The sequence below is a fragment of the Papaver somniferum genome, unplaced genomic scaffold (genome assembly GCF_003573695.1).
Source record: "Papaver somniferum cultivar HN1 unplaced genomic scaffold, ASM357369v1 unplaced-scaffold_81, whole genome shotgun sequence".
Lineage (NCBI taxonomy): Eukaryota > Viridiplantae > Streptophyta > Magnoliopsida > Ranunculales > Papaveraceae > Papaver > Papaver somniferum.
The window spans coordinates 8116875-8188963 of record NW_020651082.1 but is presented as its reverse complement, the minus strand read 5'-3'; the positions used below and the strand labels follow the sequence as shown (position 1 = coordinate 8188963).

Here is a 72089-nt window from a genome sequence, read left to right as displayed (position 1 = left end):
AGAGTTTGTACATGAGTAAGTCTTTACAAAATTACTGCTTGAAATATAGTGTGAGGCGAGCGTACGTGAGTGATAGTTTCAAGAAAAATTCTTTGAAATTCAAGATAGATTTCCTAACGGGGATAGTGAGAATAATGTTGACCATTCAGTAACAACCTAGTCAAGAATCAGAATAACTGGACCAGATTCAATGGACCACGCTCAACATGAACTATTGTTATTCTCGTTTTGTAATGCAATGATCAACAAGAATTTCAATCTTGAGTCTTTGGTACAAGATGGTTTTAGAGAATTGCTCGGTCGAACTCCCAAGTGTTGCTATATCAACCTTGTTGTTAAATTTAGTTTATCAAAACTACATCTTGATTTATACTCTACAATTAGTCAAGTCTCGGATTAGGATAGAAGTGTGTAGTTGAGAATCATACATCACTGAGGTTTTACCGTTTGAAGGCGAAGATCAACCAAATCTTTTGGAGAACTTTTTCAATAAAAGGTAATAGCAGTTCCTATGGACCCACAGTACAAGAATTTGTTGATTTTGATCCCACTATGGACTCAACAAACATGAAAAACGGATGGACAAACCAAAAAAATTGTAGGTTTGTTGAGTGAGATGGAAGAACAAGCGCGTGCGCGATGTAAGACCGGGGGATCGTGCCACAATCGCTTGCGTTGGAAGGAAAAACGCTGGAGTTGAAAGGAAAAACGCCAGTCTTTGAAGCAAAAACGCCCCTACTTTTCTCTCTCAAAAATCCGGTTATTATACTTAGGGTTTATTTTTTATTTTTTGTTTTATTAGTTAAATAATTCGTGGGACCCAACTCTTATTAGTTTATATTAATAAAATTATTAGTGGGACCCAATTCTTATTAGTTTATATTAATAAAATCACCAGTGGGACCCTAACATATCAGATTTGTTCATTTTTCCTTGGTTTCCCAGAGTGGAAAATGTAGTTTGTTCATCCGCGTGGCTCAACAAAATAATAAGTTTGTTGATTGCCATAGAAATTTCCCTAAGTGAAGACTGAACCACCTATTTATCAATTTATATTCATGTTTTTATCTATGAAACTATGTCGCATGACTAGTTAGACTATTGCAAGCATATCAAGAATTTAGAGTCAAGTTTATGTTGGTAATATCGTTCTCGAAATATATAGGACTAAGCTTAATGAAAATTTGTTCATACTTGATGAATTTCGGTTAAGAACAATTTATTGTTCAAAACCTAAATTGTGATTCAAGATTATCATTCTAAAATAGCCTAGAATAGTGATATGTGTCATTGATTTTATTTTGGAATGTTTCGAATTGATTTAGAGAGAAATATGAAGTACTGTGAATCTGGATACATGATAGTATGCAAACCAGTTTAACATACTAGGAGAACTGTTATAGGTCCGGAACCGCAGTACATGTACCCAATACACGTACTGGCGTAGCTATAGTTTGGCAGGGATTTTTTTGGTACGCATACCCGGTATCCACACCATAAAAAGTATGTTGCTCGTGAACCAAGAATGATACACATACTTAGTATGCATATCGTAAATGAACTGTTGGTTTTGAAACCGGAGTGATATCCATACCCGGTACACAAACCAGAAAAGTTCCGTGAGTTCCTGAACTCGTTTTTGTCTTAAGGGTACTAATACGAGGTACATGTACCATGACAAAAATAGTCACGAACAAGATAGAGTACACGTACCTTGCCCTGTCGAATATTTCAGATGCACAAAAATTATTTTTGTGAGATAATTGGCATTTGAATAAATCTCTAAAAACACTATACATACATGATTGATCATATTATAACCTATGGTTTTGGCTCAAGCTTAAAGTCTTAAGTGTTATATGAAAATGATTAAGCTTATGGTTAAATCGGCTAGATTTGGCTAAGCATCCGTGAACAATGTCTTTATACTTCAGTTATTTTTCATCTGAACCAGAGTGTATATCTTGGTATGTTAATATCATTTCAAAAATTCATCTAACGGTGGATATTGTTTGCTTGGTTTCAAAGCTATCTTAGCTTAAATTTACAAGCAACCTGTACTATGAAAGTCTATATAATGGAGACCCTCAAAGAACTGGGATTTTGAATCCCCAAAACTATTCTTTGTGTGTCCTAGTTGTAAACTAGAGTCTTCCTCTCCCTCAAACCCTTCTAGGTTTAGTGACTAAAAAGACTTCACCTAGGGATTCGTGAAGCCAGGTACAACCATCTTTATCTTGATAGTTCATGTATCCTGATCTTGTTTTGAGTGTTGAGTCTTACTCCATTAAACAAGATAGAAATCTCAAAGTTCTCTTCGTCTAATACTTTGTGATTCCACGGGTTTAATACTTGTGAGGTGAATAAGAATCTAGGTTGCTTTTCGGGAGTCGTAAGTTCCATATTTTTTGGTTTGCTAGACTTTGCGTATTGCAATCGATTTCCAGTCTCACCTTGATCTACGATCAAAAAGGAAATCACTTATAGGCTTATCTGTGGGAGGAAGTTGGTTTAAAGTCTTCAATTGTGTTGAAGCAACTCTTAGGTTATAAAGGACGTCAGCTAAGGGAATCAATTGCACGGAGTCCTGTTGGCATTCAAGAGGCGTAAGGAGCGCGACTGTAACCGAATTGATGTGAGAGTTTAATCCGGTCTCAACTACATTCTCGTATGAAATTATTTGTAGTATGCTAGAGTCTGTAGCGGGTTAATACAGTTTGGTGTTCATTTTGGACTAGGTCCCGGGGTTTTTCTGCATTTGCGGTTTCCTACCAAATTTTTTTGTATCTGTGTTATTTACTTTCCGCATTATATAATTACTTTTATAATCGAAATATCACAAGTTATACGTAAATCAATCAAAGTAGATACATCCATCCTTGTTTGTTGGATATTGATTGATTGATTCTTGGATATTGATATTTTGAATCATCCAAATACTCTCACATGTAAATCAGGTTCATGGACAAGTCTCTGTAAACTTTCTGATTATGGGAGAAGATTTTAAGACATTTATAAGCGTTGATCGAAATATCATCAACCAGAAAAAAAAATGTCCAAAAGAGGTTTTCATTATAATGAGCGTTAAGAAGCAACATTTGGAGAATTTACCTTTCGCCAGCATCCATTCTTTCCCAATCAAAAATACTCCCTCCGTCCTACTATTAAGTGACCTACTTAAGTTTGCACAATTTTTAAGGAAAGCAAGGAAAAGAATACTTTTAAGCATTTTTTATAATTATACCTTTATAGATAATAACTAGTGAAATTTAGAAATGATTTATCTCTCAAACTACTTCACGGATGTTCGCAAACTTTATACCATTGAAAAGCATTTTAAAACACCTAAGTAACGAATATAAACATGCCTATCAAATTATGCATATTTCTTATATTTTTTATATTAACTAAAAGGATAATTTTAGAAATATCTCCTTGTTTAGTGATATAGGTCACTTATTAGTGGGACAAAATCTAAAATCAAATAGGTCACTTAATAGTGGGACGAAGGGAATAGTTTCTAGCATTTTTATACGCAATTCCAATTTAGATGCTTTCATGTTAGTTTTAGTTGGAAGTCGTTCATACGTTGTTGAATTATTGTTGAAGTTTTTTCTATTAATATATATAGAGGTGCACATGGGCCGGTACAGTCCGGGTTTCCTAAGAACCTGGTACCTGTACCTTATGTTCACCGGTTCTCTGTTGTGAGTACATGTACATGTACCTGTACCAGTAAGACAGGTCTGGTACCGGGTTTTTACCTATGATTTTGATTCACGTGCATAATATCTTCTTCTTTCTCTGTAACTCTGTTAATCGAGACCAAAAAACATAATACACGATTTACATTTTCTCTTGATCTAGTCAGTCTCTTTTAACAAAGAACTAGTAATGGAGAAAAGAATATGTTCAAATTCACAAGATATAAAACTAGCCAATATCTCTTAACAAAGTTCTACATTTACTGTTATTTACATCTTCAACCTCGGACATGTGAGTGCTCAAGATACTGCCAGTATGTTCTCCATCTTGTTCAACTATACCAATTGATCCATTGCTCTTCTCTATCCACCAAAATCTCATCTTCAATTAGTCTTCATCCATACCCAACGCAGATTCAAACAAACATTCCGATAATCGAAGAAAATCAACACCAACTCAACCACTGTACATCACCAGATCCCTACCAATCAATTACCACGAGATGCACTTCGGTCCAACAAATTCCATTTCCATTTATATCTCAAACCCTAAATCAATCTCAAATAAAATCCTAATCAATCTCAAATAAAACCATAAATCAATCCAAATAAAACCCTAAAATCCCACAAAGATTCAAACATGCAATTAGTTAAACAAAATCCTAAATCAGTTTATAAATGGATTACATCAGATAAATTACCTGTAGAATAATTAAAGAAACAAAAAAAAGAAGAAGATGTCATATTGAACGGTGATTATCTTGGACTTGAATAATCATCTGTAGAAGAAGATGACGATGGTGGTGGACCTTTGGTATCTATCTCTGTGATGAGGAAGAAGGTGGTGGTACAAAGAGAATAAAAAGAAAGAAAAAACCAGATGTAGGGAGACATAAATATTTACTCTTAACCCAAAATCTAACAGCCCAGATTTAATTTTTATATATTTTATCAATGGTTAATGCTGACCCGTTCTCTGGGTACGGTTCCATCGGAAATCATGGTAGAACCGGTACCTGTACCCTTCTATACCGGTTCTGAAAATGAGAACCATTACCTCTAGTTTCGGATCGGTTCCGGTTCTTTTTTCTGGTTCTGGTCTGGTTCTCCGATTCTGGTCGGTTTTTGTGCCGCCTTAAATATGTATGCCAACTTTTTCCCCTCCAAAAAAGGAAAGGTAAAGAAACCTCTGACAAGCCTCTCTTAATATATTATTATTGTGAACAATTGACTTAACATGCATACACCAATACATGCATGAATTCGACATGGATTAAACTTTATAAATAAAGGTGGATATTCTTATCTGTGATGGATGCAATATACATACCAATACAAATAGCTCATGACATTAGGTAGACCCAAAATCTAGCATCGGGTGCCAAGAATATAAAATCGTCTACTAATCCCGGAACAAAGGTCTTTTATCATAAAAACAACATACCAACTGGAATACATATGATTAGCGTGTTTGTTTGAAGAGTGAAGTTTGAATGCAATGCTTTTAGACAAATCGCCTCCTCAACACTCCTAAAACCATATACAGACATCTTAGTTTTAGGATTATGCGTTTTGCATGAAAGCTATGAGCCCTAATAGAAAAGAATTTATGGGATGGACGGGTTTAAAGGAGTTTAAATAGTCTTATATCTGAGAATTTTTTATTTTATGTTGGATTATAATAATTTCTAAATTTGTATTTTGGAAAATAAAATACTCCCTCCGTCCCACTACTAGTTGACCTATTTATTTTTATATTTTGTACCAAAATAGATGACCTATATCACTAAACAATTAGATATTTCTAAAAAATATCATTTTAATTGATTATTGTTAGTATAAGAAATATACATAATTTGATAGGCATGCTTATATTTGTTACGTAGATGTTTAAAACGCTTTTTAACGGTATGAAGTTTGCGAACATCCGTGGTGTAGTTTGAGAGATAAATCATTTCAAAATTTCACTAGATATCATCCATGATGGTATAATTGTAAAAAATACTTAAAAATACTCTTTCTCTTTTCTTTCCTTAAGAATAATGCAAACTTGAACTAGGTCATCTAATGAATGGAGGAAGTATCATTTAATTTTTAGTCATCTTGGTGTTTTATCCCTTAAACAAAATTGGTCAAAAAGACCAAAACAAACAATTCCTGGGTGAAATAGATTTCTAGATTTTGATACTGTTTATATGGACAAAAATCAGAAATATACTGTTCAATTAGCCAATTTGGATATTTCACTCAGGATTTTGTTTATTTATTAACTGGAACAGTCCATTATGCCATTGTTCTTTAAAAATACTGTTATTAATCATACTACTACTAACATATACAGACGTACTCTGAACGGGAAGCGTGAATTGACTAGGTAGTGTGTCTACCCTTGTAGATCAAATACAATATTTTACGACAAATACAAACACATCATCGGAAGATGAGAAATACACGAATGACGATACAATATGCTTAAACAAAAAAAATAAAAAAGTACATGCTGCTTATTGTAATTAAATGCAAAGATCACTTGATATCACGTCACATTAGCTGCAGCTAGCTTTTCACCTAGTGAAATATTATTCACTGGCCTACTGTGAATAACGAAGAACCAAGAGCAGCAGTTGATAGAGTACGTTCACTACAACACCAAGTGCACACATAAATAGTTTCACCATCATAACTCATGAATTTGAACATCTCCCTTGCAACCGTAAGAATCCACCATCCACATCTTTCTTTACAACCATCTTGACAACGACTACAATTCCATGGGTGGATAGCTGGTGTGGGAAAAGAGAAATCTGTGTCCCCAGCTTGACATTCCTATGTAATGGTTTGTGGTGGAGTTGGGAGAAATTTCCCGCAACATCCCTCACATACCGACTCCCTATTAACTCCAGGATGATTCCACTAGTTTCGCTCTATGGTAGAAACTGGTCTGTACTGCAACTTACATTTGCGTTCAATTTTCTTTGGGCAAAAGTTGCAGTTCAAATCAGAAGTAGTTGCGTTAGTGACTACATAAGCTTCACCAAGGCTATATGATGAAATGGCTTCCACCTCTGAAACACCAAATCCAGGTTGTTATGCAATAACAAATTCAAAAAAGTAAAACAAAGAATGATTCAGTAATAATGATCAAGTAATAACATCAAGAAATAAAAAGGTTAATGGAAAAACAAGAAGAACTATCTGTACAAATACAATCGCTTCAAACTGGAATAATAAAATAAAAATATATTACTGTACCTGAGCAAGCAGATAGGGAAATGAGTAATAAAACAAGATAAGAACCAGCGACAAGAAAATATGAGGACCTCTCAGTTATTTCCATCTTCTTCACAACGAAACAATGAACACTACTTTCTTGTGCTTATTGAATCCTATGAAAGCCATCAAAACCCTTCCTTGAGTTTCTTTTAATTTGTTCTGGTTGGAGCAACTGCAACAGATCAAAACCCTTCCTCATAAACTCAAAAGAAACTCAATTACGGCTGCAACTCTTCTTGACATTCTTCTTCAGTCACCCAAAAACTAGCACCGCATTTCCTAGTTTTCATCATTATGAACCAAAAAACATAAGCTAAGAGCAGTAACATATGTATGTCTAAGCTCTAAACCAAAAGTATATACTAACAAATATACATGCAAGCGGTAAGCGCTATTTTACAGCAAGTGAATGCAACAAAGACTGAAATTTTGAATCTCATTTGTAGCGGCAGTACCGGCAGGACAATGAACACTTTTCCTAGTGGTAGTAAGATAATCAGCATAGAATTTCGTTAAGAAAGTAGGACTTGTAACGAACCATAAAGTATTCCATCATTTTGCGGTTTTATAACATGCTTAAATGAAAAAATCAGTCTTTTCTTGGAATTGCTCAAGCACTTCTGAATAGCCTTTTGCTTTCCTTTGCAACAAAAACTGCAACCAAAGCAAAATCAAGTATATATTAGGGTGGATATTACAATAAGATATGATGTAAGTATTCGAATAGGGTGGATGCAACTGGTTACATCATGTGTTACTACCATTCGGCATAGGACGTAACTGGTTACATCTAGTGTTACTACTATTCAACATAGGATGTAACTGGTTACATCCAGTGTTACTAATATTCGTCACATGACATAACAGGTAGAACATAGGACATAACTGGTTACATCCAGTGTTACTAATATTCGTCACAGGAATATTTAAACCTGGATGAAACTGTTTTCATCTATTTTTAAACTACTAAAACAATATACACTGCATATTAAAACTGGATGAAACCAGTTCCATCCAGGTAAAAACCTGTTTAAACAATTTCATCCAAGGTTTAAACTATTGGATGAAACCAGTTTCATCTAGGTAAAAACCTGGATGTAACTATTATTCGACATAAGACGTAACTGCATACTACTATTCAATTAGGTAAAATACACTGTATACTACTATTTGACATAGGACGTAACTGGTTACATCCAGTGTTACAAATATTCTTCACAAGACATATCTTTAAACCTGGATGAAACTGTTTTCATCTATTTTTAAACTACTAAAACAATATGCACTGCATATTAAAACTGGATGAAACCAGTTCCATCCAGGTAAAAACCTGTTGAAACAATTTCATCCAAGGTTTAAACTGCTAAAACAAAATACATATCAAAACTGCTGGATGAAACCAGTTTCATCTAGGTAAAAACCTGCTGAAACAATTCCATCCAAGGTTTAAACCTGATGAAACCAGTTCCATCACATGTAAACCAAATTCATTCAATTTTATTCATAACATTGGAAAAAATCAAATAACCAGACTCATACACCACAATTAATTTCATTCATTAAATTTAAAAAACTCAAATAACCAGATGCAAACCAATTTTATTGAATAAAATATACATCCACTGAAATGAAAATAAAACAACCAATTCAACAAATTAACCTACTGAAATGAAAATAAGAACAACCAATTCAAAAAATTAATCATGCAATTCTGAAAATAAGATCAAATCAGAGTTAGGGTTTCAAATCTTACGAGTTCTAGGAGACATTCTGTGGATAGATTGAAACCTTGATTTTTCAAATACATTGAACTGATCGATCGATTGAAACCCTAGAAACTTCTCATTCTATAGTGTATTGTTGATGGTGTTTTCAGAATACGGTGTTGATGTTGAGCAAATACTATTGATGAAACTGATTTCTTGTAGTGACGTTGACGAAACTAATTTGTTGTAGTTATGATTGTTAGGAGATGGTGGATGAAATCGTTTTCTGCTACTGTTTATGGTAAGGAAATGGTGTGGGAAGACGATGGAGGAATTGTTTTTCTCTTCTGGTTTGTGAGAAGATGAAGGAGGACGGTGGTTTTCACTTGAAGAGAGAGGGAAAACGTGGTTTTGTTGAAAAGAGAGGGAAAACGTGGTTTTCACTTGAACTGAATTTATGCGCATTCGCTTCTAGATGGATCATTCGACTAATATTACCTATAATATGTCCAGTCGAATCTACGTACATTAGTATCTTCGTTGATTCACATGGTTTTATCCCTGCTAATCTCTTCTTCTTCTTTTTTTTTTATAAAGGAGAGGGGTTAAGGCGACCCCAACCTACAAGGAAAAAAACAACACCAACAAACCACTGTAACTTCTTAACAAGAAGAACACTACACAGCCAACTAATCAATAGTTCCTAAAATAGACTTTGTCTGAAGCACTTCTTTAACTATCGTCTTCAAATCCTCTGCAAAAGAGTTAAGGATGATGTCAACAAAATCTCCACTAGGTAAGTAACTAGCCAGCAGGTCCTGTTAGCTTCAAGATTATGGACTGCACTACAAGATTGAAGTTGGCTGCGATAACGTCTGATAGACTCCCAAACATGGTGACACGTCTAAGGAGGTTTCGAATTATCCTTGGAAATATACGGCACAACAGTCTTGGAATCTGAATGCAAGGAAAATTTAGAGCAGCCAATCTTATTAGAAAGTTTAAGGCTTGTTTCAACACCTTGAAGCTCATGCAAAGTAATTGAGCTTGGAGTAGATCTACATGTCACTGCCCTAGAAGGTTCACCTATCTCATCCCTGATAATGGCCCCAAACCCAGCACCATTGTCATTTAAGAAGTCATCTTTGCTAATTTCTATATGATATTATGGGATTAAACCTGATTTTATTTCTTCAAAAAAAATTATGCGCACCCCGAATCGGTAATCACAGTATAATGTGGAGAAAGATATGGGTAAAGGAGAAACATGCCTAAACACTTGTAAATGTAGATGAAATCCAAAGCGACCAACTTACATCATTCTTCTTCTCACTCCTCTCTCTCACCCCCTCTTCTTCTCCAACAAAAACATCTCTAGCAACTTTTTCTCCGCTCATATCTAGTTCGTTTGAGCTAGATCTAAGCAAGTTTCTTCGCTTTTCTTATTTTTTTAGGTTAGTTTGTAAGTTTTCAAATTATTATTATCTTTTTTTTTTTTTGTAAGTTAAAAATGCATTTCAAACCAACTAACTTAGGGAGTTAGTAACCCTTATAACATTGATAGTAGAGTCATCTATTGTTGGGCAAAGGGTCTCAACCCTACATTAGATGTATCTACTTCTAAGGCTTGCACAATACAAAACGGAGGTACATTCCTCCAATTAACAAGAGTACGAAAATGTGTAGCGTCTTTAACCAGAATATCGGCGACATTGTTTACTAATCTAGGAACATAAAAAGAATCCAAATTTTTTTGACAGAGATTATAAGTTTAGTTTACGTATTATCATGTTTTTAGTTATCTATACCGTTATGGTGGTTTTATCTCCTTTTTGGCGGTTCTTGGTTATTGTTTTGGGTATTAAGATCAATAGGGATGTTCTCCAACGACGAAACCTTCATCTTTGTTGTTTCCGGTGACGAAATCTTCATCACTAATTTATCCGGCGATGGAAACTACGGCGGTGATTTTTTTGACGATGGAATCTCCATCCCTAGTTACAAGAGATTTGAACAAATCACTCCTATTTTGGGAGCACATCTTTCTATAGAAGAAAATCAAACAAAATTGTTGGAATTTCATTCCGAAAAGATCCATTCTTCCTCTGATTTCATCGGATCTTATTCATACTTGTATTTGTCTTACTCTGGTAATCCTTCACTTTCTCTTGTCGGATTTCTCGGTATTGTACTCTTACGGTATGATCTTGTTTCTTTGTATTCTCTTATTTTCGATCTTAAACTCATTGTAACCTTGAAATACCATTAATGAAAAGGTTCCTTATTTATAAAACGGTCCGCGAGTTATAACCCCAAAGCTGTCACTATCCATCCACAAAAAACCCATCAAAACAAAAGTAACACAAAAACCCCAAAGAATTTGATGAAACCAATTTTGGTTTCGTCACAAAATTTGATGAAACCAATTTTGAAATTTGGGATTTTTGTATCAATTTTTGAAAATTTGGAGTTTTTGTATCAATTTTGTTTAAGATGGAGTTTTAATGGATCCCAACATTTGAATGGGGTTTTTGTACCACAAGTTTGGTCACCTTGAGTTCTTATGACTAGTTTTGTTTATAAAAAGAACGAAAAAAAACCACAAAATTGGTTAAAAAGACCAAAATCAACTCAATTCTTGGGTGAGAAAGACATGTAAAATTTGATACTATTTAAATGGACAAAAATGTAAAAATAGCGAGGATGTAAACAGTTTCATCCTACCCATTTTCAAATACTTTTTTCTTATTTTTAATTTACATCAGGATGCATCCAATTTCATCCTTGCTATATTTTAAGTTTAAACCAGGATGAATCCAGTTTCATCCTTTCTATTTTTTTGGTGTCCATTTCACCGATAATAATTTTTACTCGTCCATTAGAACCATGTTTTAAAATTATTTGGACAAATGACCCATTTTCCGAAAAAAAACACAAAATTGGTTAAAAAGACCAAAATCAACAATTCCTGGGTGAAAATGACATTTAGATTTTGATACTGTTTAAATGGATAAAAACATAAAAATAGCCAGGATGTAAACAGATTCATCCTACCCATTTTTAAATACTTTTTCTTATTTTTAATTTACATCAGGATGTATCCAGTTTCATCCTTGTTATTTTTTAAGTTTAAGTCAGGATGAATCCAATTTCAACCTTGTTAACTTTTTGATGTCCATTTCACCCGTAATAATTTTTACTCATCCATTTGAACCATATTATAAAAATATTTGGACAAATGACCCATTTTCCGAGAAAAAACACCCAAATAAATGTCCCAAAAGGTTTAAGGGAAAACCCGAAACACGCGGAGAATTTTACTTTTTGTCATTTGTTAGCCAACTTAGAACGAACATGATAGAATTGCTTTTGGGGTAAATCAAACTAATTTTGGGCATTAAGTCTACCATTTCGTTATGCCACTTAATTTGGATATGCTTTTAGTACATGCTAAAGCAAAAAAAAAAAACCTTGCACAGTTGCACAGACCATCTTTAATCACGTTATTGTTGTGGCTAAGTCCTATTCATGCATGCATACACCAATTACTAAAATCATCAATTACTCTAAGAACAAAGGTCTTTTTCTTTGGAAAAAAATATACCAATTGGATTACTTATTATCAGCGTCTATTTGAAGACTGGTATTTTACCGCTGAGGCGCCGACCAGTTGAATTATGCACGTCTGCTTCTAGGTGATGGATCATTCGACAAATATTACCTATAATATGTCATGTCGAATCCCTGCACCTTTGTATCTTCATGGATCGTATAGTTTTATCCTTGGTGGTAGTAGTTTTACGCAGATGTGCACCTTGGTTTGGTATCAGTGATATAATTCCCGTATGAAACTGTGAAATGAAGAATATATGAACAAAAATATAAAGAATAGAAAAGAAAATTGATACGAAAAAAGCAAATAAAATTTTTGGATTCGACTCCTTAATTGGTTTATATAGCATACAAAAGTTTGGTCTCAACTATTGAAATTAATATATTCCTAAGAGAGTCCACAATGGACGACCATAACCAAAATTTTGGTCTGCAAACGAACCATAGTGGGATAGAGTAAAGATTAAATACTGGACCAAAATCAAATATCAGATTAAATATGGTCTGAAATCCGGACTAAAACTATATTTGGTCGAGCGGAGATTAAAAATTCGTTTGGAGCGCGTCGCTTGTATAATAACCGTCTAGAATGGGACCGAGATTAAATGTGTGCCCGATAATGAAGCCAACATACGAAGTCCGCCCCTATAAAATAAACCAATATATTAAGTCACACGCACTTTTAGTACATGTGGTGAATCATCACCAGGCGAACATATAAAATGAGCCTCACTTGGGTTTTTGATCTTTTGTAATGATCCCGTGATTGCAGTTGCTCTAACCAAAGTACATGGATGTGATCAATTACAATCATAAGTAGGCCTTTTTTTTCATTTATCTTAGTAGTGGTCTAAGAAATACATACGGTTATGCAAGGTTCCAATATTTAGTAAGATGGTTTCCATTTTGCGACACATCTGTAGGGAGGGTTTTTGTGTTCCCTACCGCACATAATGTACTGTTGTGGCAATTAGGGTCGGAGGGTAGGGTCCAATGGAACATCATGCTTCAAAGGAAATATATATACGTAAGGGTTTCACTGTGTCCGCGCAAGCTCAGTGGCTACAAATCTGTCACGAGGCCAGTCGGTGTCCATGCTATATGTCATAAAAAAAATTGTGAGAAAAAGTTATGATTTAAATAATTTGATTTCGGCTCCTTGATTGGTTTAGATTGCATACAAAAAGTTTTTTTTTTCTTTTTTTTTGTTGTCGTCAATTAACAATTTCGGTTTATTCATATTAAAATTGTGATTACATGATCGCTTACAAGAATAACAAAAACATCAAAATACAAGATAATCAAAACCCTATTACAAATATAGATATCAATTATAAGTAAATCGCGAAGAGAAAGAGCCATAAACCGCAGCAATATCCAATTTCTATACACGTAGTAGGGAAGAATGATGGTATTACCCGGAATCGATTCTAACCATTTAATATGATTTACTTCTTCTTCAACAAGAGATGCTCCAAAAAGAAAGGAGTAATTTGCCCGTAATCTTGTAGATCCAAACGTACCCAGATCCCCTAAATCCCTTTGATTGAATATGGATCCAAAGCAATACCATGTTGAATCAACGATATTCTTGAATCGAGAATAGCAAGCTACGAACCAGCGATCAAGGTTTGAATAAATCGCTCTCAAAGCAAAGAGAAAATCGCCCCAAATGACGAAGAAAATGAGCGAAGAAATATGTCGAATGACATAAAAAAACAAAAAAAAAAGTTTTATTGAAAAGCTACCAACTAAAACTTATAAATAGAAGAAAAAAACTAGAGTTTTTCTTTTCCTAGAGAGAAGAAGAAGAGAGAGAGAAAAACGAAACGTCAGACGCGTGATCTAGAATACGTCAGACCGCATATGAAAAGTCTGATCTGAACTATTGGAATTATTCACAAACCAAATATGATCTACCACAGTTAATTTGAAGGGAGACGATACAACCATCGAATCATAATTCCGAGCCTCGTCCTGACACAAACAGTCCCTGGAGCCCAGCTGGAGAAAATAGGGGGTGCTTTTGGACCCTGTTACAATCTTTTTCAGTCGGGATTTAGGGTCGATAAGTTTATCATTTTCGTAATTTAAATGTTTAGAGAATAACACCACTGAAAAATAATGAAAATAAAGCTGAAGTACCGACTGTATCTGCGATCCAATATTATGCATTCTGCTAAAAGATATTATCCTGATTTCTTGGGATAATAATCTTCTTCTACATGGCATGTATATCTTTGTATACTCTGTTTCCTTATCATGTATATCTTGTTTCCCTTTATGTCTCTATTTCTTGTATATAAGAACAAATGTATTGTAACTTGGCTCACTACGTTGAATATAACCCTAATATTCAGAACTTACATGTCATGACAATCTCTGTCATGGAATCAGAGCCTGGCAAGATCTAAACAACCCATCTTCCGCTCCAACAACAACAACAACAAAATCAATATCTATCAATCCCTTCTCTGTGTAGTATCTAGTTCTGTCTCATCTGTGTTTAGATCGTAAAACTCAAACCCTAGTATCTTATATCCTTTCTGTTATCGTTCAGTATGTCGCGTGAAGATTACCAACCTATCACCGTAAAGTTTGATGGAACAAACTACAATCATTGGTCCTTCCTTATGAGAAGTTTTCTCAAAGAAAAAGCTATGTGGAAATATATTGATGGTAAAGCCAAAAAGCCTAGTGTTGCCGAAACTAGCTGCAAAGACAAAGCAGTTGAAGGAGAAAGCGTTGACGACTGAGAGATCAACAATCACAAAATACTGACATGGATAAGCAACACGGTGATTACCTCCATAAGTGTGCAACTCACTGGTTTTGAAACAACAAAAGAAGTTTGGGATTTCTTTCAAAAGGGTATACCCAAATCAACTTTGCTCAACGCTACAAGCTAGAACAAGATATCCGATCTATGAAGCAGCAGATGGATCAATCAGTTTCAGATTTATATTCTGAGATGTCACTTATATGGAATCAGCTAGTGCTTATGGAACCCAACTGGACTGTTGGTATCGATCTATGGCAGAAATACAGAGAAGAGTCACGACTTGTTCAACTCCTAATGGCATTAAGAGAAATCATTTTGAGATTGTAAGAGCTTCAATCCTTCATCGTTCACCTCTCCCAACTGTAGAAGTTGCGTTATCTGAACTTATTACTGAAGAAACTTGAAAAAAGGATTAAGCCTGAGATACATGATGTGTTTGCAGTTCCTTCACGTGCAAGTTTTAATAATAACTTCAACCCTCAGAGAAACCATGGAAACATATCACAGGTTCAATGCTACAACTTCAAGAAACCTGGTCACTTGGCGAAGAACTACAACTTACCATCAATACAGAGTGTTTCACTAACAACAACCTCTCAAGATCCAACTCACCAAGGACCAAACTCTCAAATCCAATTTAACTACTTGTTTGTGGGTGAAAACCGTTTCTGCTGATTTTGGTAATTTTGGGTGTGTGGGTGAGAAACAAATCTAAACCCTAAACAATGTACTGCACGGGAGTACTTTTTATTCGAGTGATCAATCTGTACAATCCTGGCCTAAAACAAGAAATTTCCGTTCTAGGCTTGCTTCGGTCACAAAGTGAAGGATAAGGGTTGGTCTTAGTGAGGGAAGCGAAGAAAGTGTTGAGACCAGAATAGTTGATCCTGGAAGTGTGGGTTTTTCGTGACTTGTATCAGAAAGTTGAACTGACTAGCTGAATGAAGAGCTATCAGATGATTTTTGGATGTTGTATTGTTTTCCTGACCAGAACTTGTTGTTTGGTGGAAAATAGGTGAGAGCTATTTATACAAGTCGCAACAAAACATACCCTGGTCTCGTGGGAAGTGGAAACAATTGAGTGGTGGAAGAAGGGAGTAACGGGTAACGCCTGGAATTTATCTTTCCATAATGAAAGATACGTTTACACCATTACTTCTTTCCATTACTAACCGCCCCGCTTTATGACACTTTCTGTAACGGGCGTATTGCACACCGCACGTTGTAAACCGTCAGACCAATACCTTGATGAGTATCTCCCAGTTGGTGACATGTTTTGATGTCTCAAGTGTTTTCGTGGAAAACATGTAGCACTTTGCTACGTGTGGAAAGTTAAAAATGAGAGGCTTGTCGTAGGTAAATAGCATACGTGATGGTAGGCTCGTTTTGGCTAGTCGCCTAAAACTTGTGATGAGCTGGCTCGATGGCGAATTTTGATGGCTGGGATTACATCTCATGAGGAAGAGTGGCCATCGATTATGGCCTTATCTTGTTTTATAACGAAGTGGTGCCATTGGAATAGTAGCACCTGGTGGAGCCATGACATAACGGCATGATAGTGGTTGTGGCATAACGGCGTGCTAGTAGCCGTGGCATGGTGTCATGACAGTGGCCGTGGCATAGCGACATGCTAGTAGTTGTGGCATGGTGGCATTCCAGTGGCCGTGGCATAGCGACATGATAGTAGCCGTGGCATGGTGGCATGCCAGTGGCCGTGGTATGGCGGCATGCTAGTAATTGTGGCATGGTAGCATGCCAGTGGCCGTGGCATAACGACATGCTAGTAGTTGTGGCATGGTGGCATGCCAGTGGATGTGGCATAGCAGCATGTCAGTGGCATGGCTACGTCTGTAGTGTTGTAGCATGGCCAAGGTTAAGATTTGGCTCCGTGACTAAAGTTAAGTCTTGGCGGCATGGCCTAAGTTAGGGCTTGGCACCGTGTCCAAGGCTAGGGTTTGGCACTGTGGCCGAAATTAAGCGCCGTGGACAAACTGGGATTTGATGTCGTGGCCAAAGGGTTTGGCGGAATGGTCGCTCAAAAGTTGACACAAGCCTGTTAGTTTGGTGGCGAACTTGGATGGCTGAGATTGTTTCTCAGGAGGAAAGGTAGTCGTCGATCATGGCTACCTTTAATTAGAAGTGACGCCTTTAACTTGTGCTAGGGGCATGGATGGCATGGCTCGTGCATGCCTTTAACACGTTTGTGCGCGTAGCCATAGCCACTGAAATTTTGGCACGTTGGAGTGAAAGTCTTGCCTAAATTAGGGTTTTGTTTGTCGAAATCCTAATTAGCCTATATGGCACGTTGTATGGGGGTGAGTGGCCATGTTTTCTGCGTTTGGCATGTGTGCCTGGTATATGCGTTTGGCGCGTCCGGCATGCACGTTTGGCGCGTCTGGCATGCGCGTTTGGCATGTTGGCGCGTTTTGGGAAGCCAATTGGCTTTGCGGACATCTGGCGCCGTTTCCTTCTTTTCAACACTGTGGCGAGTTTAAAGCAACCTGATTGGTTAATGTAAGAGGGTCGGCCAAGCTAGGCGTGGCTATACTTCTCGATGAGTGTGGAGGTTTTAGAGCGACCTGATTGGTCGATGGGAAGTGGGGCCGGAAAGCTAGGGCGTGGCCATACTTCCAGTGCGTTGTGGCGGATTTTAAAGAGACCTGATTGGTCGATGGGTAGTGTGCCACACTTCCAGTGCGTTGTGGCCACACTTCCAGTGCGCTGTGGCGGATTTAATCGCCTTGTTTGGCTAAGCATAGTTTTTCTACCAACGAGGTCTAGTGTATTGCGCGGGGCGCGAAACCCTAAATTTGCAAAAATCGGGTTTATGAGTTTTTGTGAGTTATCACAATAATTGGCTGGATTTTGTATGCTGCCACACAAATCCTTATCTACACAATGCAGTATGCTTTCCGTCTGAGCATTTTGTGCAATGGCCTTTACTTTGGTACTTGGAGATCCATGCTCCTCTGCTGCGAGTGAACATAAATCCGTCATGCCATACCGATATGAAGGGTTCTGTCGGGGAACATGGCATAGGAAAATTACTCAGTGAGTCTTGTATTGGCGAGGTACCAAATTTTACAGAGTGTTTGGGATGGTTGCTACACCCGCCAGTCTGGGTAAATTTCATGTAGATATATTGAACGACACAATAAGTATGCTAGTAAAGAGGCTGACACTCGTGGCTCTGTTTCCTTACACAGTGACGTCACATCAGATGCAAGGTTTTACATTTTTAACCATAAGCTATAAACCACCATCAACATTAAGTGTCCTGCTTAGCTTGGAACAGTGGCGTTGTTGCGAGGTAAGCATGAGATGGTGACAGACAAGGATAAAATCGAAACGACAAGTCATGAAGAGATTGTCAGGAGGATTTGGCTAACCTTTGTCAGGGGGCATGAAGAATCTGTGATTTTTGCTTTGGAGGCTTTTGCATAAATTCGGCTTGGCCATGGGATGTTTGCATCAGTGCTTCGTCTTTGGCTACTGATCGTCATAGGTGGCACTGCGACTTGGTCCGCAAAACGGGCGTTGGCTGTCTACGGAAAGGTGAATGGCGCTGCTGGCTATGGAAAGGTAGATGTTGCCGCTTTGAACGGCTAAGATGGCGTTGTTTTGGATAGGACGTGGACTGTTGGCGTTGGCTTGGACGTGGAGATGTTGGCGCTGGCTTGGTCGTGGTGTTGTTGGATTGGCTTGACGCGAGCTGTTGGCGCCGGCTTGACTTGGACATGACGCTGACTTGGATTGGTCGTGAAGTTGTTGGCTTGGCTTGTCCATGGCGCTGCTGTCTTGGTTCGACTTGGACGTGGCGCTTGTTAAGAGCGGAGATGTTGGCGCTGAGAAGGACGAAGGCTGTTTTCACCGATTATAGAGCTGACTGTTGGCCTCGGCATATAAGATGGCGCTGGAAAGGACGCAGGTTGTTGGTTGATGTAGTTTTTTTTAGTGGTAAATAAAGTTCGTTCAACTCGGACTTGTGTAGACTCAATTTCAGACTTAATAATAGAAAACAATGAAAATAAAGAAAATATATACACAATGTTTGTCACAATGTCGAGAGATTACTGAGACTCAGGATTCCACCAAACCTCATACCTTGTGGTTCAAAAATCAATTCTTAGACAGTTATAGCTCTTGTTTATTGACTCTAATTCTTTGCCAGGGTAGATTTTAAAAAGATTAACTGTAAATCACTAGCATGATGCATCAGAAGCACTTAGACCAAGCATACATCATCATACGACTTCACAACTAATTAAGAAAAATCATAAAACGATTAAATTAATGCAAAAAGTCATAAAAAGAATTAAATATAATTACCACACTATGAAATATGGCTTCCTCCGTCATCCCAGTGTTGGGGTTAGCTCCTCATATTAATCATGATCTCAAAATATGTGTTTGTTGCTCAAAAGATTAAAAAAGTGAAAAGTAATAACACAGACGGTTTGCAACACTGTATTGGTGTTGCAAAACAACTGTTACAATGGAACTGTTACAGAAAAACTGTTGCTTTGTCGCTGATTTTAAAACCCTAGAATAAGACTGCCCTGAACAGCTTAATGTCCTTCAGCTGTTAAACAACGACACTTTTCTGCGACTTTCTACCGAGGGTCAATGTTCTTCAGCTGTTCTTCTTCTTCTTCAACAACAGCAGCAGCAGAAACAGAGTTTGGTAAAGCTCTGATTTCTTCTTCTCAGGCTCTCCTTAGGTTCCAAAACTCTCGACACCTCTTTTATATGACCGAAGACAACTATTTATATCAAAAATACCGATTAAATCTCTCCCAAATCTTCCAAAATCTCTTTCCTTCTCTTCACGGCCAAGTTGCGACAATTTCTTGTTTTAGGATTTCTACGCGTTTCTGAGCTTTCCTTTTTATTATAAATTCTTCCTTAGATAGATACAAATCTTTGGGAAGGTTTACAGCGTTTTAATCACTCTAAAATTCCATAAAACAGGTCACACACGTGACTTTCCATATTTTCTTGTTGTGAGAAAAATCCGTCGTTTGAGCCCAATCTAATCAATTTAAACACCCATATCAGATTCCTAGACCCATAAGGAGTCTATCCTATGAAAATCAGAGGTTTAATCAACCTCAAACTCCTCCAAATCACGATTGCCAAAACTGCTCTTTAACCTGATTTTTGAATGTTGAAGATGGTTGCCCCTTATCCAGAGTAGGAATGCGATTAGCAGATGCCTGGAAATGGGATGCCCCGTAGTAATTAGGTTACCCCTTATCCAAAGTGAGGGTCCGAATAGCAAATGTCCTCCCATGAACGCAAAAAACACTTTTCGAGCCAATTTCGCCTCAAAATCTTATTTTTCCAAAAACACCTACAAAGACATAAAAAGCCAAAATAAATACAAAATCGAGCACTAACAATATATACAATTGAGATTATATCAGACACAAAAATGTGTCTATCAAATACCCCCAAACCTATTATTTGCTAGTCCTCGAGCAAAAATAAAATATAAATAAAATCCTAACTCACTGTTGCAGGCATCGTCGATTGCATTTAGCGTATGCAATAAGCATTTAAACCCCTAGGTGTCCCTAGTGGCGGAGTGTTGTCTCCGGAGGTCTTACCAGAGGTATACCCACAAAACCTTTTTACTTCAGACCCTAGCTATCTACACAGAACCTTGGAGGGCACTAAAGAATCACCTTGGTTGGCATACTTATTTACTACAGGAGGAAGTACCCTGATGTGAAATTCCAATTGTTGTACACGAGTTTGCACTCAAGCATACTAAAATTCATATGAAGTGACAGAGCTCTACTCATATAGTCGCACTATGGACATCAATATCCGGAGTCAAAACTAATCACATGGATAGATCAAGAAGATGGATATAGAAAAACATAGATGGTTTTGATGTTTACTAGGTGAACGGTGTTTCGCATATCTGTCTGAAGGCCTCCGCCAAAATGAACCTATCCTAATAGACTGAGATACTAGTCTGACTAATTTCAACACACTGGCATATACAAAGGGAACCAGTGATTGATAATCCTAATTCTTGGTCAACACAACTGGCATATACAAGGGTTCCTGTGGTCGACTTTATTGAATTTATTCCAGTTGGTCTGATGGTCTGGTCTCTTTTTTTTTTTTGTATCTCAATCACTCTAATTCACCCTAGCATTGGTAACAACTTGAATCGTGAGCCCCACCTAATCACTTAGAGAAACATAGTTTAAAAAGAAAACAAAATAAAAACAGAAGTGAAAAGGACTCAACGAGTTATGGTGAAACTATCATGTTATTTATAACACCTGAGCTCTGTGCTTTTATGAATAGACTCTTTAGATGTTGCCATCTAGTCAGATTGGTTCCTCAACTCCTACAACCAAAATGCTTACATCCACTTAGATTGGTTAGTGCCATCCTTAATAAGCACAAATTTCTAGGCTCTGGAATTTAATTGTGCAACTAAAAAGTTTCTCCTATACCCCCAAACTTAAATCTAACACTGTCCTCAATGTTCTAAAGATAAAATTAAAAGCATGAACAAGGAGAAACTGTTACCATTTGAAGCAAAAGAGATAATGAAAGATATTACCGTGTTGCATGAGAATGGTTTACCTCCCAAGAAGTGCTAAGTTTAATGTCTTCAGCCAGACTAAGAAAGGATTAATCACCTTATAAAATCATAAAGTAATAGCCGAAATATCTGTGGGTCACCAAAACCAAATAGAGCTATCACAAATAAAAGGAATCTGCAACATGCCAAGAAAATGAACAAATAAAGCACACCCTTGTCTAGTTTCCTGTTTAAGACAGCTACATCTAGTTGTGGTTCAGGTTCAGGATCTATAACTGGGTCCAAATAAAATATTTTCATGGGTTGGATTTCCTCATAGGTTAGATCCAAATGTTCAGGTTCTAGAGTCTGGAAAAACTCAAATACAAACTTAGAAGCACATAATAATAACCTGAAGAATTGAGGATCCTCTAAGTCAATCAGATTTGACTTACACAGCTGACCACAATGAGAGTGGTGATCTTCCTTAAACAAGTATGTCGACTCTAATCTCCTAAAGTAATTAGGTTTAGTCTCAAAACTTAATATACGACACATTTGAAAATCAAACATTCCCACATTTGGAGAAAAATATTTGGTGGGAAGACAAAGTCAATCTGGGTATCAAAGCCTGGGTAAACCACATCAACCAGAGGATGGGTTTCTAATAACTGAAATTTCTTGTGGACATCACTAGGTTCAGGAAAACGTGTATGAAGATAATCTTGTAAAATGGTTGAGGCACATATGTCAAGTCCCAAGTGAGGGACCTTTCTAAGAGTTAAATCACATGGAGAATGATAATCACCCCCAAACTTAGAGTTTTCAGTGTCTCTAGAAAGACTAGTCACAACTTACCTAATTTCAAGGTCATCTAACTCATGAAAATGGTCAATTGATTCTTCTAAGTCGGGTACATCCTCACTCATATCGACGAGTTCATTTTCTTTTTCTAAGTCTATTGTTTCTAAATCGCTAGACTCAAAATATACTCGTTCCTCTAAACCATTATTAGCTTCGTAATCAAAAGGAAATACTACATCGTCTAAAACGGGGGTATCTCTAGTCAAATCCTCGTCCTTTTGAATAGGTGAATAATTATTAAAATTATTTGGATTTGAACTAGAAATAATATTATTATTAAGCTCAGTTGGAGTAGCAAATTCCTGATCACTATGCCTATTTATTTCAAATTCTTCATCAACACTATCCTCATTATAATAACATGAAAATGGTTGAACCTCATCTAAAAACAAGTAGTGTTACCAATTATATCCTCGTCATCTTGATTATGCAAATAACTATCCTCATTTTCAAGGGTTTTATTGGAGACACTGTATTGAAAATTAAGATTATTTCGAGTAATTCTTTCATTTGTCTCAGCTATCAGCTTGAGGGATTCCTCTAAAGAAAGTTTTCTTTCGTCATAAACTAAGTTATTCATCTCAGCTATCCTACGTGTCGACTCTTCTAACTTCCTGAGAGACTCTTATAAATGAGAAATATAAGAATTTTGCTCATATGACCGATGCGTATGTGGATAGTTATTGGGCTCACCATGCTATGGACCATAATCTTCAAAAGGCTGATGTTCCCAACTACTATTCACACTATGGTCAAAGTAGTAACGTCCATTTTGAAACTCAGTCGGATATTCGTTGTATTGGCTATTGTAATACCAGTTCGACATTTTACTGCAGGGGTGTGAGTTGTCACACAAAATAAAACCCACTGATAGGGGATTCGTGGGTGGATAGAGTCTTACCTCCTGTACCAGGACGGGCGATGAACCGTTGAAGTCGACTCAGGCCACCGACTCCTATGTCAGTGTACGAACCCGAGGGGCCGAGACAGTATCGTAACTGTCATCCTTCCCTGCAAACAGTTTATATTTAATTTTAACCCTTCCTTAGGGTTTCAAAATAATAATAATGTCCAGTCCAAAAATAAAGTCAAAAATAAAAATGTCCTAAACGGAAAAGAAAAATTACAAAAATGAAATCCTATTTACAGTTTCTAAAAATAAACAAAATAACTATATACAAAATCTTCTTCTTCACTCCTTTCAGATTCCTCTTTTCTTTCCTTCTTTGGCGATGCTTTCCTTTTATAGTACTTTTCTTTCCTTGTAGCTTCGCTCCAAATCTGAAAAGAATCGAAAAATACCAAAACGCGTAAAAAAGAACAAAAAAAATAATAGTAATAAAAATAAACCTAAAACAAATCTAAATACAAATCCCCGGCAGCGGCGCCAAAAATTGATGTAGTTTTTTTTTAGTGGTAAATAAAGTTCGTTCAACTCGAACTTGTGTAGACTCAATTTCAGACTTAATAATAGAAAACAATGAAAATATATACACAAGGTTTGTCACAGTGTCGAGAGATTACTGAGACTCAGGATTCCACCAAACCTCATACCATGTGGTTCAAAAATCAATTCTTAGACAGTTATAGCTCTTGTTTATTGACTCTAATTCTTTGCCAGGGTAGATTTTAAAAAGATTAACTATAAATCACTAACATGATGCATTAGAAGCACTTAGACCAAGCATACATCATCATACGACTTCACAACTAATTAAGAAAAATCATAAAACGATTAAATTAATGCAAAAAGTCATAAGAAGAATTAAATATAATTACCACACTATGAAATATGTCTTCCTCCGTCATCCCAGTGTTGGGGTTAGCTCCTCATATTAATCATGATCTCAAAATATGTGTTTGTTGCTCAAAAGATGATTAAAAGAGTGAAAAGTAATAACACAGACTGTTTGCAACAATGTATTGGTGTTGCAAAACAGTTGTTACAATGGAACTGTTACAGAAAAACTGTTGCTTTGTCGCTGATTTTAAAACCCTAGAATAAGACTGCCCTGAACAGCTTAATATTCTTCAGCTGTTAAACAGCGACACTTTTCTGCGACTGTCTATAGAGGGTCAATGTTCTTCAGCTGTTCTTCTTCTTCAACAGCAGCAGCAGCAGAAACAGAGTTTGGTAAAGCTCTGATTTCTTCTTCTCTGGCTCTCCTTAGGTTCCCAAACTCTCGACACCTCTTCTATATGACCCAATACATCTATTTATATCAAAAATACCGATTAAATCTCTCCCAAATCTTCCAAAATCTCTTTCCTTCTCTTCACGGCCAAGTTGCGACAATTTCTTGTTTTAGGATTTCTACGCGTTTCTGAGCTTTCCTTTTTATTCTAAACTCTTCCTTAGATAGATACAAATCTTTGGGATGGCTTACAGCGTTTTAATCACTCTAAAATTCCATAAAACAGGTCACACACGTGACTTTCCATATTTTCTTGTTGTGAGAAAAATCCGTTCTTTGAGCCCAATCTAATCGATTTAAACACCCATATCAGATTCCTAGACCCATAAGGAGTCTATCATATGAAAATCAGAGGTTTAATCGACCTCAAACTCCTCCAAATCATGATTGCCAAAACTGCTCTTTAACTACACTTTTTTTCCGCCAAAACATGATTTTTGAATGTTGAAGATGGTTGCCCCTTATCCAGAGTAGGGGTGCGATTAGAAGATGCCTGGAAATTGTATGCCCCTTAGTAATTAGGTTACCCCTTATCCAAAGTGAGGGTCCGAATAGCAAATGTCCTCCCATGAACGCAAAAAACACTTTTCGAGCCAATTTCGCCGCAAAATCTTATTTTTCCAAAAACACCTACAAAGACATAAAAAGCCAAAATAAATACAAAATCGAGCACTAACAATATATACAATTGAGATTATATCAGACACAAAAATGTGTCTATCATTGGTGCATCGGATATCGAGAAGAGAAGTTAGCGCTGGAAGGATGCAAGTTGTTGGTGCATTGGCTATCGAGCAGAGAAGATGGCTCTGGAAGGATGCAAGCTGTTGGTACTGGCTAGGAGCGGCGGGCGCTAGTCTTGCTGGGACGCGGAGAGGATGGCGCTGGTTAAGGTTTGTCTATGACGTGGAGATGGTGCTGGTTAGGAGCGGGGTCTTGGCGCTAGCTTGGCTGTGGCCTGTTGGCGCCATGGATCCTTTCTAGCGCGGGTCCGGTTGCCTCTTTCCATGTTAACCAAAAATAGGAAACCTTCCTCCATTCAAACTCCAAAAAAATCGTTCCTATAAAAGGTGTTGCCCATCTTCTTTATCCCGTATCATCAGTTTTATTCCCACGTCTTGGAGTTAGCGGCAAAGAAGTAGCAACACAGCAGGCGAGCATATTCCAGGTATGTATTCCAGTGTTCCTTCTTTCGTCTTGGTGTAAACCCTAGACGTAGGCATATCTTCCAAAAATTTGTAGAAATACTTTAGTATGAATGATTCCTCTTTGTCAGTAGTATTGTAATAATATCAGCCACCATGTTAGTGGTAATGAAACCAACTGTTCATGCGAAGTAGATACGCGTAACCGGATAGCTGTCTTTTAAAACTTTTCCACAAAACCTAGCTCTAGGGTTTCCTGTTTTTTTTTTTGTTGTTGAACACAAATATTCCCGTGGCGTCCTCTTGGCCGAGGGAATATTTCTCGTGGCATAAGGTTGGGTCGGATGCCGGTCCCCCACTCATGCGGCTACCCACTTCTCTGTCCGTGCGCCACTTTTTGGCCGTGCATGCTGCGGCTTGCGACCAAATAAATTGGCCTGCGACCAAAATAGACCCTCCGCCGGTGATAAAGTAGTTTTCATGCACTTTTTTTTTTGGTAGTAACTTTTCGTTGTTTTGTTTCGTCGTAGTTACTTTGAAAGTGAAAGAAGTATAGGAAAATTTTGTTAGGATGTCACCTGAGATCGGTCCTGTCGCTATGTCGAAAAACGTTAGCAACTCCAAGCCCAACATGGATGACGAATTCTTTACAACGTCTGCCACAGTTAAGATAAACCATCCCAAATATGTGGCTATCCTTCTAAGTAGTTCAGAAAATGAAGGATACGCCCAATCAGTTCGGCCAGGGCGCGTGATACGATTTTACATTCAGAAAAATGAGTATCCTGCTTCTCCTATTGACTTAAAGTCTTGTCAGAGTCCATTGCGTTCTTTTAATGAATGGATGCGGTTCATGATAAGTCAAGACTGCTTAAGAGACAGTCTGACCATGGCGCAAATCATCAATGTTGTCATGGCTTCTGCGACACTTCAAATCAGGAAGGACATCGTGGGTTTGGTTAATTTTATCTCCAGATGGTGTCCGGATACTGATACGACCATATGCAGGTGGGGTAAAATGAATATTTCTTTGGAGAGCGTAGCCATCCTGCTGAATCTCCCAATAACAGGGAACCTTGACATTACTTTGTCTGATGAGGAAGAGAAAATGCGTTCCATTATTATCGCCAAGTCGGCAGGGTTTGTTAGGAAAGATTACGAAACGAAGTGCTTCTACAGCTGGTGGGTGTCTGAGTGGTTCTCGAAAGACTCGGAGCCGGATCAGATGAACGGTATGCTCCATGTCGCTGCATTTTTGGCTCTGTGGTTATCGAGATATATTTTGGATGATGGCTCTGGAAAGAAGGAGATAAGACAGGAGCTCACCAAACTGGCTATCAAATTGGCGAAATTTGTTGTCCTCCCCATCGGTGGCTTGTTTCTTGGATCTTTCTTCAAACGTGGTTGTGGGAGCATTTCAAAAATTATGCTCCTAAGACGCTGGCTTCATTTCCTGATTCCTATGGCGGCTCCAGGATACTCCGCTGGTTGACCAAGCGTCCAACATATGAATCGAAGCTCATCGACTTCCTCGACAATGCATATGCAGTTAAATTTCGTCCTTGGGCCCCGGTCCATGCATCCGTAGTTCAACCGAACACTTTTGCTGATGCCCCAAATATGACTTTGCTTTCTGCTGGAGAAAATATGAGCGTTGGAGAAATCAATTCATGTGAAGTTGCATACCTGGACACGTGCCATATTTCTTCAGGGGATCTTATGAGGAGGTTCCTTATAATATTGACATGGCTGCTCGGCACATGGGTTTTGACCAAGGAGTCCCGCTTCTTCGTCAGTCGGCGGCTCCGAAAGAATTTTTGTCAGCTGCTCTTGATGCCAGTGTTATTGCGCCGGGTAGAAGCCTCCCTTTTCTTCTCTCAAAACGAATCCCATAAACGACCTCCAAATACAATTTGTTCTGGCAGGATGAGTTTCTCGCCATCCATAGATTTGTGACTGACGTGGTGAAAGATCCTCGTGGAAAGCCTTCTCCTGCGGTTTATCGAAATATCCATCATTGAGGGAACTTCCTATGGATAAACGGAAATATCCCAGCCCGGATGTGGACAATCCCCAGGAAAAAGAGCGAAGGTCTAAAAACCGTGCGGGAGGTTTTCAGTCGGATTCGCCAGCTCTCATGACTTTCAGTTCTTCCAACATGCGGGTATGCATGGCTCCTTCTTGATTTGACTGGTTCACACAAAGCTTCTGTTTTGTCGCTGAACATATTTTCTTATTTTCTTTCACAACTCAGGGTCTTGACAATATGAACCCCTTTGACAGACTTGCGCACCGTCAGAAATCGACGTCTAAGTTTCCTGAAGATGAAGAAGAGTCCGGAGAAGAAGAACATTCAGGATCCAGTGGTGATGATGGAAGTACTTCTGAAAGTAGCGCTGAGTCTTCCTCCAGCGAATCCGCGAATGAGTCGGTAAGTTTCCGCATTCTTCTCATTTTTTTAAAAAAAAAAAAACTAAACTAAACCATAATATCACAGGGAGGAACCGTTTCTGAAGATGGCCCTGAGGTGGAGACTCGTCACGGTGAAGATGTAGCTTTGACCCCAACCGTGGAAGCCGCGCCTGCTGGTGATTTGGAAATGGAGGTTGAAGACGTCGCTGTAACCCAGATGGTGCAAAGTACTTCAGCGATCGTTGGCACAATTGTAGTCAGGAATCCTCTGTCGGCCACAGATTCAGTTGCGGGCGCCATTTTTGCTCCTTAATATTTGGTTCCTTTTCCAGATCATGTACTGATTAGAGGCTTCAGTGTGCCAGGCAAATATGCAAAATTATACACTAAGATATAGGAAAGGTATGGACATATCGCCATAACCAAAAAGATCACTTGCCGTTTCGCGCTAGTCAGGCGCGTGGAAGAAGCCTTATCTTCGATTGACGACATGTACAATGTGACTGGCCATACCGTTTCCGAGGATGTAATCTCGAGTTGGAAGTTCCACCGGGACATGTGCGCAAACTTTGATCACGACTGTAAGTAGCACAAATATTCCAGGAGAGTCATGGAACTGTGAATGTTGTATGACGGTAGAAAGTATGGGATGAAATTTGGGGATAACATGGATATCGGTTGCTATTATCGATGTGAAAACTTGAAGTAGTAGATTATGTACTTTGTCTAACAAGACTTACTCTCTTTTAGGGTCTCCCAGCAAAATGGATCTTCCGGGCGTAAGTCTGAGTTTTATGGGCGATGCCGTTGTGACTGTGAGAAGTCCCCAGTCATTCCTCATCGTGTAATAACTGATAACTGAGATGTTGATCCCCGAGATCGTTTGCTTCTACCATATTGATGTCTGGGTTGAAGGATGAAGTTTGGAATTGGAAATTGACATTGTAACCGAGAGATTAATCTCCCACCGTGGTCGTCAATTGTTTGTGGGTGAAAACTGTTTCTACTTATTTTGGTAATTTGGGGTGTGTGAGTGAGAAACAAATATAAACCCTAAACAATGTACTGCACGGGAGTACTTTTGATTCGAGAGATCAATCTGTACAATCCTGGCCTAAATCAAGAAATGGACGTTCCAGGATTGCTTCGGTCACAAAGTGAAGGAGAAGGGTTGGTCTTAGGGAGGGAAGCGAAGAAAGTGTTGAGACCAGAATAGTTGATCCCGGAAGTGTGGGTGTTTCGTGACTTGTATCAGAAAGTTGAACTGGCTAGCTGAATGAAGAACTATCAGATGATTTCTGGATGTTGTATTTTTCTGCTGACCAAAACTTGTTGTTTGGTATAAAATAAGTGAGATATATATATATATATATATATATATATATATATATATATATATATATATATACAAGTCGCAACAAAACGCACCCTGGTCTCGTGGGAAGTGGAAACGATTGAGTGGTGGAAGAAGGGAGTAACGGCTAAAGCCTGGAATTTATGTTTCCATAATGAAAGATACGTTTACACCATTACTTCTTTCCATTACTAACCGCCCCGATTTATGACACTTTCTGTAACGGGCGTATTGCACGCCGCACGCTGTAAACCGCCAGACCAATACCCTGATGAGTATCTCCCAGTTTGTGACATGTTTTGATGTCTCAAGTGTTTTCGTGGAAAACATGTATCACTTTGCTACGGGTGGCAAGTTAAAAATGAGAGGATTTCCGCAGGTAAATAGCATACGTGATGCTAGGATAGTTTTGGCTAGTTTCCTAAAACTTGTCACGAGATGTCTCGGTGGAGAATTTTGATGTCTGAGATTACATCTCATGAGGAAGAGTGGCCATTGATTATGGCCGCATCTTGTTGTATAGAGAAGTGGCGTCGTTGGCGTAGTAGCGTCTGGTGGAGCCATGGCATAACGACAAGCTAGTGGTTATGGCATGGCGGCATGCTAGTGGCCATGGCATAGTGGCGTGCTAGTAGCCGTGGCATGGTGGCATGCCAGTGGACGTGGCATAGAAACATGCTAGTAGTTGTGGCATGATGGCATAGCGACATGCTAGTATCCGTGCCATGGTGGCATGCCAGTGGTCGTGTCATGGCGGCATACTAGTAGCCGTGGCATGGTGGCATGCCAGTAGGCGTGGCATGGCGACATGATAGTAGATTTGGCATGGTGGCATGATAGTAGATGTGGCATGGTGGCATGCCAGTAGGCGTGACATGGCGACATGATAGTAGATGTGGCATGGTGGCATGCCATTGGCTGTGGAATAACAGCATGTCAGTGGCATGGCCACGTCTGTAGTGTTGTAGCATGTCCAAGGTTAAGATTTGGCTCTGTGACTAAAGTTAAGGCTTTGCGGCATGGTCAAGGTTAGGGCTTGGCGTCGTGGCCAAGGATAGGGTTTGGCGCCGTGGCCGAAATTGGGAGCCTTGGCCAAACTGGGATTTGATGTCGTGGCCAAAGGGTTTGGCGGCATGGTCACTCAAAAGTTTCCACAAGCCTGTTAGTTTGGTGGCGAACTTGGATGGATGAGATTACATCTCAGGAGGAAAGGTAGTCGTCGATCATGGCTACCTTTAATTGGCAGTGGCGCCTTTAACTTGTGCTAGCGGTATTGCGGCATGGCTTGCATGGCTTGTGCATGCCTTTTACACTGTTGCGCGCATATCCATAGCCACTGAAATTTTGGCACGTTGGTGCGGAAGTCTTGCCTAAATTAGGGTTTTGTTTGTCGAAAATCTAATTAGCCTGTATGGTACATCGCATGGGGTGATTGGCCATGTTTGGCGCATTTGGCATGTCTGCCTGGTATGTGCGTTTGGTATGTGCGCGTTTGGCGCGTTCGGCATACCGTTTGGCATGTTGGCGCGTTTTGGGAAGCCAATTGACTTTGCGGCCATCCGGAGCGGTTTCCTTCTTTTCAACACTATGGCGAGTTTAAAGCAACCTGATTAGTTACTGTAAGAGGGCCGGCCAAGCATGGGCGTGGCTACACTTCTGTGTGAGTTTGGCGGTTTTAGAGCGACCTGATTGGTTGATGGGAAGTGGGGCCGGAAAGATAGGGTGTGGCCACACTTCCAGTGCGTTGTGGCAGATTTTAAAGCGACCTGATTGGTCGATGGGAAGTGGGGCCGGCAAGCTAGGGCGTGGCCACACTTCCAGTGTGATGTGGCGGATTTAATCGCCTAGTTTGGCTAAGCATAGTTTTTCGACCAACGGGGTCTAGTGCATTGTGCGGGGCGCGAAACCCTAGTTTTGCAAATTAGTCGGGTTTATGAGTTTTTGTGAGCTATCACAATAATTGGATGGATTTTGTATGCTGCCACAAAAATCCTTATCTACATAATGCAGTGTGCTTCCGTCTGAGCATTTTGTGCAATGGACTTAACTTTGGTACTTGGAGGTCCATGCTACTCTTCTGCGAGTGAACATAAATACGTCATGCCATACCGATATTAAGGGTTATGCCAGGGAACATAGCACAGGAAAAGTACTCAGTGAGTCTTGTATTGGAGAGGTACCGAAATTTACAGAGTGTTTGGGATGGTTGTTACATCCGCCAGTCTGGGTAAATTTCATGTAGATATATTGAACGACTCAATTAGTATGCTAGTGGAGAGGCTACACTCGTGGCTCCGTTTCCTTACAGAGTGACGTCACATCAGATACAAGGTTTTACAATTTTAACCCTAAGCTAAAAACCACCATCAACACTACTGTAAAGAACCTGGTCATACAGTAGGAAATTACACATCTACATCTTTAAGAAACATGAGAGAAAGAAGAAGGCTAAACGGCACTGCATCAACATACACACATGTACCATCCATTCTTGCAACGCCTGCATTGGAAAGAAGCCATGAATCATCAACATCTACATCAAACAATCTTGTTGATATTCAAGAGATGCTCAAACAAGCCCTTGCAATAATAATTATTCTACAAAATCCTCTGCTTTATCAGTTCCCACAGGTAGTGGTTTCTCGACTCAGGTGCTTGTAATCATATGACATTCAATTCTAATGTATTTGAGAACAAACATTCTATTGTTACGTACACCTAAAATCGAAACTGCAGATGGATCTGAAATAGCTGCTAGTCATATTGGTCTGGTTAAATATCAGACAAGATATATATATCAGATGTGCTATTTGTTCCAAAGATAAAAATGAATCTTATATCGATTGTGCAACTATGTAATCAAGGTGTTAACATTTATTTCTTGTCATCTGGTTGTGTAATACAGGATCCCAGGACAAAGAAGCTTGTTGGGATAGGCCGTAGAGTTGGTCTACTATATCTTCTTGAAACACTCATTGTTCCCCAACAGCCAAAAAAATAACTTGTTGCTGCAACTGCAAACTCTTTCCCCTCAACAGTGTCTCCATTTATGTCTTGGCATTCTAAGTTAGGTCATGTTTCTTTTTTTCGTCTTACATATATGACCAATAAAGGAATTTTAGGAACAATTCAGGTTGATAAAGAACCTCATTGAATTTCCTGTAAGTTGGGTAAACAACATGCACTCTCTTGTAATAATAGCATTCCTCATTCAGTTGAACCCTTTGATCTTACTCATTCAGATGTATGGGGAAAGTATCCAATTGCCTTTAAGGCAGGGGATTTATATTATGTTGTCTTTATTGATGATTTCTCTTGTTTTACATGCTTATATCTCTTCAGTTCTATGACAGAATTTTTGAAAATATACATCGACTTCTCTATAATGGTCAAAACTCAATTTGGAAAATCCATCAAAACTTTTCGTGCTGATCAAGGAGGAGAATAAATATCAACTACTTTTAAAGATTTTCTTAAAACAGAAGGTAATCTTCTTCAATTATCTTATACTGCAACTCCAGAGAAAAATGGTATAGCAGAAACAAAACATCGTCATATCATAAAACAGCTAGAAAATCAACTTCTTTCAGCATCTGTTCCTTCCAATTTTTGGGGCGAGTCAGTTCTTACTGGAGTTTACACAATCAATCGCATTCCATCTATAGTCATAGGAGGAATATCACCATATGGATGTCTCTATTGTAAGAAACCTAATTATTCTAAGCTTCGCATTTTTGGTTCAACATGTTTTGTTCTTATCACAGAACGAGAAATAAACAAACTTAGCAAAAAGAACGCTATCTATGTGTTTCTAGGGTATGGCATTGAACAAAAGGGTTATCGTTGTTATGACCCAGAGAATCGACGATTACGTATTTCTCGTCATGTTACATTTTGGGAAAATATACCTTTTTGGTCCCTTCCTAGAAGTAAGTCATCCACTCTAGAATAGTTTACATATCTAGATCCTTTCGAGAATGTGTCTCTACCTAGTTCTCAGCCAACAACTACTCATTTCATCAACACAGAAGTCACTCCTCCAGAAAGTCCTGAAGCTGCTCGTGACCACTCTATGGACAATCCTGACATTGCATCTCAAGAAGGGGATCTTGTGCCGGAAGATAATGCATTACCTCCAAGTACTCGTCAACCACCAGACAGGTTATCAGATTATCATTGATCTTTATCTTCCATTTTATCTATACATGAACCAAAATCCTACAGGCTAGCATCTTTAATTCCAGTTTGGCAAACATCTGTGGGAGAATAACTAACATCACACAAAGACGCTGGTACATGGGACATGGTTGATTTACCACCAGGGAAATCTGTCATTGGAAGTAGATGGGTGTACAAGATCAAAACAAACTCATAAGGTAAGATAGGTCATTACAAATCTCGCTTGGTTGCTCAGGGATGTATCCAAGAATATGGTATAAACTACGAAGAAACATATGCTCCTGTTGCTCGTATGATTATTGTACGTACTCTCCTTGTTGTTTCTGATGCTCGTAATTGGAATCATCATCAAATGGATGTCAAGAACGCCTTCCTTAATGGATAACTTCAAGAAGAAGTGTATGTGAGACCACCACCGGGAATGCGTCATTATCCTAATCAAGTATGTAAGATTCGTAAAGCCTTGTATGGACTTAAACAAGTACTACGTGCTTGGTTTGAGAAGTTTTCTAATGCTATCCTTCGGTACGGATTCAATCAAAGTGCATATGATTCAGCAATGTTTACTCGATCAACTGAGAATGGTATGGTTATTCTCCTTTTCTATGTTGATGATATGGTTATCACATGTGACGACTTAGATGGAATTACTGCTCTTAAACTTCATCTCAGTTCATGTTTTGAAATGAAAGATTTAGGTGATCTTCTAAGGTATTTTCTTGGCATAGAGGACGATAAATCATCGGATGGTTATTTTATTTCACAAGTAAAGTATGCCTCAGACATTCTTCAACGTGCTGGTTTAACAGATAGTAAAACTGCAGATACACCTCTTGAACTAAATGTGAAACTCAATCCTTTTGATGGAAAAGTCTTATCCAATCCTACATTGTATCACCATCTTTATGGGAAGTCTTAATTATCTGTCAATCACAAGGTTAGATATCAACCATGCAGTTCATGTAGTTAGTCAGTTTATGTCATCTCCAAGGTCCACACATTATGCTGCAGTACTTCGGATATAACGTTATATAAAAGACATCTTATATCAAGGTGTAAAGTTCTCATCTACTTCTGATCTTTATCTTCGTGCATATTTAGATTCAGATTGGGCTGGTGACATCACAGATAGACGTTCAACTACGAGATATTGCTTATTCCTAGGCAACTCTTTAATCTCTTGGTGTAGTAAGAAAGAAATTGTAGTTTCTAGGTCTAGTGATGAGGCTGAGTATCAATCTCTTGCTCATACAACTTCTGAGATCGTTTGGAAAAGATGGATTCTTGATGATATGGGAGTTCATTTATGAGAACCAACTCCATTGTATTGTGACAATAAGGTTGCTATTCACATTGCTCATAATGACGTGATCATGAACGAACAAATCATATTGAGATTGATTTTCACTTTGTAAGACATCATTTCAAGCAATAGACTATTATCTTACCATTTGTTCCCTCAGAAATGAAACTTGTTGATCTCTTCACCAAAACACTGGCTTCAGCTCGTCTAAAGTTTTTGATTTCCAAACTCAACATGTGTGTTGCACCATCTTGAGTTTGAGGGAGGGTGTTAAAAGATATTGTACCGATCTCTTGGGATAATTATCTTCTTCTACATGGCATGTATATCTATGTATATTCTGTTTCCTTATCATGTATATCTTGTTTCTCTTTATGTCCCCGTTTCTTGTATATAAGAACAGATGTATTGTAACTTGGCTCACTACGTTGAATATAACCCTAATATTCAGAACATACATGTCATGACAATCTCTGTCACATTTCAACTCGAAACGGGACTATTGGGAGTATGGGTTCAACTTTGGAACCATAACAAAGCTTATCTTCTTGGACCTCCACAACTTTCATTTCTATTTTGTAACTTTATTTTCTGCTTTCTAATGTTCTTATTGTATTTTTCAACCTTATGGAGGAGGATATATAATTGTTTTCTCAAATTTATTTGTTGGTGGAAATATTTTGGTCCACTCTCTGGAATCGGAATGATGAACAATATCAATGCACTTGTGACTTTTATTTTTAAAACAAATATAACTCTAGTTTTAGTTAATAAAAACAAATATAACTCTAGAGATTTCACAAGTAAACCGATTAAAAGAATTGATAAGCCAAAAAATTGAAAAACCTTAATCTTAAGTTTCACAGCTTTTCCTACATCAGAAGAAAGTAATGTAGGAGTAAAAGATAGACCTGCTTTGGTAATGAAAGAAACTGATAACGGAGGGGCAGGAAGAGAAAATACTTGACTTATTGTGTTTGTATGCTAGCTTGGGAAAATGCTTTTGATTATCTACTATCAGAATTTTAATCTCGAACATCAGTATTACTTTTACGGGTTACTTTTTTTTTTTTTAATTTGATTAAAGACTTCTGTTTTTTCTTTGGTCACTTTGATCTGATATGTAAGTTTCCTAGATTTTGAAGTGATTGGCGGTGAATAATTATTATTGTATTCTTTATTGGTCGTGACTGGAGTTGATGGCGGTGGACATATTTGGACAATGGGTGCGAGTTAAATGGCCCGACGTATGTAGGAGGGATATTATAGTCCGAGTTAGAAAAATTGTATTGATTAGTTGTAAATGGCGAGTTGGCTACAATTTTCGCACTCCTCCGATCGCTTTTTGCTCTCTAATGAAAATCCAAAATAAATAAAACTGCTTCATTTGTACAGCGTTGCTAATTATTCAGCTGTTCCTTTAACTGTTCCTAAAGTTTGTTTCGTAACATTAAGACACTTATAAGCGTTGCAATGAATGTAAATGTCCAGAAAGGTAGTTTTTTGGTGTATCGAAGCTTAATAAACGGAGGCATTCAAAAGATTTGACCTTTTGTCATTTGTTTGACTGCTTGTCATTTTTTTATGCAGTTTAGTAATGTTCCAACTAATCCTGTGCATGCTTAAAAAATATATAGTAAATTAATTAATGTTGTTCTTTTCAGTTAGAAGTCGTTCATACTTCATACATCCATGATCAATGACATGAAAATGTTTTAAGAAAACAAAAAATGGCATGAAACTTCTGAATCACTATTGAAAACTTCTTTTAATTTGATTATTTTTTCTCTCCAAAAAAAAAAAAGGGATTTCTGATGAGCCAGCCAGCCATCCTTTAGTCACGCTGTGATTGCTGCCAATTGTCTTATCACCTGCATACACCACATGGTTTTATTTTTTCTTTTAAATAAAGTCGGATGTTCTAATCTTTGGTTGATGCAATATTATATTAATATATGACATTAAGTAGACCCAAAATCTAGCATCAGATGCCAAGAATATAAAATCATCTATCTACTGCTCCTAGAACGGTATTTTTAGAAAAAAGAACACTACAAATCCAAATACATTTGATTAGCGTGTCCATTTAAAGATTAGAATTTTAATTCAACGCTTCTAGACAAATCGCCTACCTAACTAAAACCCCATGCCAACAATAACGATGAATTCTTTTAGGATATAGAGCGAGTCCAACACAAAACTCACGGGACTCACTAAAAAGATGTTCATTTTGTTGGGTTCCAAAGGAGGTAAAATAGAAGCAGGCTTCTAGAATTTGCTGTTTTAGTTTGACAGTTTATGTCCGTCTTCTGAAAAAAGTATTATTTTAGTTTTTTATTACAATCACATGGTAGAAATTTAGATGATAATAGTGATGAGCTATTCGAAATTGGTCGGTACCGAATTCTTATAAAGAAGGAAACCATTCATAGTTGCATTTCTAAATTTCAAATATGTACCGCTGATACGCTGACCAATCGAATTTATTCGCATCCACTTTTAGGTGGATCATTCGACAAATATTACCTATAATCAGTCTAATCTATGCACGTTCGTATCTTCAATGATCGCATATTATCCTTGGTAATCTCCTATGGATATTATACTAGTAAGAGAAAAAGTGAATTACGAGAGGGTGTTTTGGGAATCGGGCGACCAAAATGAGTCGACTCAGTCAAAAAAAATTTCTTTTCATTCTTTCCTTTCTATTCACTTTCACTGTGATTTTATGCATTTTTTCATTTAAATTCTTGGTTAATCTATTATTGTTATGCTTTTTTATCTATGATCTTGAACTGACTTGTTTGTTGCACCCTTTCATCTCATTGATCAGTGTTTATTAGCTTTACCTTTGTTTCTTTTTACGATCTGTTGCATCCGTTTTCTTTTATGAAATTAATATCTAGATCTTTTCATTTGTGAGTTATACTAATCATGAGTTGCTATTTTTTTGCAGGACTTCCTTGATTGATAAAATGGTATTCATTCAGTTTTGGATATCTGTTTTCAGTCTCAGTTTTATTCTGACAGCAGTATTTCCATCTCTAGCAGTTTTTCACAACAATGCAGGTTTGCATAAAGCAGTATTGCTTAAACAGGTAGTTTTATCGAAAATCACCATTACAGATTTGTGTATTAGTCAGTATGATCATCTTTCCTTACCTAGTGAGAATCTAGAAAACCTTGGTATCCATAGAAACTCAACGATTTGCAACTCGTTGACTTATAAATTCTTTCAAATTTCAGTAACTCCCACCATTTCTTGCCGTGATTACATGATTAGTACGTATATCACGGCAGCCATGCAGAATATTCATAACAAGATGGAAACTTTCCTTTTTTCTGTTAGTCTGTTCAACAAAAATCGAAATAAGATTTTTATCCGATATCCTTTCCATAACGGAAAAATGCAAATCTTTTATACGTATCATAACTTCTCCCTATATTCGGAAAAGAATATTTTTTTCTTTTTTCATTCCGAGTTCTCTATAAAAACAATCATTTTGTTTAATACCTTCATTATCCCTACAACCAAAAACCTAGAAACCCTAGAAAGCTATTCAATCAATATGAGCTCTTGCAACAACGACAAAGTTTCTGATCTCACTGAAAAGATGAAGACTACGTCCATTAGAGTTAAAGGTGTTATTGGTTCTTCAAAAAATATAAGTTTTGTTGCTGACGAATGGTCAAACAGTTTGATTGGAAAGCTCAGGGTCAATAATTTGGAAATTGAAACTGGGAGTGGCAAAGAAGAGCTGAGCATACTTTGGAAGGATTATAAAAAGAAAGAGATTCGTGTTGTGGGAAACCATCTTTATGTTTGTAAGTTTGGTTCTGAGAAAGACATGAAAGATGTTTTGAAGAAAAATCTTTAGAATGTACAAAGATGTCTTCTTGTTCTTAAGGAATACACCACAGCTATACCTTACCAAGATTGGACTTTCACCAGACAAGCATGGAATGTGCAGTTCGAAGGATTACTTCTTCAACATCACCATGAAGCTGTTATCAATGAGGCAATAGAAGACTTTGGTACAAAGATATCAACGAAGCCAAGAAACTGTAGACCAAGATCTGGAAACATGATAACGACGCGTGTTGAGATTGATCTAACAAAACCCCTAAAGAGAGGAGAATGGTGGAACTCCAATTCTGAAGAAGTTGTCTGGATCAAATACCATTGGGTAAAACAACCGCATAGCTTTTATAAAGAATGCTATACTGTTGAGCATAATGAAGAAATGTGCCCACAGATTGCAATGGCTCTCAAAGAAAGAAAAATGACACAAGAAGAATATGAAGAGCACTGTAGAAAGCAGAATGAAGAGGGAGCTACTGATGACCAAGATAAGGATAATGATGCTGAATTTGTAATTGTGGATAACATGGAAGGTACTCAACAAGATGGGGATGAGAGTAGAACTTCTAAAAGAGCTAGAAACCAACCTATTAAACCCCCTAGAAATGGACCTTCTCTTAACCACCCTACCCTTGCTGACCATGATGGTATCAGTACTGGTACTGATCATACTGGTAATAATAATACACAAGTTGTATTTATGGATGATTCTGATATGGATGTTCAGAGAGAACCTGTTGCTGATTCAGAGATGGATACCATACAAAATCAAGGGAGTACTGCATTCAGTGTAAGAAAATATCCTTATCTTTTATTTTCTTCAAATTTTATTAACTATAGATACCTAGCTTCTTTTGAAAGTCTACAGTTGTTTCACATCTTGTTTTGCCCTAAATATCCTGTTGATTTCCTTAACATGAGGTTACTAGCTTGGAACTGTCAAGGATTCTCTAGTAAAAAAATTAGAGACCATCTTAAGGACTTAATTAGTAGATATGATCCTGACATTATATTTATCTCAGAAACCAAACTAGGGGTAGATAAAATGAATAAACTGATTAAACCATTTAAGTTCCCAAATAATAAGCTTATTTCTTCCCTGGGTTTAGCTGGTGGACTAATCCTTCTATGAAAAGATGGTTTCCAGTTCAAATTGTGAATGCAAGTTCTTGGATCATAAACTGTAAAGTTCATGATGATCCTTCTAAGCCTGAATGGATTCTTTACTGCATGTATGGATCCTCGTATCCTCATAACAAAGAAAAGCAATGGTCCTATATTAGGGATATAAGTCAGAACATAACTCAACCTTGGGTTATCATTGGTGATCTGAATTTGGTTTTCAACAATGAAAGTAGAGCTTACTTCCATAATACTTCCTCTTCCTCAAATCAAATTATTTCTTCTTCAAGGGATTCTTCTTACATTCAAATGATTAGTGATGTTGGGAAAGAAGATTTGGGTTATTCTGGTAGATCATTTACTTGGTCTAGTAATATACATGGAACTGGTGTTAGAAGATCAAGATTAGACAGGGATTTATGTAATGCTGAATGGATGCTTCATATACCTGACTCTAAAGTTCTTCATCTTCATCAAATTGGTTCAGATCATTATCCAATAATGTTGGATACTGCCTCTTCTAAATGTGATAAGAAGAAAAATTGGAAGTATTTTCAGTGTTATGAAAGGGATGAGTCATTAAAAGCTGAAGTTGCTGCTTCCTGGGGAAATCAAATACAAGGATCTTATGCTTACCAAGTCTCAAGAAAACTATACACAGCCAGAAATTATATATCAAAATGGAATAGGTGTAAGTTTGGTGACATTCAAAGTAACATAAATCTTCTTCATCAGCAAGTGGAATTTGTTCAACAAAATTCTCAGCCTCAGGATAACAGTACTTTGGAAATTCTAAAGTTGGAGCAAGAAATTGAGCACTGGCACCAAATACAAAGTGAATTCTGGGGGCAAAAGTCTAGAGATCAGTATTACTTAGAAATGGACAGAAACACTAAGTATCATCATACAAATGCAAACAGAAGGAGAGTAAGGAATAACATTGAAGCCTTGAAATACAGTCATGGAAATTGGTGTTCAAGTAGAGAAGATCTAGAAAACTTACTCATACAGTATTACAGTGCACTGCATACAACTCCTTCTCCTGCACAAAGATGGAGTTTTGTTTCAAAATATTTCTCAAGTAATTACAACAGCTGATAATGATGATCTAATCAAAGTACCTGAAGATGCTGAAATATGGAAAGCCCTCAAAGCAATGAAACCATGGAAAGCTCCAGGAACAGATGGTTTCCCACCTGGTTTTTTTAATTCCCATTGGGATATTGTGGGTTTAGATGTCATTCAAATGGTAAAACATTTCTTCCAGTCTGGATTTATGCTCAAGGAATTAAACAATACAAATATCTCTCTCATTCCAAAGACTAAAAACAAGAAATTTCCTTCTGATCTGAGGCTAATAGCTCTCTGCAATACTTATTATAAGATTATCTCAAAAATCCTCTCCACAAGATTGAAGAAAGTGATGAATAAGATCATTTCTCCATTACAAGCTGCATATGTGCCTGGCAGACATATTTCGGACAATATACAGCTAGCTCAAGAGATAATCCATACGATGAAGAACAAAAAAGAAAGTAAGAATTTTCCTTCTTTAAAGATAGATATGTCAAAATCTTTTGATAGGATTGAATGGTCCTTTCTTATGGATGTCATGGAAAAAATGGGCTTTTGTGGAGAATGGTGTCAGCTCATTATGCAGTGCATTAGTACCACTAAGATATCCATAATTCTAAATGGTGCTCCTTGTGCTGCTTATAAACCATCAAGAGGCATTAAGCAAGGAGATCCCTTGTCTCCATATCTCTTCATTATATCTATGGAGGATTTCTCTAGGCAATTGCTTATGGTTGAACAGAACAACAGGATTGAAGGCATCAAAATTGCACCAACTTCTCCTTCTATTTCACATCTGTTTTTTTGCAGATGATTGTCTTCTATTTACAAGTGCTGACCTTCATAATGTCAACAATTTGCTCCAGATTTATTGATGAATTTGGAGTTGCTTCGGGAAAAATGGTAAACTTCACAAAGTCTAGTGTTTTCTATAGTGCTAATGTTCCACCAAGATTTTGTAGAATTTTAACTAGGAGACTGAAGGTACCCTACATGAATCCTAAAGAGAAGTATCTTGGTATGCCTTTGTTGATTGGAAAAAGAAAGAAAACATGCTTCACAAATCTGCTTGATAAGGTGAAGAATAAACTATCAGTTATAGATGTAAAACCATGGCACAGTGCAGTAAGTCTTTAATGATTAACATTGTCACTAATACCATTCCTTCATACACTATGAGATGCTTTCAAATACCTAAGGATATCATAAATGAGTATAGTGTTGTTCAGAGGGACTTCTGGTGGGGTTTTGAAGACAAAAGGGGTACTTATATTACTTCATGGAAGGACTTGAACCTGCATAAGGATGTTGGAGGACAAGGTTTCAAGGATTTGAATATCTTGAATAAAGATCTTCTCATAAAAGCTTCTTGGAGAATATGTACAAATTCAGATGAAGTGTGGGTTAAGTGTATGGCAGCAAAATGCTTCCCTTGTACTAGTATGCTACATGCTACAATAAAGAAAGACTGTGCTTGGTCTTGCAAAGGTTTACAAATAAATATGGATTTCATTAAACAACACAGCTGCTGGAGTGTTGGTGATGGTTCTCATATAAAAATTTGGTTGGATGTGTGGATTATAGGTATGGATATACCACCAACTCCAAGAAATGAAGCTGAATATAGTGAAAATTATATCTGGGTCAGTGCTCTTTTTCTTTCAGATACCAGGAATGGAATGTGGATCTGGTAAATCACCTCTTTGATCAACACACTGCAGATTTGATTCTAAAAATGAGAGTATCAACTTATACAACTGATAAGTTGATATGGAAACTAAACAAGAATGGAAATTTTACTCTCAAATCTGCTTATAAAAATTTTTTTGAAGACATCCTAGGTTCAAGGCAGTTCTCTCTCTTCATAAGGAACTAATATTAAATGGAAGGAATTCTGGAGAATCAATACTTGGCCAAGAGTTAAACATTTTTTTTGGAAATGTTTAATAGATATTTTGCCAACCAGAGATTACAAAGACAATGTGGTTACATAAATAAGACTTGTGCACTGTGTAATAAACATGAAGAAAGTACAATGCATATTTTATTTCAGTGTGCATTTTCAAGGGCAGTTTGGATGGAAATTTCAGGAGGAAGTCAAGATCTAACAGGAAGATTTAATACCATTGCTGAAGTGATGGAAGATTGGATTACATTTTCATCTCAACAACAAAGTCAAAAAAAATTGGCTCAATCTGGGCATGGTGGTTGCATGGAACATATGGAATGAAAGATGTGAGGTTATATTTCAAAATAAGAAGGCTAAACCCAAAGGCACAACTAGGAATTCTCTTAACTTTGCGTATTACTTATCTTCACTATCTGACAAAGCAAACAGTTGCAGTCATACCACTTCAGTTCCCTCACCTTCAACTGCAATATGGAAACCCTATGATAGTCCATATCTTACAGTTAATTGTGATGCCTCTTATGATGAAAATACTGGACTAACAGGTATTGGTGTGATTTTACGTGATTTTGCAGGAAACTGGAAAGGATGTCGCGCAAAACACTATGGGAGTAGTAGATTTGGAAAGAGCAGAATGCTTAGCTGTCCATGAAGTTGTGGCTTGGTGCATGGAATTACAAATCTCACACGCAATGTTTGAGACAAATTTGAAGAATATTGAAAGCTTCATCAACAATGCATCACCTGTTATAGCTTGGGAAATCGAAAGCATTCTGCAGGATGTTATTCATATTATGAAGTTGTTTCCAAATTGGAAGTGTCGTTTTATTCCTAGGAAGTGCAATAAACCTACAGATGAACTGGCAAAGTTCAGCAGGAAGTCTAGTGTAACTCAGGTCTGGCTCGATAATCCCCCTGAAGTAGTTGAACGTTTGCTTGTGTCAGACAATATTTCATTCCTTAATTAATAATAATTCACTGTTTTGCATCAAAAAAAAAACATTATACTAGTAGGTCTAAACCATGATTTCATTTCATCAGAAAAGATTATGCTCACCTCAAATTAGTAATCACTACCATACTCCCTGTGTGTAAATGTGGTTTGAAGAATATACGATCAAAAATCTAGTAAAAAAGGAGAAAAACAAGTAGGAGTATATAATTTGTATTCGGGTCCTTACACAGAAGTTTGGTTTCGACTATTGGATTTACTTCCTAACCACAACATTTGGTTGTGCTTAATCCCAAACATAAACTGCCACAACTTTTTATTTGAAGAATGAAATCTTAATTCAAGGTTTCTAGAGCCAGAAGAATAGTAAGTCTTACACGACAGTATAAGTCCTACATGATATTCTTGTGACCTTATTCACGTCCGTTTCTAGGAGATGGATCATTCCACAAATATTACCTATAATATGTCAAGTCGAATCTATGCACCTTCGTATCTTCATGGATTCGCATGATTTTATCCTTGCTAATCTCCTATGGATACTATGACAGTAGGTTTAAACCTGATTTATTTATTCAAAAAAGATTGTGGGCACCTCGAATTGGTTGTCACTTATCGTCCCTGTTTGTAGTTGTGGATTGAAGAATATATATGAATAAAAAGAAAGAAGAGAAAAGAAAATTGATACGAAAAAGCATAATAATACTACTAGAAAGCACTTAAACAAAAAATAAACTACCACATGTTCATTTCAAATCATAATGTACCACATGGTGAGAGAATAATGCTACAAGAAATAATTAAGTATGCTTTTATTCTATGGAACGAATGGTTGAAATCAATTCATACAGGAAATTGAGCGTCTAGGACCTTCTGAAATTCAATACCCTACCAATTTTCTTAAATGTCAACAAATGTAAAGTTTAATTGGGCTGGCGAAAAACGTAGTCGAATTTGGAATGACATTCGGGTTATATTAGAACCCATAATTAGGGATACTCATATAAATTGGAGTATACTCTTGGTTATATGGTACTGGATTCTTGCTAAGGGGGTATTTGTTTGAGGGATAAAATGTCAATCCTATCCTTTATCATAATAAAAACTAAAAATAAACTTAAATCTTTTGAGTAGGTATCCCCAATCCTTTTATAAGTTCTCTTTATATTCGTAACCGATTGCCACTTCTTTGATGATTCCAAATTTTTCTTCATCAATTAATCAACAATTCCAACAAAAAAAATAGTCACTTTAGCCATTAATTTCATAGTATTATGATTCAATTTTGCAGGTATTAAATCAAAAATTAGGTTAGAAATTCAAAGTTACAACATTACTTTCGGCATTGGTAGTTGTTTGTACACAATACCGATTCTAACTGTCGGTATTAGTTTGTGGATGAATGCCATACCGACTGTTTCAATCGACTGAAAATGCTTCATCATTCCATTTTACAGTTTTAGTGGATTCAAATTCTCATAGTGTTGCTTAACGCTGTTGTTGACCATACCCTTTGTGACAACTAGGGAAAAAGACGAATCCTCAAACTTTCCCTTAATTTCCCACCACGTACGTTAAGATCTCTTTATTCTTTTGCTCACTAGGATCATGTAGCTATGTAAGATCATGGATGTTTTTGTATGAACCCAATTACCACAGTCGGTGTTACCTCCATCTTGATGACAATACCGACTGTTTTGTGACCTTTAAATCAAAAAATCGAATCTAAATTTTGCTCTCATGAATGTTTACGAGCTGTAATTGGATATCCACTTGCAAGGTTTACTTATGTTTGCATGGGTTTTGAGAATAACGAAAATAATGGCGAATGATGAAGTCCCACCACGCAAGGCACCCATTTGAGCAAACAAAGAAGCAGCATCACCATAGCTAGTGAAAATTCGTTTGTTTGGACCTGTTAGTTTCATATTCGGGGATACTCAAGGATAATTTAGCCACTATTAAATTTATTTGGACAAGGGATTCTTGATATTACTTCACAATGTTTATTTTTTATTTTTTGGAGTATCCCCAATTTGTTGGAGTATCCTCAATTGTGCCTTCTTATATTATGGTGGTGCATATGGAAAAAGCTAAATGCAAATCTTTAAAAACAAAGAGAAAAATTTGGTAAGCCTCATTAAAAATGTTAAACTACAATTTTTTTTTTTTTTTTTTGTCCGCATCAAACACAAAGATGTCAGTCCTAAAAGCAAATATGGTGATGAGCATTATGTGACTCTTTATTTTGGCCTTGTGAACTGGTTTTGTTGTCTTGGGTTGTCGAATTCCCTTCGCTTCGCTTCCCCATTATTTTTTTTATTTCTTTTCGTTTATGCCTGTATTCGTTGGGTTGAGGTACCCCTTTTAAGCACCTCTCGCTTCGGTGAATTCTTTTTCTATGATCGATCCAAATTTTCTCTTCCTCCGTTCGGATTTAGTTCATAAAATTGTATTTTACATGGATATTAAGAAATAGATAGAGGACAATTCTCTTTCCACAAATATCCTTAGTTATAATTAATTATAATTAGTGGTTCTTGTAGGAACAAACACAAGTTTCTAAATTAGGGATTGATTACTATGTACGGACATATAGGGAAAAATAAGACGAAAATATCAATTTTATCAACTAAACCTGGACGAGATAAAAATGATTATTCAACTAAATCAGGACGTAGGGAGTATATCTTGTTGTTTTTAGTAATCTTGAATTTTGGATTATTAATCATTATATTATATCACAATCTTTAGAGCACCTTCAATGGTGGGTCTATAAAATCCTATGTGACGGCTTTTGTAAGATTTTCATTTTTGATTATGTGAAGATTTTCATATGCGGGCTAGACAAGAAAATCATCTCTGATACTTTATGTATTCGCTGGGGTGTTAATTTTTAAAAATTCACAGGTGAAAAAATATTTAAAATAGGAGTGTATTTTTTTATTTAATTCAAATTCATATTTATTATAAATAAAAGTAGTGGCTGATAAAATTATCGAGCGATGATAACGGTAATCTGAGTTCGAAACTTGTCAGTTACTGAAAAGTGACGTTAAATTTGTTAAATGTTTGAACAAAGTCAAGTTAAGACTTTTTTAACAAAAAAAATGAAGTCCATATAGCAATTGCTAAATTTAAGGGCCCCTCTATTTGATTGAAGATAGAATCAAGGGTCTTAAAACTTATTTGGCAACTAAAATTAAGATTTTCTCCAACTACTCAGGATTTTCCCAAATTAGATTACATTTAAAACTGTCAGATTATTCTTAGTGTTTAGGAAGATTTTTTAAAGTTTTGTCTAAGAATTTGAAGGTTTGTATTTATAACCATGTACAAAGGGCGAGTTTTAACTAACAAAAAAATATATGAAGAAATGCTTTTAAATGTTTATTTCCTCGAAGATCTTCTTTGATCTTATTAAACATTTATACATTCGGCATCAAGAGCCACAAGATCTTGCGGAAATGACAATAATGAAACGTACACTTCTACCACAACATGTTCCTGTTTTCTAAGCTTATAACTTCAACTTTTCATCTATAAGATAAAGAATTATTTTTATTTCTCATGATTTTCCGGAATAAGTAGAAGATGGTTACGATGAAGTCAATCTAGATGAAAGGCTCACTGCATCTTAAAATATGAGAGAAAAAGTAAAGAACATTATTTATACTTTGTCATTCAAACAAGAAGGTTTGGATCACTCAAGTTTTCAAACATTTCTAACTTCAAAGTAGCAAAAGAAGCATGGACTTTGTTTCTAGGAGAATATGAAGATACTAACAAGGTGATTAATGTGTAACTATGAACTCTTCATCGTGAGCTTGAAACATTCTCCATGGACAAGAAATCAACGCACAAATTTTTTGACAAATTTACGAAAATGTAAATGCAATCAGGTTATATGGTGAAGTACCCCTGATTAAAAGATTGTGAAAATGGTTTTACGTTCTCTTCCCTTTATATTAGAGCATACTGGTATTGAAGAACCCGTAGGTTTGTCAACTTATTCTTTAAATGAACTAATTGAGTTTCTTGAAGCACATGAGCAAAGGAAAAGCAGGTTAATGAAATCAAAAGCATATGAAGAGAAAGCTCTTTTGGCCAGAGAAAAAAAAGGTAAACATCATTCTTCTCAATCATATCCAATATGCAAAAGCACAAAACCATTCCATTGATGCTTGTTACTTTAAATACAAAAATCCATTGTAATGATACTACTGTAAGAAGTATGGTCATATTGAAAAATATTGTCGTGACAATCCAAAAACGGAGAACACAATGTTGGAACATCTGATGAAGAAGAAAACATAATCATATTTTAATCACAAAATTATGACGATCATGATGTTGATCAAGATGATTATGTGATGTTGATGGTGATGATGATGATATGAATATGATAATTGTATGACTAAGATCTTTAATGTGATAACGATGTTATAGTAAAATGATGTTTAGATTGTGGAAGGGTGTTGAAATTAATTTAAATAAGATTATCGGATATTCAGTTTTCTCGAACTTCGAATATTTTTAGAGTATCGGATATTCAGTTTTCTCGAAGTTCGAATATTTTAGGTTATAGAAATAGTGTACTATTCTTGAATAAGTACTTATTATTCTAATCTTTAGAAAGCTACATAGACTATGTTTAAAATTATTAGATTTTTACTAGATAATTCAGGAAGATTTGTTAGATTCAAATTTTTTTTGATCGATCAGCAGCAGAAATTGAACTCCTAACCTATAACTTGGGAGTTCCACCCATGGCCAGCTGGACTAATAATTTTTTAGGTTCAATTAGAATTGTGGTTAGCACTTTTGACATGTGTTTATACGCCAAATCGGCTTTAACTAATAAAAAAAACAATGTCGATTTATGCTTAGGTTTTTATTTTTCTCAAAAAGTTTTTTGCTCTCGTTTGATATATCCATTTTTTAAATCTTATTGTTTAGTACAATGGAGTTCACTACGTCTTTCGTTCTCCTTGTGGGTAAAAAAACGAGAAGTCGATTTTCACTGGTGGAGATATTAGTGGAATTTTCACAACTCCCTTATAGAATTTGGAGTTTGAGGCTCACTGAGGAATATTGAGATATGATAAATTGGGATTTAGGATGAATGTGCTTGGGGTGAGGGTGGGCCAGCCCAGATGGGTTGGTCTATACCTATGCAACATAAAAATAAAAATAAAAACAAAAAAATCTTATTTAATACTTTTGTTTATATTTTCTACGAGTATGTATGGTCTTTGAAAAATATACGCATCGAGGAAAAAATTAATCAGGCTTAAACATTTGTAGCATCTAGCTAACAATCAAGTCCATCTTACGTGAAGATCTTATTAACACTTTTTTCTTGTCGGTTGTGTAAAAGTCTTAAATAACAAATCTTAATTTAGTACCGAGACAAATATGATGGTGTGGGCTTATATCCAGGTTATGGAGAAGGTATAAGCTAGATATTTGTATTATACAAATTACCACATTTTAGGTCTGGTTGATATCTGAGCCGCCATCTGGATGCTATTCAATCTGCCAGTCACTTCAAGTCAACATGCAGTCAACTATTAAGTCAAAGTTAACGATCGCTTGTAAAAGTCAACACACATCGTCCCAAATCAAGACCCATGTTAGTTGGCCCGTTTCATCGACACATTGCAAGACCCAAAGAAGAAATGTCTGGAAGTTTCTGGACAGCTTGCTGACCAAGTCACCAAAGAGGAAAGGTCTGGAACATTCCGGTTATCTTGTTGGCCAAGTTATCACATACGACATTTATTTCAGAATTGGGGTTTATCGTAGATTCAAAACTATACAAATAGCGAGATCCTACACCCTAAAAGAACATGCAATGATAACTTTATAAAACGTCATATATAGGTCTCATCTCCGATCCGACCATGCAAAGCCCCGTTGTATCATGAAATCAATAAAAAAATTATTTCTATGGAAACTCGTCCGGTGGGTAGTCATAACTTGCCGAACCATATTAAATCTCTAATCTTTTTTATTTATTTTTTAATATTGATCTGGTTTTATTCGTATTTTACATTATCATCATCATATTGAGGTTGTTTGAGGTGAAGATATATTTCTGCCAGACTTTTTCTTTCATTCCCACTTAAGGGCAAAACCCAAGACATGTGGACAATTTTACATTTTTCTTTTTTAATTTCTTGTCATTTTTAGAACAACTTAGCTAGAAGGAGCATAATCAAACTACTGCAACAAAACCAAAACTGTTAACTGCTAACTCAGTAAAGCTAGCAACTAATTTAGAATTCAACAACTCTAAGACTAGATGAAAATTGCCTAATCAGATAAATCAAACTAACTCCGGATATTAAGTCTACCATTTTGTTATGCGATCTAATTTAGATATGCTTTCCGTAATGCCCCAACTATCGTTCATACGTTACTAACATGATATTTTGTAAGTAAATCTCACAGAAAAGAAACCCTCCGACGAGATTTGCTATAGGGAGGAAAAAACATCTTATGGGAGGAAAAAACAGTTCATCCAATAATCCACATCGGTTTATCCAGAAAAAGCTTCCTCCTATAAGATGTTTTCTTCCTCCTTATAGCAAATCTCCCCTCCAACGAGCCACCTCTAGTCACGTCATCATTGTGGCCAAGTCCTATCAGTACATGCCTACGACATGGAGTTTATTATTTTTTTCTTTTAAATAAAGTTGGATATTCTTATCTCTGATTGATGCATCCTACGTTAATATTAATAGTTCATGACATTAAGTAGAACCAAAATCTAGCATCATATCTGAAGAATATAATAACATCAGCTATTGCCCTAGCAACAAGGGTCTTTTATCTTAGGGAAAAAATATACCAATATGAGTACATATTTTAGCGTGTCTAATTGAAGAATGGAATTTTACCGGTGAGGCGCCAACCAGTTGAGTTTATGCACGTCTGCTTTTAGGTGATGGATAATTCGACAAATATTACCTAATACCTATAATATGTCAAGTCGAATCTATGCATCTTCATGGATTCGCATAGTTCCAAACCTGATTAATTTCATTTCTTCAAAAAAGATAACACTAGTAAATTTACGTAGACATGCGCCGCAAGTGCCCGCCTGGAATTGGTTTTTACTGATTGACAACGTTCCTGGAGTTTGTAATTGTGGATGGAAGAATAAATGAACAAAAACATAAACAAGTGAAAAGAAAATTGATCCCAAAAAGCAAAGTGATACGCATTAAACAATTTGAATTCGTCTAGTTAATTGGCTTAGATTGCATACACAAAGTTTGGCCTCAACTATTGAAATTAATTATTACTAACTCAAATATTTGGCTGTGATTAATTCCAAACCCACAAATAACCTTTATGTTCATAAGAGAATAATACAACTAGAAAAAAAATAATAATGTAGGCTTTTACTTTTATGGATGAAAGTATGGCCTAAGAAAAAGATATGGTTATAAAGGGTTCCAACCTTTAGTAGGAACTAGGAAGGTTCGCAGTTTGCCTCACTTGTGTTTAACTTCCCTAAGCAGATCCAACCAGCTGGATCAACCTCACTGCCTATCGAACCGCCATTTTCGGATGTATCTATAGAGGAGATTATGAGGAATTCAATCCATCTTAGTGAGAGTCAGATCCCCTCAGGAAGAGTGTGGTATGAAGACTCTAGATTAACTATTGAAGTTAATTCACAACCAAATAAATCCCAAACATAAACTACCACAATTTTAATGTTTAGAGAAGAATAATACTACTATAAAAAAAATAAAGTAAGTTTTCCTTTTTCTTTTTCTATCTATGAAGGAGATTAAAGAAAACATGGAATCCAACCTCGTTGTGTCTAATTTAGCTAAACTGGTCCAACCAGTTGGACTAACCTCATTGTTGATCGAACCGCCAACACAATAATAAAGGTCAATCTAGGATGTATCTACGTAGGAGATTGGAGAAAACGAGGAATTCAATCCTTCTTCCTATGACTCGGATCACCTTTCCTCTCACCCGAACCCTGGAGAAAATACTAAAATATTAGATGTTCCCCGCTGTTAACTCCTGATGCTTTCTCCTGTAACGTATCATTTCCTTACTGGTCCATGTCAATAGCCATGAATCTACCGCTGCCCAAAAAGGTTCAAGGCTTCCCAAATCTAAGGTATTAGACGGAGCCAAATCACGGGGGAACAGACTTTTAAATACCCCACAAAAGTAAGTAAATATATCGGAAACATGTAAAATGCAGCTAATCAGGTTGTGAAATAAGCTATGGAAAGAAAGGGTGGGTACTACCACCATACTATACAGTGGAACCCATGCAAAGAAAAACATATGGGGAGAAAGCATGGTCTGATTCGTCTGAAGTTCCGAACTATGAATGAAAGTATGGTTTGAAGACTCTAAATTAATTAATTAATGAAGTTAATTCCTAACCAGATATTTGGTTGTGATTAATCCCAAAAATAAACTACCAAAAAGTTAATGTTTAGAGAATAAAACTACTAGAAAAAGATTAGTAGGCTTTTTCATTTATGGATGATATCTACGAAAGTGTTGAAGAAAAAGATATGGGTAGAGAAGGAAAGATTACGGATGGCAGTAGGCACACAAATTGCAAGTCCTACTCAGACACCACTAGAAAAGAGTATAAGTGAAAGCAGGATGGATATTATTAGTTTTTTTCTGATCTGGAATTGCAAGTGTAAAGGATATTTTCTATTATGCCGTGTCAAGCATCATATACCTGCAACTGTGGACATGATTCCCCTTTGCCCCTCCCATAAATAACATACTCATGGAATTCAATCAAAAACACCTTCCACATTTGAACTCTTGCTTAGTTCCACACTCAAAATCTATAGTTGAAGACATTATTCAAAAGAGTGTTTTAGAGTGAAAAAAATGGTGAAGTTCTCTAAGCAGTTTGAAGGTCAGCTCATACCTGAATGGAAAGAAGCATTTGTGGATTACACTTTCCTTAAGAAAGATCTCAAAAAAATTCATCTTAACAACGATAATACAAATAAAAATCAAAAGAATTCTTTCTTTTCTCCTTTTAAGAAGCTCTCTTTATTTGGTCATCAACATAGAGAACATGGAGTCATACAAGTATATAACCCTCCCTAGCTTTATCTAAATTCATCTTATAACTATTTGGGACGGTTGATGGACCGTCACTAATAGCTTTTCTAGACTTTTGAGACACTTATAAACGTCCCAAGAGGCCTTCTGTTTTATACTGCAGCCTTTTGTACTGTTGAACTTATTGTGACATTTTCTTTTTCGATTTATCAAGGTTCATAAGAGGCTGGCTTCTTCTGCGAGTAAGGGAGACCTATACGAAACCGAACTGCTTGAACAATTTTCGGATACTGATGCAGCTAAGGAGTTTTTCTCACGCTTAGATCATCAACTTAACAAAGTTAATCAGTTCTATAAAGCAAAGGAGAAAGAGTTTATGGAAAGAGGTGGTTCGTTGGAAAAACAGATGGAGATTCTTGTTGATCTTAAGCAAAAACTTAAACAGCAACGAGGACAACCCGGTTTTTCTCAGGACATTAAAGAGGATGCTTCCCTCTCCTGCTGTGGTAATAATTATTTACTTTCTGAGTCTCATAGTACATACATTGTACTTCATCAACTTATCGACGAATTTCATTCGCCTCGATTAAACGTTTTATTTTTTCATTGATGATAGATGAAGATTCTATACGGGGAACACTAGACCAAGTTGAGGTCCAAGATGCTGCAAGTGATCCGGAGAGAAAAGAAGAGCAGCTAACAGAGTCACCAGCAAAATCAGGCGAAATTGCTACACCAATGAAGATCAAAAGAGAAGACAGTAAGTCAAGCAGGTCGCTTTCAGGACGTCATGTGGTTAATTGCCAGGGAAGAAATGTACGGATTAACATTCCTCTGACAACACCTACTCGGACTCTATCAGCAATTGGTGATTTGGTATGGGAAGATTTGGTTGTACCCTCCAAGAAATGCAGCCCTGCACGAAGTAAGCAGGTACAAGTGAACAAGACCAAAGTTCACCATGCAGAGAAAATGATCAGAGGTGCTTTCGTTGAGCTTTATAAAGGCCTGGGTTACCTCAAAACTTATAGGTATTTACGACTGAACACTGAATCCTGAACCCTCAAAATTCACTGGGCACTAGCATAATATGTTAGCCAAAGATACTTATATTTTGGTAATCTGTCGTTTCAGGAACTTAAACATGCTCGCTTTTGTAAAGATACTGAAGAAATTTGACAAAGTAAGTAATGGGTATCCCTGAAATTTCCATTACTCATTGAACACTTTTTTTAAGCGTATACAGTGTGCTTAGTATGATAAAATTACTGAGATTTCTTTATTTGTTGTTTTCAGGTGACAGAAAAACAAGCTCTAACAATTTATCTTAAAGTTGTAGAGAATTCGTATTTTAATACCTCAGATAAGGTAAATGACTCATCAAAAACCGAATATTTCTTCTTGTAAGCTTTCTTTTGATCAATATATTTCTTCTTTATCTTTTTTTGGAGAATATTTTATTCATTAGAGAGTGTTGAGCTAGCACTAAAAGAAACAACACACAGCTATTTTCAAACTGGACAACACAAAACGAGTAAAGGGGAGTGTAAAATATGGAACAAAAAAACATTTCCCCTACTACATGTTTGAAGCTAGTTACTATTTAAAAACCTCCCAACCGTGCATGAAATCCACAAACTTAAAATGCTTAAAGGATTTATGAACTCTCGCCAACTGAATAAGGAAGCCTTCACTTGAATAATAACCCTTTCTACTGTTTTTCCTTGTTGCGGAAAACTCTATCGTTCCTTTCCTCCCAGATTTGCTGCCATATGGCGAAGGGCAAACAGAATTTAAGAAATTCTCTTGGTTCGGTCCTGAATTTCAACTGCCAAGACACAACGAAATCCATACATGAATCTTGCGGCCTCCATCTAATTTCCAACAAGTTTAAGAAATGATCCCACACTTTCTTTGCAAACTCACATTGAATAAAGATGTGTGGAATTGATTCGTGTTCTTGATGACACAGACAACAGTTAATGTTTGTGATTGCCATCCCTCTTCGACGTAAACGATCAATAGTTGGTAATCCATTCATTGTTGCAGCCCAAACTAGAAATGACACTTTCGTTGGGATGGCTGAATTTCAAATGTAATTTGATGGTATTTTGCGTTGTCTTGCTTGAGCTTGTCCTCGTAACTGTTGTTGTACATCAATCATTTCGTAACAAGAAGAAACTGAGAATTCTCCATTTTTACCCGGAGTCCATGACCTTGTATCTTCTTCTGTTCCTAAATTGCTAGGATCCCCAATAGTTTCAATGAGCGCAGCAAAATCACTTATATTTTCTTCTCTGAAACCCGATTTAAGCCTAAATCTCATGATGGAGTTTGCAACTCATTTTTGTTCACCATTCTGTGTATCACTTTTCCTTTCTTGCTCGACTTTCTCCAAATTTTAGGATAGAGCTCCTTCAAGGGTTGTGCTGTTTTCCAACTATCTTCCCAAAAAAGAACAACATTCTTACCACTCGATACAATTTGCTTAGTCCTACTTTTCAAAAATTTTAATTGCTTAAGAATTTTTTCCATAACCCACACCCTTGAGTCTGGTTTGTTTGTGGAGCAGTCCATGCCTCTTCATCACCTCCGCACTTCTTTATCGATAAAAACAAAAACAAAGTAAATGTCTAGTTCATGATTTCATATATTGGACTATAGGAGGTACGAAATAATCGAATCTTATAATCTTTAGTATCCCCTCCGCATCTTGTCCCCCATGTTAGTCACCATCAAATGAGACGAATCTTGAACTTAGATATCCATGTCTGCCTATACCAATTTAAGCAAGAAAATAGAAATGAGAGTCTGGTTGTGTACGCACTCTCTAACGAGTGTGTACGTGACATTTCAATCACTATCCTTGAATTTAATTTTTACTGTGTTCAATCAAATAAGAGTCTGGTTCTGTACGCATTCTCCAACGAGTGTGTACATGACATTTTAATAATTTTTTTACTGTGTTTCAACAATGACAGGTAGTTAAGTTGGCAGATGAAGTTGAAGAGCTTTTTGTAAAACATTTCACCGAAGATGATCGAAGAAAGGCTATGAAATACCTAAAACCTCGTCATCGAAAAGAATCCCATACCGTGACTTTCTTCATTGGTACGTGACCATCTTTAATTTGCCTAGTAATTCCTACTAAGTTTCTTACTTGATTTTTGCCGTGCAAACTTGGCTTTATTTCTTATTGGTTAACTTTAGATTTAATAATTGATAGGATATATCTAATTCAAAGTCATAGTCTCATCATTATAGTTTTTTCTTCTAAAGACACTCCAATCTCGTTGCTTTTAAGTGGAAATCATACGTGAAAGACATAATAATATTGTTTATAGGGAGCATATATTATAGGCCATTGCCTAAAAAAGTAGTTTCCAGTCTTAGTGGAGTATAAAGGTTGTGTTCCTTAGTTTCTCACTTTAATTAAACATACAAATCCCATTAGGCCATACACTGTACAGAAGTTACCTTTTCAATGAAGGGAGGGACAACATTTTTTTACTTAGGCATTCAGAGACAATAATAGCTGCATTGATGCATGTTTGACAACCAGAATGTAGATAATTTTCAGAAATCACAAGCAAAAATAAAAAAATTAATGTGTTTCGTACAAAAAAAAAAGATAACTTTTGTAACTTTTTCTATTTTCAATAATCAGGGCTCTTCACCGGATGCTTCATTTCACTATTTGCCGGATACATCATCATGGCACATATTGCTGGAATGTATACTCGACGTTCAGACACTGTTTACATGGAAACGGTCTATCCGGTTCTAAGGTAATAATCACGCATTACCTAAAAAGTGAAAGTACCATTTTTCTTAAAACGGAGGGAGTATCCGTTAATACCAGATGGTATTCGGTTATTTATACTTTATAATGTTGTGATTGTAACATTTGAGCAATGTTGCTTGCAGTATGTTCAGCCTGTTGTTTCTACACTTCTTTCTGTATGGGTGCAACATCTTTATGTGGAGAAAAACGCGGATAAACTACAGCTTCATCTTCGAATTAGCTGCAACCAAGGATCTTAAGTACCGAGATGTGTTTTTGATCTGTACCACATCAATGACTGCAGTTGTAGGGATTATGTTCGTTCATCTATCCCTTATAGCAAAGGGGTATTCATCAAGTGTCATTCGCGCAATTCCAGGAGTTCTTGTCCTGGTAGATATACATATACCTTGTTTTTGATAACTGTTAAGCTGACATTAAGCAAACTGCTAATTTCCCAAAATAAATTGATTTGTATGCAGCTCTTCTTACTGTTGCTAATGTGCCCATTCAACATTGTATACCGATCAAGTCGTGTTCGTTTCCTTAGAGTGATACGAAATATAGTATTGACTCCTCTTTACAAGGTATGCACAATCCTAGAACGGACTAACTTTGTGTACTAACATTTATGGTTTTTCTAAAAAACTTACTTTGCCCCGGCCCTGCGCAGGTGGTCATGCTAGATTTCTTCATGGCTGATCAACTTTGTAGTCAAGTGCCAACACTTCGGAACTTGGAGTATGTAGCCTGTTACTACATAACTGGGAGCTATCAAACTCAAGATTACGGCTTCTGCATGCGAACCAAAAATTACCAAGATCTCGCTTACGCCGTGTCATTTCTCCCTTACTATTGGAGAGCAATGCAGTGTGCTAGGAGATGGTTCGACGAGGGAGACACTGGTCATTTGATCAACTTAGGGAAATATGTCTCAGCTATGCTAGCTGCCGGTGCTAAAGTCGCGTACGAGAAAGAGAAAAGCATGGGATGGTTGGCCTTAGTTGTTGTCATGTCCAGTGCAGCAACTGTATATCAGTTGTACTGGGATTTCGTCAAGGACTGGGGTTTACTTCAGTTTGGCTCCAAAAATCCTTGGCTAAGAAATGAACTAATGCTTCGACGGAAATCCATTTACTACTTCTCCATGGTTCTGAATCTTGTTCTTAGACTGGCCTGGCTACAAACTGTTCTTCATTCAAACTTCGGAGGCCTCGACGTCAGAGTAATGAGTTTCTTTTTAGCTGCACTTGAAGTCATTCGACGTGGTCAATGGAACTTTTACAGGTAAATTTTCACTTCATTTTTCATGATAAGAATAGAATTTATACGTCCTTACCTAGTCGGAATATGAACAAAAATTATTGGGTTTTTCGCAGATTGGAGAATGAGCATCTGAATAATGCTGGGAAGTTTAGAGCTGTCAAATCTGTACCACTACCTTTCCATGAAGTGGATGATCAGGATTGATATTGACAAACAATCCTGCATTTTACTATCCGAATAGTCTGATAACCTGATCATGAGAATCGTCGTATATTAATTAGGAATCGAACAAATTTTCGCCTCCATAATTCAAGTTGACATAACCAAAAAAAGAAAAAAGTCTTCAATTTGACCATGTTATTAGTGTCGATCGTTGTTGTTGTTGATGATGCAGTTACTTACAGGTATCTTCAGGGATAGATTGATAGTGTACATGTATACCAAAAAGAAATCCTTCACTGAAGGGAAAATTAACATTAATAAAATAAAACCTTAATACACTGTTGATGGCTTCATGTTCTGCTCCCTATGTTGTGTTAGGCGCTAGGCAAGCCGCACCCTAGGCGTCCATAGAAATTTTTAAGAAAAAAAAAAACTGTACACATCTTGGAGCCTAGGCGCGCCCCTTGGGCGACTCGTGCGCCTAGGGGGCCTTTCACAACATAGTCTGCTCCTCGTATACTAGTTGTTTCCTTTTTTATTTAAGTTCATATTTCCTTATTTAACTACAACTCTAAGTCTCTAACCTATAAAAACTCACCTGTAAAGCCAAGTTTATTATCAGATGATCAATCTCCCGATTTGTAGTATTAATATCTTGTCAACCCTTTCTCCAGTCTCCTCTGTCTTCTTAAAAGCCTACAAGGTTACTGGTCGTAAGGTTACCAGTCGTAATGGCGATTTCTACACTGCTTAAAGCTGTTACTCGTCGTGCTATGGAGTTCTGTTTCTTCTTATAAACCTGTGTTTAAGGATGTTAACAGCTGCTCATGGACTAGTTCACTATTGAGCAAAACGTTCACAAGTTTGGGTAGTAGAGCAGCATACTGCTCAAAACAAGATGCCAGCTATCTAGTTGGGCAGAACCAAACCAGAAAACTTCCAGATCAATCCAACCTGCTAACAAAGGTAGTTTTTAACTATGTACGCCCGATTGACGACAAGTATCAAGAAGACAATGGCAGGCAGTTGAAGCCTATAAGAAAGGTACTTGAGATTCCCAGAGGGAATACATTCTTTGAATGCAGATACGAAGACGACGTGAGCTATTGCAACTTGGACGATTTTGCTACGGAATCAACCAGCGGACGAAGAGTATCAGAAATGTATTTTGTAGACGCTTCAATATTCAAAGAACGTATAAGAAGTATAATAGACCGTGCAGCTGATGCTCTAAATGTAGACTGCATGCCTGACCATATTAAGAAAACTGGAGACTTCCTTTCGTAATGGCACAGGATGCACACTCATAATCGATCTTGATGAATTATTTAAAGTACGTATTTGGGAAAAAATAACAAATTGCGATAAGCAAGTGCCGGAAATTATTGTGTGCGAGTTAAAGAGAAATGGATTTGACTTCACAGAAGATCCGGTGGCACTACGGAAAATTAATGAGGCAGTTGAGAGGGCAATGACGCGAATGACAAATGCGATCAAGCTTAATCTGCCAGTTCCTGCAGGTGAACCTGATATGAGTACAACTATCAGTTGGGGCAAATGTGATGGTCTACCTATATTGAAAACTACCAGTGTGGAGCCAGGTACAGTAACCGCTTATGGTGATCTTTCTTGGGTGTTCTTGTTTTCAGGGACGGGCCCAGGATTATTTGTTGGGTAGGGCTAGTTCATAGGGTAAGGCAATCACTAAGCGGCCAACGGCCGCGACAAATTTTTAGAGGGTTAGAAATAATTTTAAACGTACAAACTAATGGAGAAAATATTGCATATGAGAGAATAAGGGAACAAACGAAGACTTTCTACTGCATGTGAAGCAAAGAAAACAACAAAAACATAGACTACGACCAAAATTATAGCAAGTTGTTATGATTTTACAACTAATTCTGGACAGTTGTCGAACTACGTGTGGGCTAAACCAAAAACTTATGAGATTACTCATACATAAATTTATTTTTCTACACATTTGACCCGGGCTATAGCTCCCTTTAGCCCCTTCATGGGTCCGTCAGTGCTTGTTTTGAATACAGGAAATGGATCAGTTAGCTGGGAAGAAATAAACTACGACATGCTTACAAATGTACTAGCTTGTTATTACTGTTTCTGTTTATTAGCATTGACTTTTATAACTATGTTTTAATGGAAAAAAATGAGTACATGTTTTTTGAAAGGAAAAAAAACTACGAAGCTATTCACCTATATGAAATCTAGCATATGAGAGATCAAGTACTATACTTCTATTTGTCTTCTAATACGTTTCCACTTCCAATTAAGATGGGTGATGAACTCAAAGATAGTAACGAAAACTAGATGAAATTTCTAGTACCCATGGTAGTTTCAGCTGCAAACAGCTATTTTGATAATAACACAGTAAAGGTTACAGCCTAACTTACAGACAATCATATAAACGTTGATAGGCAGAGAGAATTCCAAACCAGTACACATTAGAACCTTTCGATTCTTCTAACAGCAGGTTCATATTTCATCTTCTTCAAATGGATCTTTCTCTGGATAGTCACCAACCTAAAACGCCAAGAAAATTCACCATCAGAGTCAGAGAACCATGAACAATAAGTCCCTTTTCAAGAGATTAATTATCAGACGTGCTTGTGTAAGACTGTAAGTATCCATGGATGCATTTACTGCCCGGTGATATTTGCATGAACACACGTGTTAAAATGCCTTATTCGTGTGGGGATTTATGTTAAATATCGCTTGTCCCTTCGTCGAGCCTTTAAGCCCTAAGCCAAGGAGTATCAATGACACTTACAGAACTGGTGTATTCACAGACCCTTTTTCCTTTATTACTGCGTAACCTACAAATAGCTATCAACTTAACATTGCTTCCCCCAAAAGAGTAAGGTCTTTGCTACCTTTGCATCTAATGAGTACGGCTACACTAGACTGCAATATATTACCTCCGTTTCTGGAAAAGAGGTACTATCACTTTTTCATAATAGCCTAAAAATAGGCCGATTTGAAAAAGTGATAGTAACTTTTTTCCGGAAACGGAGGGAGTATATAGTGTCGCGAGTAAGGTCTTTGCTATCTTTGCGTCTAATGAGTATGGCTAGCATATGCTAGACTACAATATATATATATATATATATGTAGTGTCGCAGCAGTATGTGGAGTTATGCTACTCAATTAGTATCTCAGAAAATCTTTTAACATTAATGACTAATGAGTATCTGAATATACAGACCTTTACTTTTTCAGGTCTGACCATTGCACCATGAAGTGAGGGGCACGTGAAGTACCGCTTTCCTCGCACCCTATAATAATAATCAAACACAATTTTAAATTGACAAGCTAGCAAAATTGTCATTCAAGATCAAGTGTTCAAACTCAACATTCATCATCGAGAAAAGGTTTATAAAAGAGGAAATATCTTGCTCCCTAAAACAAGAAAAACAAACTAGAAGCCTAATCTTGTCGTTGTTATTGCACCGTTCATGAATTCTGCAAAGATGCCACAACCTAATGCACCTTTAGGGGTAGTCGAAGAACATATAAAGAAGTCCGGGCCATAGTATTCAGGATGAAAGGCTGACTAACCCAGTGAATGCTAGTTTCTCAGAGTAAAGATTGCTTGACAACCTTCTATACAGACACCAGAATATGCGTTTAAACTTTAAATGATATAAATAAGTTATCAATGAATATATAATATTTGAAACATACACCAAACTTGACTATCATGGTACACTCCAGCCATTACATCAATAGCTATGTGTTATCTAAATTATAATGTGATACCCAAATTTTCCCCCGAAGGCCAATGGAATACCCATATACGATATAGCAACTGCACGATATAGAACTTAAAAAGAACAAGTAATTATTGAAAATAAAAATAAAAACATGGAGTTCAGAATCTTGCATACATTCCATCATGTTTTCCCAGCGGCTCATCATATTGAACTCCAATCCAGAAACCAGGTGCAATATTTTCAGCTCTACCTACAAATTTAACAACCCCTCTTTTTTCTCCTGGTTCAACTTCACACCTATCTCCAACCTGTATGAAGAAAATAGTTGTTTTAGCAACGGCAGAACAGAAAAACGAGTACCGGTACTTCAAATATCAAGACCTTAGACGGCTGAATATCTATAAAGAATCAAAGGTGCCAAAGCTCCAGAACTTATTTTTCACCTGATGTATAATCATTTATTTTAGTATTGTTAAAATCCATTTGACTGACAAAGCTTAAAGTTGCAGCAAGGCCAGTTTGTCTAATTTCCAATATTACGATACTTATACTAACTGTTCAAAAAGGCTCCATGACACATTACAGCCTTCTCCAAGATATGCCACTTTTTTTTACTTACAAGAAAGAAGAGTGGTCCTTACTCGTTAGCATCCTCCACTTAAACCAACATGCAACAGAACTCTTACAGCTTTGAAAAGTGTTGGGCCATTTAATCATCATCAATATAACCAAAGTAACTTTCTGTACTGCACCAATCAGAACACAGCCACATACAGGAGAAAACTTAAATTAACTATTCCGGCATACAGTTAAATAACAATATAAATCTTTTGGTGATTCCTCTCTGCTATGTCCAAGACAATGTTTTTTCTTCCCCCATGAACTTCCAAATTACAAATTTCTCTCTCATTAGACCAACACATTCAAACTAGTGTTTAAGGCTTCCAGTCCCACTATTGTCCACTATTACACAACAGTATACATGCAAATATATAACAGTGCGAGTCTTTTTGTGCTTCCTCTCCCTGTGCCCAAGGCCCTAGATTTTCCGTTCCAATGAAACTTCCAGAGCTACCAACTTCTCTCTCACTAGACCAGCAATTTCAGAACTTTGTCGTTAAAGGCCCCTAATCAAACTACTGTCTGACGTTACCATCTGAAAATTGTTATAGCAACTAAATATAGCTTAAAAATATATCTAAAGCATGTCAGACATGATACCTTAATGGTGAATACCAAAAATGCCGCGCTATAATTGGCTTTAGCTATGGATTTTGGGCAAACACCACACCGGTAAACATTAGGGATTGAAAGTTGATCTATTGAAGTTTTTGATAAAAAAAAAAATTATCTATCAAGCTCAGTTTTGCCAGAAAAAAAACACCACACAGGCTAAGCTATACCCATGTTGCCAGGCTCACTGCTCACCTAATAAGTGAGCCTAGCTATATGCCAAATATGGCCCCTTCCATTGTGGGGTAAATATAAAAGCCAAACCTGGCATTTTTACCCAACATTAGAGCATCCACAATGTCGTGTAGAAAAGCCAAATTTAGCATTTTTTTACTCGCAATTGAAGAAGCTATATTTTACTCCCTCTGTCCCTAAATAAATGACCTAGTTCAAGTTTGCACTATTTTTAAGGCAAGGAGGAGAGGGGAGTATTTTTGAAATAGTGCAAACTTGAACAAGGTCATCTATTTAGGGACGGAAGGAGTAGCATATAAGAACATGGGTATAGTCTAAAGCTGAGAATGGCAGAATGATTTAAATAGAAAAAAAATGCAAGGGGCTCTCTTTAAACCCCGCCCGACTACAATACAAATGCTAACCAGTGTGGTTGACGCCCAAAAGCCATAGCTAAAGCCAATTACAGCTTGGCTTTTTTGGCATCTACCACTGTGGATGCTCTTACAAGATCAATGCTGCTCGACTTATTAGGAAAAAAATACAAATTGTTAATTACTTTTAACCTTGGCATACAACATTGTCGGTCTTCCAAACATCTCTCCAAGGAAACCACATGTTACATCTCTTCTAAATCCTAAATATTTATAATAACAAAACTTAAGTTTAGATTATTCATGCTTATTTGTGTTACATCTCTTCTAAATCCTAAATATTTATAATAACAAAACTTAAGTTTAGATTATTCATGCTTATTTGGTACTGATAAGATGCTAAGCATTCCAAAAACTAACATAACTGGGGAAGCAAACTGAAACCAAGACAAGCTTTTTATACTAACCTTGATGTTTGCACAGAGATCTTCCATGTAGTTATCTGTAATCTGTATAAGAAAAACAAATAGTCGATTGATTTGAGGTACAAGTATGGAATTTCAGTAGCTCTGATTTCATATTAACTTAAGAAAATGAACCCTGAACCTAAAGAAAATGAATCCCTTCACCCTTGTTTCACAGTTTCTAATTAGCATCTGAACGCATAATTATTGTATGATTTTCAGAATGCCTTTTGTTTGTATCAAAAGATTGACCAAACTTATTTGTTTTATAACGGCTAACATTTTGTATAGTCCTACCAAGTGCTTGTGAAATGCAAGTGTACCTGAGAGAACCTACTCATTCATCCAAGTGCATATAACACACGTAGCAAGTCTAGTCCGACTAAAAGCATCAATCAAGAAATAAGAAAGCCCTACTAGCTACTTGATATGGCAAAACAAATAAAAGTAGAAGTTTTGAGAATATAACGTCTTGCTAGCTACTTAATAAGCGTTTTATCAGCAACACTCTGTTATTTTACACAGTAACAGTTATCAAGAATAAAACAGCATTTACTTGGTGTATGATAACAATAAAAGATAGCAGCTTACTTTATTTTCAACAACTGATGGGTTCTGAGAAGCGAATTTTTCCTTATATTTTCTAAAAGTACCTGAACCATCCAGATTGAACTTGTGAGCTAAAAAAGGGACTACACATGCGAGTCAAAGAGAACGACATAATCATGTAATGGCATAAAGGAAACTCAAGAAGAATTCTTGAGATAACTCAAAAATGAAAACGGAAATGAAATTGCAAATGCTACTAACCAGAGTATATTGGGCAACCCTGATACTTAATAAATGGATTATGCACAGTATATAGTATCTTTTCCATATCAGGAAACTTTCAATAAACTAACGTAATGTTGGAACATTGGGTTAAAGCACTCATGTTCAGAATCTATATGCTCCATTAGAACATAAACAATTCAGCTTACAAAGAAAAATGGGATTTAGTATTTGGTTGACTATCAAGGAGGTCACTAACACAATCTACAATATACTACCAACCTTTATTGAACCATCACTTTAGTGTGTAATAAAACTGCCCGCCACATGTAACATTGGAAAACACAAAAAACTATGCCAATTGCAAAGATAAGGGGACTTGCCACCAAGTTTATCATAGGCTTCCTCAGAAATGGAGTACTTCTCCACCAGTGAAGTATCTTCCAGCCAGCCACCAGCTGTAACCGATGAGGGATCCAGGTCTAATATATTCAATCGATACCTTACACACATTAGAATAGAGTTAATCAGACACAGACTACAAAAACCCAAGAAAATATTTTTTTTACAAGAATTTCAAAAGAAAAAGCAATTTACGCTATCTAAAAGTTTTAATTTACACTATATGTTGCATAGAGGCTCAAAAATAAATCATTCTGTTTGGTCAATTACTATTTTCTTGTATCACATATGAGAATGATGTGTTCCATCTCAGCAGTTAGTCCAGACTCTTCTTACCTGTCAGCTTTGGTATAAACACAAATGAGTGCTTCAAATTACTGTATCAAGTTTTATTCTCAAACTCCGATTCCAAGGTACAAAAATGAGGCAACTTGATATAGGTAGATAAGCCAAAACTAAATTTCATGTTTTTCACTCTTCGATTGGGTTTCATTTGGACAGAAGAATACTTGAAAGCAACCCAATGTTTACTATTCAACTTCTATATTTGAAAAAGGGAAACGAAATATTTGAGATACGAATGGAAGACCACCATGATTTAAAAAGGGAACATAAAATCAGAAGTCTAAGGAAAATAATACAGCACAAACAAATTCTAGGTTCAAAATTTGAACACAGACAACATATTATAAGTAAGAAGAAACTATAAAAACTTCAACGTCTTTAACCACAATAATGTAGCTCCACCATATTCGTTTTCACATCAAGCACAAAAATGTAGCTTTTACATTTTGCAAGTGATGAACATTGGAAGAAGAAAAGAATGTGCGATGGCGAAAAAAAGAAGTAGACACACTCACCCATCATGTGGAGAGTAAAATCCGAAGGGTTTGGAATTGTCATTTAAGTCTGAAACTTTAGCACCTGTATCATCAAAAAGCTCAAGGGACATCGAATCAACAGAAGTACCAGATTTTTTCCAGAGCTTCTCTTTCACAGATTCCACAGTCATCTGAGAGCAATGAGAGTTTCACGTTAGCAACATTTATCAGAAAAGAATAGATGAAAATTCAACTGATGATTGCGTACTGAAGCTTTCTATGTGATTATTCACAGGCAACTACCTTAACTCATGCATCTTCCTATATCAAATACAGATATTCCAGAAGGACTACGGTACCAAAAAGAAATGAAAAAGATTTATTAACAAACTAAGAACCTGGATGTGTTCTATTAACAGTATAACAAAAATCTCCAACAATTCATTGTGGTTGATCTATCCTGCTTCATTGAGGTTAATCTTAGATCCAGTTCACAAATTTCAAAACATTCCAATGCGCAAATTAGCCCAAATGATATGGTGAACCAACTGTTAATCATAGGCGGAAATTCATACTGAATTTATGTGTGGATATTCATTTGACAATGGTGGTTGGTAGCACGGTTTACCTTATGGTGGCTCGACCTGGATTAATAAAATTACAATTCAAATAGAAGTATCACAACATAAGTGAATTAAACGAGATATATTCTAATCCTTGTGGAAATTGATAAAAATGGAATGATAAAATTAAATACCTGAAGAGAGAAGCGAACATCTGCAGAGAAGCTTTTAAGATTGGAGTGACTTACGCGGAGAAGAACCGAATCATCACTTGGAATTTGTAATAGATTCGCCATTACTAAAAAAAAAACAACAAGAACCGGTAATTAGTAAAACCCACCAATCCCACTAAGATGTGCACAAGAAGAAAACTAACATAGTAATTTGAGGAATGTAAAATTACTAATTCAAAAACCAGTGAGCTAGTAAATCATTCATAATGCTTCAATTTTTATCAGTAAATAATCAAAATCTCATCTGCAGACAAGTATCTAGGGTTTATAAATTTGGTTCATCTTAACTTGTTGTTGGCAGAGATTTGAATCATGGGTCCAGAACATTTGAATCAATTAGTGTCAAGAATATACTCATTTACATTGTATTTCCAGTTCGGTGTGGATTATCATGATCTGATTATAATTTTGTGTTGAATTTGGTAGTTTCAAAGTAACCCTAGTTTACTTCTAAACATGTTATTGAGAAGTTTTGTTCATTCTGTGTTGCCATTAGGTTGGAAACACCATGTCTTCTTTGCATTTGTCAGTATCCTGTAGCAAGTACACTCACCTCGTCTATGAAATTTAAGAGATAAAATACTAAATTCAATTAACTGATTGAAGCATGAGAGAACTAACCTGAAATATGACCAAGAAAAAAAAATGATCTACAAATTTGCTTTTTGAGACCAACAACACTAGAAGATGATGATTCCCTCGACCAAATCCACCTTCTTAATCAATTTATCATCCGAATATGCTTCTCATCTGATCCAATAATAATCTCACTGATTGGAGTAATTTATGTTGTGTTTATGAAGTTCTTCTTCAGAGAGAGTGGAAATTTAAGAAGAAGAAATGTTTGTTTCTACTAAAGTCTGAACTGTGAAGCCCTAGATTTGATTTTACCGAGGGTTTTTACAAGGGCACCCACCGGTGCTTCGTAGCAGGCTTTACTATGACTGGGCTTGTTTCTGTGCTCCGAAAGCGTCTATCGTGTGTCTTTAGACCGTGGGAATTGGTGCTAATGATTTTGCCTTGGAAAGCCGGGTTTTTTCCAAACTCAATGGGGCATTTGTCGGCACTAATTGATTAATCAAAAAATTGGTTAAAAAGATCAATATCAACATTTTCTGGGTGAAAACGACATTTAGATTTTGATACTGTTTAAATGGACAAAAATGTTAAAATAGTCAGGATGTAAACAGTTTCATCCTACCCATTTTCAAATACTTTTTCTTATTTTTAATTTACATCAGGATGCATCCAGTTTCATCCTTACTATTTTTTAAGTTTAAGTCAGGATGAATTCAGTTTCATCCTTGCTATTTTTTTAGTGTCCATTTAACCCATACTAATTTTTACTCGTCCATTTGAACCAAGTTTTAAAAATATTTGGATAAATGACCCATTTTCCGTTGATTAATATGGTTCAAAGATTCTTCACTACCAAGAAATCACAAAGAGTGAATAAAATAAATTTTACTCTTGTTCCAAAAGCCAAGCTTCCTCAAACACCTGGTAATTTCAGGCGTATTGCTTTGTGTAACACTACATATAAGCTTATTAAAAAAAATCTACCTACTAGAATGAAGAACTACATCAACAAAATAGTATCTCCCATGCAATCTGCTTATGTTTCAGGAAGACAGATTTCAGACTATATAACTCTTGCACAAGAGATCATTCATTATATGAAGAGAAAAAGAGGAAAGAATCGGTACATGGCATTGACAGAGTAGAATGGTGTGCCCTAGTCCATGAATGTATCAGTATTTCTGAAGTTAGTATTTAACTAAATGGTTCTTCTTGTACTTCTTTTAAACCAACTAGGCGTCTTAATCAAGGTGATCCACTTTCACCTTATCTATTTCTCCTCACTGTTGAGGTATTTTTTAGATCATTGGCCAAAGATGGAGATGACAAGAAGATTAAAGGCATAAGTATTGCAAGAAGAGCACCACCAGTGTCCCATTTACTGTTTGTTGATGACTGCTTAATATTCACCAAGGCAACTATACATAATGTCAACAACTTGCTGGGTGTTATTAAGGAGTTTAGTAATATTTCAGGCCAACAGATAAATTTTCAAAAATCCTCAGTTTATTTCTCTGGTAATCTCCATGATAGGCACTGCAAAATGCTCGCCAGAAGAATGAAAGTACAAAAAGTGGCTATGGATGAAAGATACTTGGGTATTCCTCTATTCCTTAACAGGAAAAAAAAAACTTCTTCCTTTTTAGTATATTATGAACAACATGAGACACAGATTACCCAGATGCAATCAAGCTGGAAGATCTATAATGGTCAAGACTCTACTAAATGTCATGCCTCTTCATCAAATGCGCACTTTCAGGATTCCAGATAAAAGTATCAAAGAGATGGATAAAAAAATCCAAAGACAGCTTTAGTGGGAAAAAGAAGAAAATAGTAGAGGAGTCTACCATAGTGCTTGGGCATTTGTTTTAATTAGAATATTGGGCGGTATTCGTCTTTTTCTTTTAAGTTTTTTTAATGATGCACTACTAGCTAAACAAGCCTGGAGATTATGTACAACCTCTTCACAACTCATGGCACATGCACCCATAGCAAGATATTTCCCTACCTCCACCCTTCTCCATGCTCTAGTAAAGAAGAATGCAACATGGGCCTGGAAAAGCTTATAGGTCGGTTGATTTCATTAAAAGATTCAGCTTTTGAAAGCTAGGAGATTGGAAAAGAATCAGTGTGTGGAAGGATAATTGGATTTTAGGGTTACAAGGTCCACCATTACCAATGAATACTAGTGCAGAAGGTTATTCAGACAATATGTTTTTCTCTGATTTAATAAATTAAGAAGAGAAATCCTGGAAATCTGATCTTGTGAATCTTCTCTTTACACCTGAAGATACCGCTAAAGTCTTGAATATCAGAATACCAAGAATGGAAAACGACACCCTTGTCTGGACATTGACACATAATGGGATGCTTTCAGTCTAGTCGGCGTTTAACAAGAAAATGGAGTTGAAGAATGGGATTCACACTAACAATCCTGATGAAGTCAGGATATGGAAGTCATTGTGGAATCTAAAGTTACCAGAGAAGATCAAATTATTCCTTTGAATGTATGACTAACTCTGTTCCTTATAATGGAAGAATTATGAGACATATTATAGGGGTTCGATCTGATTGTTCTATGTGTGATCACAATCCATAAACTTCAGAACATATACTAATGCACTGCAACTTTGCAAGAGCAGTATATACTTTTGTTCCTGGTATTCTACGATCTTTCTAGAACATTAATAATCTCAAGGAATGGGTACGAAGCTGGTTTGCAGTTCGAATTAATAATGAATCAATTGAAGATGATTAGATCATCCACATGGCATGTGCGGCTTGGGAAGTCTGGAAAGAGAGGTGTAACTATGTGTTTGAACATCACAAGGCTAATCCAGTGAACATCATCAGAAGGATACAAAGTTTAATGATTTCTATCTCATAGGTTGAAAGTAATAGGGTGCAGCAAAACAGAGTGTTTATAAACAGAAACCAAAAATGGACTCTGCCTCAAAATCCACTCATTAAATTAAAATGTGATGCCTCTTTTAAGTTGAACTATGTTCATTGTGGTATAGGACTAATACTTAGAAATTTTGCAGGAGATCATACAGGCTCGAGCTGCATTGCCACACATGATGTTCAAATGCTGAGGAAGGAGAATGCTTTGTTGTGCTAGATGGAGTACAATCATCTTTGGACAATAATATAAAGCATTTATTTATTGAAGTGGACTCAAGTAATGTTGCAAATGCAATAAATGAGAATAGTTATTGCCTCCCTTGGCAAAATCATATCATTATTAAAGACGTTTTGTTTTAAAGAAATTTTGAAAGTTGAGTATGCAAACATACCATATGAGAATGCAATGGACCAGCAGATGTGCTTGCTAAGCATGATAGGAATTTTGGTGTATTTGACACTTGGTATATTAATCCTCCAGACTTCTTAGCTGAAAAGTTTTGGAGGATTCCACTGATGTAAGTGCTACAATAATCTAATAAAACATCATCCTTCATATTAATTTCTTTATTATTATGACCAAGATAAACAACATAATGTAGTCTCGGATTGTACTTTTTTCACGTTATGTAGAAGTTTTGTACTTTTTATTCATATATCTAGAAGTTTTCAATGGCACATACTAGCATTTTAGTTAGAATCATATATCGGTGCTGCACCTATTAAGATTTTGAGGCTTCTTAGGATTCTGATATCCTTAAAGTGGCGAGAGGAGACTTGGTGTGTGTCAAAAGTCAAATTGACCCTTTAATTAGTCTTATTATATAAAATCAAAACCTAAAAACCAAAAATTAATTCATGCTAACCTCTTTCTCTTCTTCTTCTCAAAACAAACAAAAAAACAAAACCTATGATCAAATTTTTGTAATTTTTTTGATCAAATTTTCATCGATTCTCAAAAATGTTTATGAAGGTTGATTCTTAAGATGACAAGATCATGTTTTGGATTGAATCCACCATTAACTAGTTATGATTTTAATGTTTAAGGTGTTGAACCACAAATTGAAGATTCGGTAAATAAATCAGTCCAAACACTAGTAAATCCTCCAAAATGTTAAGAATCGAAAACCAACCATTGATTTTACCTTTAGATTGGTTTAATATGTAAAATTGATGAATTCAGAGTTTAGGAAATCTGCTTCTGGGTTGATTATGGTTAGGAGTTCTTGTTGACCTAGCCGTAAACGGTTAGTTACGGTTGAGCCTCTAAGAATCCCCAACCGTGTGTTGGGACTTTCCTAGCCGTTAGTTGTTCTGTATTTGTAGAAAACTAGAAATTTTCCTTGTGCTTCGGCTAGGAATTCCTCATCACGTAACTGTAATGTCCCGACAGTTTATTATTTTAACGGCTAGATCTTGCAGTTTTCTAGCCATGTACTTTTTTGGCGGTTGGGTCGTAAAGCACCTTCCAGCCCCCAAAGTTATTTACGACTAGCTATTGTATAGTTTGTTGACTATAACAATCTGAGTGAAAGTTAATTGTTTCTTTGTTCTTATATAA

At 36.6% G+C, this 72089-nt stretch overlaps 2 protein-coding genes across 4 annotated transcripts; one reads left to right on the top strand and one right to left on the bottom strand.

Annotated features, from left to right (window-relative positions):
• Positions 1-52731: 52731 nt before the first annotated feature.
• LOC113345430 (phosphate transporter PHO1 homolog 1-like) lies at positions 52732-58620 on the top strand. The gene is made up of 11 exons (XM_026589202.1): positions 52732-53097; positions 53285-53576; positions 53687-54101; positions 54205-54253; positions 54367-54438; positions 56052-56181; positions 56738-56858; positions 56998-57247; positions 57337-57441; positions 57528-58141; positions 58234-58620. The coding sequence occupies exons 1-11, from the start codon at positions 52891-52893 to the stop codon at positions 58322-58324; spliced, it is 2346 nt and encodes a 781-aa protein (XP_026444987.1). The 5' UTR covers positions 52732-52890; the 3' UTR covers positions 58325-58620.
• A 1892-nt stretch (positions 58621-60512) lies between these two features.
• Positions 60513-67939, bottom strand: LOC113345574 (tubulin-folding cofactor B-like). 3 transcript variants are annotated; one of them, XR_003358197.1, is made up of 10 exons: positions 67667-67938; positions 67007-67110; positions 66289-66440; positions 65410-65528; positions 64847-64908; positions 64259-64300; positions 62630-62751; positions 62185-62318; positions 61503-61572; positions 60513-60820 (listed from the first exon to the last, which is right to left on the bottom strand). XR_003358197.1 is itself a non-coding variant. In XM_026589339.1 (9 exons), the coding sequence occupies exons 2-9, from the start codon at positions 67106-67108 to the stop codon at positions 60773-60775; spliced, it is 729 nt and encodes a 242-aa protein (XP_026445124.1). In that variant the 5' UTR covers positions 67109-67110; positions 67667-67928; the 3' UTR covers positions 60513-60772. The 3 variants fall into 3 exon arrangements, 1 of the variants encoding a protein (XP_026445124.1); XM_026589339.1 differs by lacking the exon at positions 62630-62751 and having other exon boundaries at positions 67667-67928; XR_003358198.1 differs by lacking the exon at positions 60513-60820 and having other exon boundaries at positions 61557-61572; positions 62652-62751; positions 67667-67939.
• Between the last annotated feature and the right edge of the window lie 4150 nt (positions 67940-72089).

Bases quoted from the DNA above. Each gene is read 5' to 3' on its own strand.
- LOC113345430 (XM_026589202.1), top strand. From the start codon at position 52,891: ATGGTGAAGTTCTCTAAGCAGTTTGAAGGTCAGCTCATACCTGAATGG. The intron at 53,577-53,686 runs GTAATAATTATT...CATTGATGATAG, and splicing joins TGCTTCCCTCTCCTGCTGTG to ATGAAGATTCTATACGGGGA. The intron at 58,142-58,233 runs GTAAATTTTCAC...GGTTTTTCGCAG, and splicing joins GGTCAATGGAACTTTTACAG to ATTGGAGAATGAGCATCTGA.
- LOC113345574 (XM_026589339.1), bottom strand. From the start codon at position 67,108: ATGGCGAATCTATTACAAATTCCAAGTGATGATTCGGTTCTTCTCCGC. The intron at 62,319-64,258 runs GTTAGTATAAAA...TTCTTCATACAG, and splicing joins ATCTCTGTGCAAACATCAAG to GTTGGAGATAGGTGTGAAGT. The intron at 60,821-61,502 runs GTCTGTATATTC...TTGGCGTTTTAG, and splicing joins TCAGACCTGAAAAAGTAAAG to GTTGGTGACTATCCAGAGAA.